This window comes from Brachyhypopomus gauderio, chromosome 7 (genome assembly GCF_052324685.1).
Source record: "Brachyhypopomus gauderio isolate BG-103 chromosome 7, BGAUD_0.2, whole genome shotgun sequence".
In the NCBI taxonomy this organism is placed as follows: domain Eukaryota; kingdom Metazoa; phylum Chordata; class Actinopteri; order Gymnotiformes; family Hypopomidae; genus Brachyhypopomus; species Brachyhypopomus gauderio.
Window position 1 is genome coordinate 17,521,078 of NC_135217.1, and position 72,089 is coordinate 17,593,166.

General features: G+C 41.0%; 1 protein-coding gene and 2 long non-coding RNA genes across 4 annotated transcripts; all 3 read right to left on the reverse strand.

The window, feature by feature from the left end:
* Positions 1-3,407: 3,407 nt before the first annotated feature.
* LOC143518220 (uncharacterized) lies at positions 3,408-19,316 on the reverse strand. Of its 2 annotated transcripts, XR_013132093.1 has the most exons (4): positions 19,207-19,316; positions 6,192-6,299; positions 5,462-5,617; positions 3,408-3,984 (listed from the first exon to the last, which is right to left on the reverse strand). It is a non-coding gene; the product is annotated as an uncharacterized LOC143518220 (long non-coding RNA). The 2 variants fall into 2 exon arrangements; XR_013132092.1 differs by having other exon boundaries at positions 3,408-5,617.
* Positions 19,317-51,792: 32,476 nt separating this feature from the next.
* Positions 51,793-53,981, reverse strand: ccl34b.4 (chemokine (C-C motif) ligand 34b, duplicate 4). Its single transcript, XM_077010693.1, has one exon. It carries the CDS (start codon positions 52,598-52,600, stop codon positions 52,106-52,108), a length of 495 nt encoding a protein of 164 aa, XP_076866808.1. The 5' UTR covers positions 52,601-53,981; the 3' UTR covers positions 51,793-52,105.
* A 7,542-nt stretch (positions 53,982-61,523) lies between these two features.
* LOC143519113 (uncharacterized) lies at positions 61,524-63,477 on the reverse strand. Its single transcript, XR_013132359.1, has 4 exons — positions 63,322-63,477; positions 62,643-62,769; positions 62,356-62,437; positions 61,524-62,158 (listed from the first exon to the last, which is right to left on the reverse strand). It is a non-coding gene; the product is annotated as an uncharacterized LOC143519113 (long non-coding RNA).
* Between the last annotated feature and the right edge of the window lie 8,612 nt (positions 63,478-72,089).

Consider the following 72,089-nt stretch of genomic DNA (forward strand, 5'->3'; position numbering starts at 1 on the left):
TCGCATGATTACACGTTTTTTTTTTTTACAGTGTGGAAGATATGTATTTTAAAATAAGTGTATGAAATGTCATTCTGTTTAGTAGTATGTTGCTTCATAGTGCTTTTCTTGTTTGGATCTTTCTGTTTTGGGATTATTGTATCTGTTCTTACTGTTTCATTCTCTTTGGTCTTAGTCTCATTAGTCCAGTGGCTCATCACTGAAGCATATGCAGATGAGGTTGTGAACAGTAAATCCAGGCATACATCGTAAAATCCCTTTTGTGTATAAGAACTCTCTTCTCCAATCACTATTTAAAAAATTCAAAAACAAAAAAGTACAATACAGACTGGTGCCACGAGATTCTGCCTCTCTGAGAAAAAGAAAGTAAAACTGTAGTTTGAATATTCTGTTTACATACTGTAATGTAAACGCTGTAAAATCTGAGAACTGTTTTGTGGTGATTCCCAGTGCTGTATGTAGGGTATTAAAAAGACTTAGGCCTATGTAACTTCTCTCAGATATGCTCTTATTGTATACGTGACCAATACTTTTATTCTGAATTAACACTAATTATTTGGAATTTCAGTGAGAACATTTTATGTGGAGTCTTATTTCACTCTGTTGAATTCAAGCTATAATTCAGTTTTAAAATAGTCCAGTTTTAAAAACAGTCTCAGTTAAGTTTTCTTCACTGGTGAAAGGCCTTCTCTTTGAGGTCACTCTGCAGTTTGCCGCTATTTTTCACCACCGCTTTCCACAAATGAGAGAATGAGTGTGAATGGTGTCACCCTGTTCCTTGAGCCCGCAGTGCCTTTGTGTCGGTCCGTTTGCCTCAGATCCGAGAATGTCTTATCCTTTTACCAAAAAAGCTCTTTTCATGTGCTGCCGTGGAGGACATGAAAAGCCGACGGGCTGAGCGAGTGGACATGTCCACTTGAAAGACATCTGCTCTTGGCGGGAGTCTCGGTGCTCTCTGCCGTCCTGACTGGGTGTCTCGTCTTTGGGCCAGTGTAACATATGCTACATGTAAGCAACATGGCTAAACAGCAGAAAGCTGAAAAAATAAAGTGTGTTTATGTGAAAACTGAGACTAAATGATGCCAATGGGTGTGTGTGTCTGATGCTGCAGAGGAGGTCATGACCTTTACAGGGAACAACAAAGGAACCCAAAACAATACACTACGTCTTTGCATATATAAAACTGTTGAAAAATGTTTTATATGAAAAATTAAGATGAAGAATGAAGAATGAGATGAAGAAAACAGATAGGGGCCCCCCCAAAGACAGTGGTGAGACAGAGGATGACACACAGTGATGTCTGCTGTGAGGCTGTTGTGCAGGACTGCGGTGTTATCGCTGAGAGGGTCAGGCCCCCTCATGGTCTCCAGTGACCTTTATTCTACCAGAGATGTTTCCCTTATTGTCACAGTACTGAGATGTTTGCTGAAAGGGTCCAAAATGGAAATTCCAACACACCAAGGTATACTTTGGTAATGTGATTCCTGATACCCATTTGATCAGTTTTTAATCATAAAGTGTAGTTGTAATGTAACCACAGATATGTACTATAATGTTACCACAGATATGTACTGTAAGGTAACCCAGGGTTGCCAACTCTCACGCAATGAGCGTGAGACACACGCATTTGACTGTCTTCACACGCCACACATTTGATTTCTCACGCTGAAAAAAAATCTAGTTTATTTACCTCTGATCCATATCTATGATTCCATGAGTTACTATATCGCCAACCACTGGCGATAGATCGATCGCGATATAATACTTAATTTGTGTCCATTTTAAACCCCCCCACCAATGATTGAATCTCACTCCAAGTGATCTTGAAAAGTTGGCAACCCTGTACTGTAACATAACTACATGTATGCACTGTAGCCACAGATGTGTAGGTAATGTAACCTAATTTATGTACTGTGATGTAACCACACATAGGGACTGTGGTCTTTGAATGGTTTAACGGATTAGATGCAGTGGGTTAGGTATGATCTTTTGTATCTGCACAAATCTAGTACACAAACCAAAACGAAAGATGTCTAGTTGTGTTATGTAATGGGCCAAATATTGTCTACACTTCGTAGACAATGCTAGAGCTACACACTAGAGTTAGAAGCCATTTTGGAGTTTTTATATTTTGAGTAGTTCTAGGTCTTAGCACTAGGTGGCAGTAGTACACTAGATGATGCATGAGCAAACTTTGTTAGGGTTCGTCTTCTCCCTTCCACTAAAATGATGTTTACACGAAACAGCTCTTAATGTTGATTATATGCACTTTACTCAGATGTTGCAAAATCTTACAAGAGAAAGAAGGTAAGAAAAAAATTTCCCTGTAGGTTTCAGTGTAGCTTGATGTAAAAATCACACGTGTAACAAAAATTTCTCTTTCTAAGCCATCTTCATAATCTCAATACATTTCACACGTCATTATATACATATTTATATATATTTGAAGTCATACTGAGGGACAACCAGGATATGCCATAATACAAAACATCAGTACATGAAGTTTTAAAATGTCAGGGTAAAAATACTTAATGCATTAGTAGAGTAGCATTGACTAAACCGACATATATATATATATATATATATATATATATATATATATATATATATATATATATATATGTGTGTGTGTGTGTGTGTGTGTGTGTGTGTGTGTGTGTGTGTATAAAGACACCAATCTATTTCTAGGTTTCACAGCATGACCTGTGTGGAAGTGTGGAAGTGCAGAGCTGAGTGGTGCATGTGTGTGAGTGTAAGGGGTGTTGGACTCCAGGAGTGAGTTGAATGGTGCATGTGTGTGAGTGTAAGGGGTGTTGAACTCCAGGAGTGAGTTGAGTGGTGCATGTGTGTGAGTGTAAGGGGTGTTGGACTCCAGGAGTGAGTTGAATGGTGCATGTGTGTGAGTGTAAGGGGTGTTGGACTCCAGGAGTGAGTTGAGTGGTGCATGTGTGTGAGTGTAAGGGGTGTTGAACTCCAGGAGTGAGCTGAAGGGTCCACAACAAAGAACCAGTGAAACTTACTAATACAGGCAGCTGATACAGAACTTACAGGACATATTTTAGGCACTTTTAGATGCTGTGCTCTGAACTCATATTGAAACTAAATTGAAGCAATAAATCTCTCCATGATAAAAGCATTAGTAGAAGATGGTAGTAACTGTTAACACTGATATGACTAAACATTTAGCAAGTGCCAGTGACAGCTGAATAGAAAATAAGCTCTTTTCCAGTAGGTTTCTGTGAAACCCTTAATTTAACACTGATTATTAGGTCTATGATTCAAGAAAAGTTGTTTTTCTGAGATGTGAAATCAGTCATATAATAATTTACTGGAAAAAAATTATTTAGTTGTACTTTCAGTTTGACAAAGCTTGTCTAAGTAAATCATGAAAAACATGCTTAATATGTGAAGAGAAAAAGAAACGTGCCTCCTGTCTTCCTGTCTTAACTTTATTGTTTTGCTCAAATCAAAGACAGCAGTAGTAAGTAACAAGAATATCACAACATGGAAAATAACCTGATAGAACGACCAAACAAAAATGTTGGATGTTTTGCAAAGGTTTGTGCACTTTTAGTTGTGTCCTCTAATGGTGATAATTTGAATCACTGAGCACTGATATCTGTGAAGGCAGGAACTGATCAGACATATAACACGGCCATGTTAATAATCCCCCAAAAAACAATATAATTGTGTATGATCATAACAAGACCTCCCAGCTTTTTAATACTTACACATAAGCAATTATTTTTCACAGACATGTAACTCTATATTGTTTAAGCTGCACAAATCCATTTGTTATTTCTCATAGAGTAAGTCCCCCTAAATCAACTCCTGACCTATTCCTTACCTCAAACAAACTATTATGTCCTCAGTCACTATACAGAATGGCAGAGCATATTGTGAGTGCCCAGTAGATGGCGGTATCAGACGTGTTTTATGCACAACTCTTTCTTTCACCAGGAGTGTTTCCTCCACCCCAGACATCTATGGCCAGAAAGACAATATCTTAATCTAACAAAAACCACCGAGAGCTGGAGATGTTCCAACAGACAGTTTAATTACTGTAACTCTGTTACTGACACTCCTGACTAGAGAATATTGTGATAGGAACGGGATCTCTTAAGCTGCTCTAACCAGTCAACAATAAGGCTATTGCGCTCTGCATGGAAAACAAATGGATGAATGAATAAATAATAATCTAACACAGCTGACAGCCCTTGTATATTTTCATGACCTGTGTTGTCCTTAGAAGGTTTTGATAATCATCATTTCCATTGTGACCTATAAAGCATGTATAAACAATGTGTTGAAATACGTCAGTTAGCGCCAAAGAATGAAAGCGATATTGTTTAGTTTGTGTCTGTGGGCCACACACAGTGTAAAGACATGAAGACAACAGAGACCTTGTCCTACACTCCCCACAGCAGAGAAGAGAGGAACTCAAACACCGAGACTCATAGTCCCTCCATAATCTCTCCATGAGCTTAGCGCTCCTTCAGCTCACATCATGGGCTGTGCTCTGAAGAACTGTTTTTATTTATTTTTAAATAAATGAAGTGGTCATTTTAAACCACTTTATAAACTCTTATTTATTCTTATTGAATATGTCAGGGGTGCAGTGTAGGGAGAATAAATGAAAGGTGAGTGAGTGGGCTATTAGATTTATAGTGTAATTATTCATAATTTAGATTTACTACAGTTGATTATATGTTGTATCCCTCCCAATAGTATTTCTTATTGGTCACCATCTACTTTGACCAATGTTCCCATTAATCCCATTAATACACAGTGGCCTTCTGCCACTATATCTGAGTGATTCCTGCTTCACGTCATTGTGCTGATCCTTGTTATTTGTTTGTCTTACTGTTCTGTAAAGCAAAGTTGTTTTATTTTCACAAACATCTTAACATCTGTTTGACTATTTGATGTCCACACATCATAACTTGTGTAAACTGCTCCTACTGAGATGAAATGCTGCTCGCATTATCTGCTACAGTCTTCATAAATACATGGCAGTAATCATCACAGCACACACACTTCCCCACTGGCTACATTGCAGCATTGAGGACACGCAAGTTGCTTGTTGTAGCTGGAGATTTGAACTTCACAAAACCCAAATCAGACATGCTCTAATGCTCAATTGCTCAAATTTCATCCGTGTTTTTTAATGAAAATTACCCAGCTAGCCATGTGCAGCAGAGATCATTTCACATTTCACACATGGAGCAAGGAGGTGGAGGGGAGAAGATGATGGAGGGGTGAGATTTGAGATAGAAGTCAGCACACATGTTCAGAAAAGTAAATGTAGTAGTAAAAGTGTTTAAAAAATGAATTAAGGGCAATTAAGTGTTAAAGAGTGGCTGGAATATAAACAATGTTGACTAAGGTGATGCAAATGGTCTTTAGATGTATTTGCTCTCTACAACATCTCTGTATGTATTATTAGACCAGGACTAGTGACCTTTTCCATTATAGTGAACACTGGCCCTGGAAACACTGGAAGACCCCGGCAGAGAGGAGCTGCTACAGAGATGAGAGGGACACCCACAACAGACCAGTGTGTGTCTGGGACTGGTATCAATATTGCTTTGACTTGCAGCATCATCTGTGTCGTATCCTATAACAAAGAACATACTTATTTCTAAGAAATACTTTGAAAACAAGCATGTAAACATTTAGTAATAATCATAAAATATAGAACTTCTCTTTTTTAGATTATCTTTATTAATCTATTAATGCTGTTTGCTTTGGTTGTTTTCATTTATTAAAGAACAATTCACCAATAGTAGACTTTGTGCAGTGGGCAGGGTCAGTGGATCTATTAATGAACAGGTTCTGGTGGCCTGTTCTAGGGTTCACTCTCATTCTTTTACTCATCTTGCCAGATTTTCATCTTATCCCCTTTATTTTCCAGGATAACAGGTGTTCTTTATAGCTTTCCAAGAAACATCCACAACCAACAAATTCTCTTTCCTGTAAATTTCAACACTACTGCTGCTGGTTTAGAGATGAGATCACTTTTTCCCCTGTATACACACTGATTGGTCACTGCGGTCACATAAGTAAACAAAAGCTAATTTGAGTGCTTTAATCATTAAAATATTGTTGCATAAAAGAAATGGAATGTACCTGAAACATTTCTCGTTACCATACTTTACCAACCACAGACTCCAACAGGCCGAGATATTTACCTTGTGAGGAGTTCTAGGAGGAGAGGTGCAGCTCATCTCTCTTTAGGACCTGGGAGGAGCCATGGAGGACCTGGAGGAGAGGAGTCTGGGAGCAGACAACCTGCAATACTAAGATAAACATTGAACATTGAAAGAGATTGAAGACATTGGAATGTATTGATGAAGTATGCATACTGTAAGATATAATTGAATGGCCATATGATTGCATTGTGGGATCAGAACACCCAGAGTTGGTTCAGGCTTTCCTGGGGCCCCAAGCACTGTTTTGATAAGGGGCCCTCCCTCCTACCTGAACTGTGACCTTTTTTTTGACAGCTGCGCCTGATGCTCCACTAGTGTCCCTCTATTTTTCTATTAAACAATTTCTATAAATAAAGGCTGATTGACTCACTGGTGCCATTTGTCATGTAAATTGAAAGCTAATGTTTTACTAGACTTACTCATACTAAAAATAACCAGCGTGAACTGTAACAGCAGAGGTTAGCTCTTTCTGCTCTCTCAAACTCTAGTCATCAGATCAACAGCTTAACACAAGTCCAGCAAGCTTAGCTAAGACCTTATATATCCCCTTAACTCCTCCCTCGCTGGTACAAAACACTGCAGCTCTAGGTAATCAGAGAGTTATAATAGGGTGTACTCAGAGCCAGAGTGCCCTATACACTCACTACGCACGCTGCATAGGGCCCTGCAAATGAAGGAAGGTCCCCCCGTCTCCACCTCGTGTCAAGTGTATCATAGTGAAACTAAAATGACGATGTTACACGCACATACAGTGGGGCAAAAAAGTATTTAGTCAGCCACTGATTGTGCAAGTTCTCCTACTTAGAAAGATGAGAGAGGTTTGTAATTTTCATCATAGGTAACTTCAACTATGAGAGATAAAATGAGAAAAGAAATCCAGAAAATCACATTGTAGGATTAAAAAAATAATGTAAATAATGTCGAAAGTAAATTTGAACGTAAAATTAGTTAGTGTCGCGGTACGGAGGCCCCCCGCTGGCCGCCTCCATCTGCAGCAGCAATATTCCATGTTGTCCTGCTGTTGTGTTCATCCCTCAGGTGGGCGGAGCCTATTAGGATACCCGACACCTGAGGGTCTTGTCTTTGTACCAGTGGACTGCTGGTTATTGTATCCTTAATTTGGAGCATGTCACGGGTTTGGTGTTGTGCACTTTTTCTACAGTAGACTGGTGTAATCACTTCCTTTTTATTTTCGCACACTTTGCCCATCACAGTTAGAAATGTTACAGGATGCAATCTTATGTGCATCAGTTTACCAGAATATAAACCTTTATGTGAAACCAACCTTGGAAGCATCAGAGCTGATGAATGTGATGGAGGAGTGAATGTTAGCACAGAGTTTCTGTTACTGAAAAAGAGAAGTACATGTTGCGTGTGGTATGTGTGGGCACAGACTGTAGCTCTGTGGATACTTTTTCCGATTAGCATGATTACAGTCACCATATGTAACACTATATATACGTAGATACTGCACCATATGTAACACTGGAGATACTGCACAGTTCACTACTTGTGATGCTCACTCAGCTTTAAAAGGAAAACTAAATCATGTGTGCTGATGCTCATAGTACTTTTGGTTTGATTATGAGATCACTATTTCCCTTTCACACATGTGCATAAGAAATATTGACAACCATGTTCTGATCAATATTGAAGTATTTACATTTTTTGTACAGACGTACTTCATCAAGTGCATGAAGCGAAATGTCCTGTTTCTCTGGAAATTTAATTTACAATTGTATACTGTCGTGGAAATTTCCTGAAAATAGATGAGGACTCAGACGTGGTTAAAAAAGTTTTATTACAAAAGTAAAAAAGCATGAATGTCTCATCTAGAACAAGAACTCTGAGGAGAGTGGGCAGTCCAATCTCCTTTATTCTGTTGTTATCACATGTTCACAGTACATTTGGGCACACTGAGAATCTGAGGGGGGAGAATGCACAGTAGACAGTTTTCGTCTCACATGTGTATTCTTCTTAATCTAGAGCTTTCCTGTTTCTAGCGTAAGAAACTGACGTATCAGTTGTATACAAGCTTTCTGTCTCTGCACATTCCTCTGACGCCGGTTACACATAAACATCATTACAAATGAATCACTGAACTGAATCATCGATCAACCTTATTCACAATTTTTCTGCTAATCAGAAGGACATGTATTTCCCTGACACTACTTTACAATTTTCATATATATATATATATATATATATATATATATATATATATATATATATATATATATATATACACACACACATATATGCTATATATACAGCATATACATATACAAATCTACTCAAATATGGTTCACAAAGCACAAAATCAAGCTCCTCATGGCCATCTCAGTCCCCAGACCTCAACCTAATAGAAAACCTGTGGGGTGAGCTGAAGATGAGGGTACAGAGGAGGGGAACCAGGACTCTGGACCATTTAGAGAGGCTGTGTAAGAGGAGTGGGCGGAGATGCCTCTTCATTTAAGGGCTGTCTTGTTGGCAAAGGGAGGTTGTACAGAGTGCTAACACCAGGGGTGTTTTCATTCAAAAGATTTATTTCTTAATGTGTGATTTCCCCCCCACCAAATAAAGGCACATGAGTTATAGCTTAGAGTTTTCTTTTTTGCATTGTTGTCCTATATTATAAAAAAGATTTATTAGAAGTGCAACTCTAATAAAGCAGGCAGGATGAGGCGGGTGCGTCGTGTCAACAGGCACTTTTATTGAACATATAACGTTAGCGCAAATAGCGCACTGCACCACATAACACTGAACAAAACGTAGCATTAAGCTAGAAACAAAGACGAGCACAGGACACTGTGCGAACACACATTAAATAGACAAACTACGGACTTCAGGTTATGGCGTCTTATGGCGCATTTCCACTAGGGCCTACTTGGCGCGGTACGGTTCGATTCGCGACGGTTTGTGAGTGTTTCCATTAGTACCACTTCCCAGTGAGCCGGCCCCTTCGGGTACTTTTTTTGTACCGACTCGCTCGAGGTTCTAACCGTTCCGAAGCGGTACAGTTCTGTGACGTGGAGGAACAGCATGACACTGATTGGCCAGGGAGTGTTGTCACAGGTTGCGTCAGGAGAGCGACTCCTCCGCTATGCTATGGACTCCTCAGCCATTTTTAAAACCCAAGGAGCGAAGTCTGTTCCCTGGTCAAACGCCGAGGTACAAACCTTTCTGTTAATAATCAGCGATCAAAAAATCCAGGGCGAACTGGACGGGGCCACTAGAAATGTAAAGGTTTTTAGCGAGGTTTCCGCGCTAATGGCCACTCATGGCTACCAGCGGTCCGTTCAGCAGTGCCGGTCGGTCCAAACTAAAAAAGCTTAATGCAATTACCGGGCGGTGAAGGACCATAACGGACGCACCGGAGCAAACCGCAAAGACTGGAAATGGTTCCAGCAAATGGATGCCATATACGGTCACCGGCCAGCCAGTAACGGAAGAGAAAACGTGCTGGACAGACACGGCAATGTCGGTGCTGGAGGCCACGGAGAATGGTGAGTGTATTGTGATTTCACAGTTTTACTACTAGGCTCGTAAAAGATGTAATATGAACGTAATATGAACGCATCTATTGTAAACGCAGGAATTTAGAGCTGTGTTTGTAGTTAATGTTACCACCACAGTCACTACTGTACAATAGCTAGCTCTTAGCCTTGCTAGTTGCTAGTTAGCTGTAGCCATAAACAAAGCACGAGCAGCGATGACGTGCTACACATTTTGTGCAGTTACGCTATATTGTTGTTGCTTTCACGGGAATGCTTATGTTTAATAATTGTTATTTTTTACGTTCAAGATTCCCCTTCCACTGACGAGGCGAGCGGAGTTGGCGGAAAATGTTTCCTTCAACCGGGCTTTCCTCGGGGTGCTTGGCGAACTTGTGAACCATGCGAGACAGACCCCAGTAAAAGCACACAAAATGTTGCTTGTAGTACTATAAATATTTATTTCATATAAAGCTATACGTTATTTTTAGGTAATTTGCTTTTTGCACTTTTTAAAACTATAACTATATTATTTACATATGTTGTACTTTAAATATCTATATTTCATAATAAAGTTTGATTTCATTTGATTGTATGACTGATGCTTTTTATGCAGGGTGTGTTCAGCCTGTTTGAGTAATACCAAATTATTATCAATAATTAGAGCAACCACATTCAATAATGAAGATAAAGATAAATAAGATACAATAATGCTATGTGTTAAGGGGCATGGACCGGTGTTGTGGTCGACTCCACCCACATTGGGGTGGTTCACCATTGTAATGGAAACAAAACGCGACCGTACCGTTCCGTTGCGAATCGACCCGTATCGAACCATACCGCGCCAAGCAGGCCCTAGTGGAAATGCGCCATTAGTGAGAGGCTGCACAACGTGAGGCACGCTGGTAAATCTTCTTTAAAAATCCTTAAATTTGACCAACAAACATATTTTTAATTTGTATTGAACTTGCGAGTGTTCACCGAACATAATGCCACCAAAAAGTGCCAAATCTGTCCAACAACCGGGCAAAATTAGTCAGCAAGACGGTGGTGCTAACTTGTCTGTGACTAATGTTAGCAAGATAGCCCTGGATACTCCGACCGATTCTCCGAGAAATTCTCTCGCTTAAAGATTCTATGAACAAACAATCGACCGACATGCTCAAAGCAATTAATGACATAAAAGGTGAAATTCAGTCACACTCGCAAAGAATTAGCTAGACGGAGGAACGAATTTCACAAACTGAAGAAGACGTGATGTCACTCCAAAGCCAAGTGAGCCTACTGGAGAAAACGGTGGAAACGCTCCGTGACAAAGTTAAGCTGGGCGTACACTGTGCGATTTTTGGCCCATTTTCAGCCGATTTTTCACTCGTGCGACTATTTTTCGATCGGGCCGAGTTTCGGCTCAATCGCGTGTCGTGCATCGTATAGTTTACACAGGTAAACGAGGAGCGATTCACACCTCACGACCAACTCCCGATCAGAAATCGCAGCGTCGCAAGAATATCAAACATGTTTGAAATTCAAATCGCTCCTCGTGAGATCGCATGAGAGCGTCGGGTCGTATAGTGTGAGTATATGAATCGTGAGCTGTGAACTTTTAAACCCTGCGATTTAGTCGTACAGTTTGAGCTGGAGCTGAGTACACGATTTAAAATATCGTACAGTGTACGCCCAGCTTTACTGAACAGGAGGACAGGAGCAGACGCTCTAATTTAAGACTGGTTGGACTGCCTGAAAAAACAGAGGGCTCCGATTTGTGTATGTTTTTGGAGAAATGGCTGAAAGCGACATTTGGTGAAAGCTTCACCTCACCCAGGATCGGGACACAGGGTCGGGCCAGTTAATCCGAAACACACAACGCCACGGGTGGTAATAATGAAGTTTGTGAACTGGCGAGATCGGGAGACAGCACTGAAAGCAGCCAGGAAAAAGACGGATCTGTGCTACGAGAACCACAGAGTCTCACTTTTTCCTGATCTGTCGGCGGAGACCCGCAAACTCCAACACAGCTTCGATTAAGTGAAAACCCGGTTTCACGCACTGGGTGTGCGGTATGGCATGCTATATCCAGCCCATCTTATCATCACACACAACGACAGACGCCGGATCTTCAAATCGGTCACAGAGGTCGAAAAATACATCCAAGAGATAAGCTGAGTTCGTATGCTGGTGGCCACGCTGGCAACTAACGATTCACATTCGCTGACGCAATATCTCTTTTCAACTAATATAGAGCAATCAGGTGGGAAAAAGACTGAATTCAACAGTGTAGTAAGTTATATCTGCACAGGCAGAATATCTACTGGTGTATATATTTTAAACATAGTTGAACAATGAAAAACAATATAACGTTCTCCTTAGCTTTTTATTGTTTATTCAGCACATACTTGTATCACTGGTATTAATCCGTTTTGTTTTGTTTGTTTGGTCATAATATATATTTTTTTACTAGCAAGCCCACGTGGGGCTTATTGTTATGAGTGAAGTATTATACGTTACCCACTTTGTGGACGGAACGTTTCATATAACCAAAGTCCATCGTTTAGAAGGGTTTAACATCACATTTCGTTTGGGGAAATGTGTGGGGGTGTATTTTAAAGGTCTCACTCTAATCATCTTGATATGGAAATTGTTTACATTGTTTGAACCTGAGAATAAGAAGTGGTTAACCTTGCATGTTTTGCTGAAGGTTTACAGTTATTTCATCTATGTCTGATGGCTCAGTTATAATTGTGTCTAGCTGGAATGTGAGAGGTCTAAACAAAATTGTCAAGCTTTAACAGGTACTGGGCCGAATCAAGCAAATGAAAACAACAGTGTGTTTCCTACAAGAGACACACTTGCTAGATAAAGATGTGAATTGAATAAGATCTAGATGGCCTGGTCAGGTATTTTCCTCCAGCTTTACTTCTCATGCCAGGGGGGTCATAATATTAATACATAAATCAATTCCCTTTGAATTGAAAAATAAATATTCGGATCCATCTGGAAGATTTATTATACTTAATGGTACTGTAATCTCCACATTGGTCAATCTGGTATGTATATATGCTCCCAACGGGGATGACCCTGCCTTTTACAAACATCTCTTTTTAACTATGTCAGTGTATAATGGTCAGTTTATAATTGGTGGAGATTTTAATTGTGTAATTAATCCTACAATAGATCGTTCAAATAGCTCGGATAATTCTCACCAACAAGCCAGGAAAGCCATTGTAAAGTTTATGAAAGATCTAAATTTAGTGGAGATTTGGAGACAACTAAGACTGAATTTTCATGCTATTCTAGTACATATAAAACATATTCACGAAAAGATTACTTTCTGGTCTCATATCTAGGGTCCAGAAGTGTGGGTATGAGGCTATACTACTATCTGACCATGCCCCAATTATCCTATCAATTAAATTTCCCAATTTTTATTCATCTCCACCTCCATTTAGATTCCAGGCAAAATGGCTGAACTCAACTAAGTTTGAAGTATTTCTTGATGAAAAAATATCAGATTACTTCGCCTTTAATACAAATCAGACAAGTGCATCAATAAAATGGGAAGCGTTTAAGGCCTATATAAGGGGGGAAATAATGAGTTACACTAGACACGAATCTAAATTACATCTAAACAAATTGAAAGATATTGAAAAGCAAACCAAAGAGCCGCAAGACCAACTGTATCATAGTAATGACGCTGAAAAACATAACAGACTTCTGTTATTAAAATCAGAATATAACGAACTTACTACTAACAAAATAGCTACAAGCCTACTGTGGCTAAAACAGTCATACTACGATCAAGGTGAGAAGGCTGGGAAACTTATGGCTTGGAGATTAAAAAAAATACAGACAAACAGAGCCATTAATTCAATTATACTTGACAATGGAGTTAATTTAATGGATCCAAAAGATATACACAATGCTTTTGCAGAATATTATGGAAATTTGTATAAATCCCAGTACCCAGACAACACAAATGAGCAGGATCAGTTTCTGGACCAACTCCAGTTCCAAACCATGTCAGAGGAAACTAGGGCTAATCTGGACGAAAAACTGACCATCGAAGAACTCAGAGAAGCACTCGACCTCATGAATCCTGGTAAAGCCCCCGGCCTTGATGGCTTACCAATCGAACTGTATAAGAAATTTTCCAATAAGTTGCTACCCCATCTGTTAGAAATGTTTAATGAGTCATATGAGAGGGGCATCTTACCACCATCTTTAAGAATGGCAGCAATTTCTCTCCTATTAAAACCGGGTAAGGCTCCAACAGAAATGGGCTCGTACCGACCCATATCTTTGATGTCATGTGACACCAAGATCCTTTGCAAAGCTCTGGCATGGAGGATTGATTTGCATGTGCCCAACCTAATTTTAAATGATCAAAATGGATTTGTCCATGGTCGTCAAGCCTTTCACAATACTCGACGATTACTAAATATATTATATGAAAAACAATCTGCTATGGATCATGCGATTTTGTCATTGGATGCTGAAAAGGCGTTTGATAGGATAGAATGGGGTTATCTTTTTGAGATCCTTAAAAGATTTGGCCTGGGTGAAAAATGGATTCAGTTACGATATACAGAACCTATAGCCAGAGTTGTAACAAACAGCCAGCTATCACAACATATAAATCTCTATAGATCCACTAGGCAAGGGTGCCCATTATCCCCCATTCTTTTTCTGTTCGCAATTGAGCCACTTGCAATGGCAATACGTAAATCCCCTGAAATTACAGGTATACACGCTGGAGGGGTAGAACACCGCCTGTCTTTATTTGCAGATGATGTTGTATTGTTTTTAACTAATTTAGAGAGGTCTATCCATAAAGTGGATCAAATTCTGAAGACATTTGGTAAATTTTCAGGGTACAAAGTTAACCAAAAGAAAAGCTCCATGTTATTACTGAATAAACATAACCCTACAATACAGACAAAATTTACATTTACCTATGAAGGCTTTACTTATTTAGGAATAAAAATAAATCCAGACATGAAGAAAATAGTTTCCATTAACTATGATCCTCTAATAGATGGGGTGGTGGAATCCCTAGAAAGATGGGGCGAGATGCCAATTTCAATGATAGGTCGCATTAATATTATTAAAATGTCCATTTTTACCAAATTTATATGGAATAATAAGCGCCCCAGGTTGCGTCTCACTCTTCTCTACCTGCCCTATGACAGAGGAGGGCTTAGATTGCCTAATCTCAAGCTATACTACTGGGCAGCTCAACTCTGGACTGCCACGTGTTACTTCACCACAATAGATACACCTGCCTGGATATGCATTGAAAACAAAACAAAGCTACCCGTAACATCTTATCTTTATTCAGATGAAACTAAACAACTATTAAAAGACACCAAAAACCCTTTTCTCAAAAATACTCTACTAGTTTGGCATCAGTCACATAAAGCGCTGAGTGAAGCACCTACGATCTCGTGTCTAACACCTATTTGGGGAAATAAGAGATTTAAACTGGGAAGAGCAGACATGGGGTTTAAGATTTGGTTTAATAAAGGCTTGAAGACAATTGGGGACTTATACAATGATGGAGTGTTGATGTCCTTTGAACAACTGGTTAGTAAATACGGCTTACCCAAAAAACACTTTTTTAAGTACTTACAAATTAGAAGTTTTATCACCACCCTATTAAAATCCACAGCTCAGTTTCCACTATAGAGAGTATAGCCATTAAAGGTCATGGGAAGAGAGGCCTGCTTTCTAAATTCTATAACATTTTACTTCTTGCTTCAAAAGAAAATAGTCTCTCATATCTCCAATCATGGAGGAATGATCTGCAAACAGAAATCTCTGTCGACGAGTGGAACAGCTCATGCTTGTTGGCACAAACACAGACTATTAATACCAGGTTCAGATTATTACAATACAAATGGTTATTTAGAACCTATATTACCCCTGTAAAGCTTCACCATTTCAATTTAAATATTCCTGATGATTGTGTAAAGTGTGGTGCTGATAGAGGTACTCTACTCCATTGTATGTGGAAATGTAGAGAAATCCAGATTTACTGGAAAGAGGTTATTACATATATTTCTCGTCTGATTGAATGTGATATGCCAATGCATGGTAAACTTTGTTTGCTGCATATCTTTCCTAATGACTCGGGAGGGATTACAAAATGGAGGAAACTGGTCATTTTTTGCCTGTTACAGGCTAAGCACGTGATCGCACTGAACTGGAAGGACACTGAGAGACCCAAGATAAACCAGTGGATTAAACAAATGTTCATAAACTTGGCAATGGAGAAACTGACCTATATATCAAAAGGGAAGCTCAAGGACTTTGAAGACATGTGGTTACCCTTTTTGCAACTTGTAAAAAGCTGTAACATTCAAACATGAATATGTATCGATAGAGTGATTATTGGGTTTTAGGGTGGGGGGAGGATTTGCTGTTGTTTGTTTATATGTATTTATAAAATAAATCAAAGATATTTCTGAGAAAAAAAAATAGACAAACTACATAAACCCCAAGTAATCACGAGACGATCCACAGGTGAGACTCATGAACACGCTCACAACCGCACCCACAGAAATACATACACGGGCTAGACGCAGACGACATAAACACACGCCCACAAGGAGGGTCCCGGAGCTGTTCTGTGACAAGAAGCCAAAGAACACAAATAACCAGGGGTGCCAATAATTATGGAGGGCTCTGTAATTTAAAATAATAAAAGTAATAATAAAAAAGATTTAAATAGGTCAGAAATTATAGTAGCTGCTAGTAAAAAAATAGAAAATAGTCAAATTTATAAATCATAAAACCATATTTTTATTACTTTATTAATATCTTCATCCTTGCCCAGACTATCAATTCATCAAATCGCTTGAGGAGTATAACAGAGTGATAGAAGGTCCAATACAGACCACATATAGACTATAGTGTCAGTCAGGCTGCTTAAAGGTTATAAGGTTCCAGTGACACAGTGTTCCAGTGATTATGGCCATGAATCTGGACAGGGAAATTCAAAATGAACCTCTTCATCACAGAAAGACCCTTCGATCATTTGCAGATAGTGATCAGTACAGAGGTAAGCACACACACACACAAACACACACACAGATCAAAACTGGATTATTCTTTCTTTGGACTGTAATCAACTGTACATCATGTTCTGTAAAATATGTGCTGGTGTGTTCTTTTACATTTATGGCATTTAGCAGACGCTCTTATCCAGAGCGACTTACAAATTTTTAGGAATATACATGCTGGTGGCGTTGGTCCTTGGTCTGATGTGTATTCTTCAAGGGTCTCTCAATATTGTCCTACGGATTCACTGTAGTGTGCCATATTTATGTTCTTAAATCTTCTATTGCATTTCATTAAATCATATATATATAAAATACACTGTATCAGTGGGGAACCGTCAGGGCCCTCTACGCTCAGAGGGCCTAAATATTCTTAAAACATAAATATATATAATAAAATGTATCCAATTTTATTTTATCTACTTAGTTTGACAATTGACATCTAAACAATTACAAAAATATAAGCAAATAAATTATGTCTATTCAATCTGTGTTGGAAGGTGAGGGGTTAAGTGGAATGCCACGCCTCATTTAGGGGGAGCTTAGCAGTGTTGCCGACGCCTCAGTAAGGAAAGCAGCTATTGGCTGTCCTAAAAGTCACTAAATGATGCCATCGCCTAATTTGCATAATACATGTTTAACGTAAAGGAATAACGTGGGAGAAAAAAAACACTACAAATGAACTAACAATGAACAACTTCTGTTGCCTTTGAAATAGGCAGTCACTTCTCAAAATAACTTCATGACTTTAATGCCTTGTATAAATCATTTTTACGTAAATTACATAAATCATTTATTGCCGTGTTGTTAAATGTTAGCATAAGAGTAGCACTTAGCAGGAACTGCTATCCTACATTCAACCCTCCTGCTATATTTTCACAAAGAGGTGCACACTGTGGATGAAGTGAGTGACAGGCTATATGGTGAATGAGGTGAGTGACTGAGACTTTGTGACTTAAATGCAGTCATTTATTTTTGTGTCACACTGAAGACGCATTTTTATTTACATCCCGCTTTGTAAATACGGGGCGGGGTCAGTCAGCGGCTGCTTTGGGCATGCGCAGTTCATTCGCAGTGTGGACGTGGAGCGGTGACAGGGTTGCCAACTTTCATGCATTGAGCGTGAGACACACGCATTTGACCGTTTTCACACGCTCTCACGCCACACTTCCGATTTCTCACGCCGAAAAAAAAATCTAGTTTATTTACCTCTGATCCACATCTATGATTCAATGAGTTACTAGTTCGCTCTGGCGCCAACCACTGGCGATCGATAGATCGCGATATAACACTTAATTTGTGTCCATTTTACGTTCGCCGCCACCCTGTCAACAATTTACACTCGCCACCTCCTCCAGGTTCAAATCTCACTCCAAGCGATCTTCAAAAGTTGGCAACCCTGCGGTGAGGGTCTGCTCTGACTGTGAGACTGCACTGAGTGTTGTGGGATGGGGCTCACGACAGCACCCGCTGCTCACTGAAGACAGTAACTGAGATTAGAGGTCTGCGCGGGACTGCTTTTTTAATCCCGCTCCCGCTTGTTTTAGACCCGCTCCCGCCAAAAAATCGCTTGTTTTCATCCCGCTCCCGCCCGCACCTGCTTGTTTTAATCCCACTCCCGCCCGCACCGGCCAAAAAATCGCTTGTTTTAATCCCGCACCTGCCCGCCACACACGTTTCTGTCGCCCCCGCCCACAATCCTAATATTTATTAAATTTAGTACTTGAAATTTTCTTATGTATTTATTAAAACAGCAATATAGCGATGGATCGCGCTGTCCCATTTCTTACCACAGTCCAAACACATGCCATCAGGTGACGTACACCAACACTTTCTGACATCTATCACAACAAGCCGATTTCCATCTCCATTAATTACAATGGAATATGACTTCCATACATCAGACTTTCCTGTAGTTTGCTTAATTGTGGTGTATTCGCCTGTTTTAATAGAATTTTAAATAGACGGTTGACCGTCTACAGCAGGGGTCGGCAACCTATGGCATGTGTGCCACCATTGGCACGCCGAGGCATAGTCACTGGCACGCGACACGCTGGACCAGCATCAGCAAAAATATATATAATTTAATATAAATTATTATATTAATGGATTATACTTTCGCGAGTGACCGTAGCGCGCGACTCCGCACGCACACCTCGCGCGAACGGCGGAGGCGTTTATACTTGGCGATCGATCGCGATATAATACTTAATTTGTGTCCATTTACACACACACCTCCCTCCTCGGTCAACAATTTAAACTCGCGGCCATAGTGGCATACTCATTGACTGGACATGTTAAAGTTGGCACTCCATGTCTCAAAGGTTGCCTACCCCTGGTCTACAGTCTCTGCCATTTCTGTATCAAAATGACAAAATGACACACTTCATGTTCACATGATCAGTTGCTTAGCCAATATTTTGAATTGGTTTATTGCTTACTTACTGAATGATTAGTTGTTTTCGTCCTGTTCCTTTTGCATGGAAATCATTGCGTTGTTATTATTATAATTTTCTAGACTATTAATTTGCGGGATTTTTCTACATGTATATGTGGTCCCGCTTCCGCATCGCCTGGACTAATTCAACTCCCGCTCCCGCCAATAACAATTAAATTCTGTCCCGCGCCGCAAGATATTCTGTCGGGTCCCGCGGGACCCGCGGGATTACTGCGGTAGTGCAGACCTCTAACTGAGATATACCTCTTATCTGTGTAGTGTCACAAAATTTGCTGTAAATCTCTAACAATCTATATAATCTATACAATATGCAGCCAAGGTCGCATTTCTCAGAACTGAACAGTGATGTGATGAGGGTACAGGTATTAGTCATGGAACTGCTCCTCCTCTAAACCCAGTAGTGATGTGGAAGGGAAATGAGACATCGTATCACACTCATTTTTTACACTGTAATGGTGCTTTATTGATTAAGGACAGCACTGCTTACCATAAGTCTGACACTGACAATGAAGTAAAACTGTGTATTTATATGTCACACCATAATGATCATAACATATGCAATAAAAGCAATTGTTTAAAAATAATGAGTTTTATTTTATTTTTTATTATAAACAATAGAAAGAGAAGCAAAACAATTTGTGTCAGTTCCTTTGGATTTGATTTTCAGCCCTTGATCTCTGTCAGACCTGTAAGACAGATTCGGTTAGTATCTGAGTATCTGTTTTCTTTATATGCTATAACTGACCTACCACTCAAAGTAACTAGCAAGGTAAGACAAAGAGATTGTACATTACCAGTCAAACGTTTTGACATACAAATGTATATTCCATATACATATTTATTTATTACATATTTGTATATTTATTCCATATTTTTACTATATGATAGTTAAAAAACTGCAAAAATTTCAAAAACAATGAAATCAATGAATTTTGTAGATTCCTGGAAGTAGATTTTAGATTCCTGGAAGTAGCCACACAATGACAGTCTTGCATGCTGTTGGTGCTGTCTTAACCAGCTTCTTAACACAGCTACCAATGATGCTTTACTCTCACATATTCTCAAAGTCCTTTCAGATCATTGTATCTAGAAAGGATGTAGGTTAGTGGTTGAGAGTGGTGTAGAGATTGATGTTAGTGCACTACCTTTCAGTTTCTTTGGAATCCAGCGTGCAGTACGGTCAGAGCAGTATTTTTCAGTCTCAGAGAAAAATCTAGAAAGATAAATGAGATCTAATGAGTTTTCTGTGGTCTTTTAGAGAGTTTTTAAAGGAATAGTAAATGACGCATAAAGTTACGTACAGGATTGCTTGGACACAAGGTGCCAGGGCGTTCTGGTGCTTGTATCCAATGAGCTTTATTTCAGGGGAGATTGGTGCTTTGGACACTTCCTTACAGCACACAAGTCCAACTTTAGCTGGTCTACGCACTGGCAGGGAAAAGAAAGAAAGAAAGAAAGAGAGAGAGAGAGAGAGAGAGATGGTGTGACTTTCCAAATGAATCAGTGCATAATAATGAAAGTCCTAAAAGACATGCATACCAAAACACTCAACAGTTTCTGTTTCATTAAATGTATCTTGGATTGTTTTGGGTATATATTAATGTCATTCATACTGACTAAAGCCAAACAATCAAAACCCTCTACTGCTTTGGTCACAATACATACAAGATGTATTATCAGTGCAGCAGAAACACCAAACAGGAGAGTGACTACTTTCAAAAACACCATGTGACAAATATCCACTGAATAAAAACTGAATGTCACATTTCCGTAACCTTTTGATCAGAGACTGTATGTTCTATTTATTACATTGCTAGATGAAATTCTAAAATTTTACTGTGTATTCAGAGAAGTAACACTGGGGTGTTGACATATACTTACAGTTGCCAGGGGCACTGGCAATGCATCCAAAAATGGTCATCAGCACAGCCAGAGTGCATAACTTTGTATTCCAGTACATCATGGTTCTCTGGTGTGGCCTGAAGGTGTCACGGTCAGAGTTGTCTGATTGGTTGTGAGGATGCTTCACTTCTTATCGCCCAGCTCGACCCGAAAGCAAAATATAAAGTGCGTTGCAAACTTGACAGCCTTGCATATAAGGCACTGCATCACAGGGTCACACCACATTACTGAAAACAGGGTTCACACCTTGAACCCACACTGAGCCCCCACCAGCACAATCAGCAAAAATGAGCAACCACTACACAACATGATGGAGCTTGATAAGAACAACACGTGAACTCAGGGTCCAGGAACACAATGAAGGTGAGGAGAAACAGACAGACTTCCTGTCCCTTGTTGTCAGAGTTAGTTCCACAGGGGCCAGCATCAATTTCACATAAAATCCCTTTTCACATAAAAAGGTTTGATAACTGCTTGGGACAGTTTTTTTGTAAAATGCATTTAATTAATTTTTATTTTATTTTATTTCCAGCTTTGTTTTTTTTTACAGATTATGACACCTTTGACCTTAAGTAGCTACTGTGCATGTCATCAGTGAGAGACTGTAGTCTAACCTCGATGTGCAGTTATGAGAAAAATATTTTCTTCTTGTTGTAGATTGTTGTACTTGTAGATTCTTGTTGTACATTAAAACCTCAATTAAGCTTTCAGAAATTTATTTTAAGAAACAATTTTTTTGTATGAACAAATGGTTTCATTGTCTACAGTGGTTTCTCAGTTAGTGAAGAAATGTGTACTTTAGCTAATCTGACTTTTTCCCTCCTCAAACAAAGTTGCTTATATTTTCCTTAGATTTTATTGCTTACTTGATGAATGTTAAATAAAATGGCAAAATCTTCACACATTTATTAAAAATAAAATAAAATAGTTAATAATAATTTTTTTTCTTAAATGCTTTAAAAATTATATTTTCTTTCACATAATGCACTAGACAAAAAAATGATGCTTAATGATATAGAAGATTGACATAATGCTTGCAATGAATTGATTAATCTGGCAGTAATTTAAATGGGCCATATTTGTCAATTGTGATTTTTTTTCACCGCAATCGAAATTTGTCCTCAGCTTTTACCCATCTGTGTAGTTAGAACACACACACACACACACTAGTGATTACTAGGGGGCTGTGGTACACACACACACACACACACACATACACACACACACTAGTGATTACTAGGGGGCTGTGGTGCACAGTAATCTTGATTAAAAGATGGAAAGGACACTGTGCATTTAATGTCACAACAATAGCACCATTATTAAAAACATAACATAAATTGTAAAGTTCACTTACACTGTTCACTTACAGTGCTTCTCAAATAGTGGGGCGCACCCCCCTGGGGGGGCGCAGTGCAGTGCCTGGGGGGGCGCGCATGTGACCTGGTTTAAGCCTACTTTCGCGAGTGACCGCAGCGCTCGACTCCGCCCACCTCGCGCAAACCTCTTCGAACCTCTTATACTTTCAAATCAAAATCAAATCAAATCAAATATATTTGTATATTTTATTTGTATATTTGGCACATTCTGTGCAGTGTTCTCCGAAACGATGTGTGGTAGTTTAAAGAAACACCCCTCAAAAACAGGGGAAGGAACATTTGCCTGACGAATTTTAATGTTGCTTTGTGTTTCAGGTTTGAAAGGTGCTGGAATTTAGGCTAAAGTACTTGAAAATACTTGAAATTGTAACTACTTCGTTTCTAGGGTTGCCATCTGTCCCGGTTTTCCCGGGCTGTCCCGGTTTTCCTTCTTTTATAATATTTGGTATTTGGCAAAAAAAATCATTTAATGTCCCGGTTTTCACTAGTTTAGTTCTAACGACTATTTAGACTGTTTTAAATCTGCACACTTTAAATCTGTTTTTTTTCTCGCTGTGTCCATTTAACACCCCCCCCCGTAACATTTTACGTTCGCCACCCCGTGTAAGTATGACAGTGTCCTTGTTTTTGTCAGACATAGGTGGCAACCCTATTCGTTTCACAACAAATATCTGTCTGACTGAACAGTTTTCTTGTAAACAAATACGAGCCTCTTGTAATTCCAGGATGAAACATGAGAGAACGTGAAGACGTTAAGATTGGGCGTTTTGAGAATAAACAACCATTAAATAATGTGATAAAAAGCGAATTTTTTCGAATCATTTTGAGTATATGTATAAATATTTAACTTAATTAAGTTTAACGTGCTTAATTAAGTTTACCCTCTGTGTGGGGGCGGGGAAAGAGGCGCGGCAATTTGGTTACTGGTATCATGGCAGACGGTCGCCCAGCTGGACCACAGGTATATATGCGTGCAGACATAGACATCAGGTGCTAAAGCACCACCAACTCTGTCCTTTATCAACGAAAGTGCCCTTTTAAAACTTCGTTTAAAAATATATATATTATTATTATTATTATTAACATTTTACTGAGGTCGGTTTGAAATGATCTTTTGAAAACCTGAGCGAATAAAAACAATGCCCTGAAATGCGCCACCACCTCGCACACACCCGACCTCTCTCTTCCTTTAACACCAGATGCGCTGCAGCAGCAGTTCAGTTCAGCGAGTGGAAGGAAGCTGAACTGACGCTGAACGTTCACAGCACGCCTTTCGCTCTTGGCCATGCCTCTTTCCCCGCCCCCACACAGAGGGTTAAACCGGAGCAAAGAAAAGAGAGAAGCGCAAAAAAAATTATGAATGTAAAATGCGAGACGCAAAGAAAAGCAGTGACGCGCAAACAAAAGAAACGCAAAAGGGAGAAAGTATTGCAAAAAAAAAAGCAGCAACATAAAATGTGAAATGCAAAGAAAAGAAAGAAACGCAAAAGAGGGAAAGTATTGCAGAAACAAAATAGGAACGTAAAATGCAAAATGCTAATTTGCGATTTTTTTTTCTCGTCACCATTAAAGACCCTAATTTGACTCCATACGGCCCTTCCATTAGGCGATATAGGCAAATGCTAGGGGCGCCGGCTGTCCAGGGGGGCGCTCGCGTGCATGCGTTTATTTATTTATTTTAACAATGAACAATTAATAAATGTGAAAACAAGCAAAGTCCACATAATCATAATTTCATTGTTTAATAATATTAGTCAAATTAATAATTCTTATAATAACAACACACGACACCTATCACCCGCGCGCCAACCCACCCATCACGCACTAGTCATCAGACCAAAGCACCAGCAATTTCTCCTTCCTGAGTGATGGTTTACATCTCTGCAGCAGAGAGCTTTTTTTTGGTCTGGTGGTCAAAACACACATGCCTGGTGCATTGCATGAACCAGATTCTAGATCTAATCTAGATCAAGCTTGAATGCACTAGAGGCAGTCATGGTCCTGTGGTAGGCAGTGTTGCGAATAACGCCGTTAAAAATGACTTTTCCTGTCGTTACAATGCCGTTGACGTTACTGGTCATTAAAAGCGGTGCGTTACTATATATTGATATACTAACAGTAATCCGAGCGGACAACTGCCCAGGCTAGTGAGGAGTAACATATCTCGATAGGTCACAGTTCTCGGTGTAACACCTGTTTAACTTAACAAGTCAGTAAGCGATTGGCTAAGGCAGCGTTATGGTAGCCAATCAGAGCCAGTGCCAGTGACACACGCATGCCAGTGACACACGACACGGACACAAATGGAGAAGAGGCAGAAATTGCGAGTCAGGAGTAAGCCGAAGAAAAATTCGCATTTTCAAGGTGGCGATATAAACATTATTTAAGAAAATAAGAAAGTTCCTGAATGTCTACCAGACTGGCTATTTGATTTATTTAATTAAGAATAGAGGTTTTATTGTTAAGTTTACTTCTGTTGTGAACCAACCAGTTGTCTCAGGTTGAGAGAATTTAATTTATTTTGATAGATGTAAATGCACTTTATATAGTGTAACTGTTTACTTTTGCTTATTTTTTTTTCCCCCCAAAGATTTGGGATTTTAAAGGATTTTATCCTGCACTAGTCTGTGGATGTGCAATAAATATCAAAAGTTAAACACCTTTCTGATCTACTCATTTCAACTGACTGTGAAAACTGCTTTTTCAAAAAAATCCTTATTCATTGGCATATAACTTTTTTTTTTACTGTAACGCAAATAGTTACTTTCCCTGGTAACGAGTTACTTTTATTATAGAGTAATTCAGTTACTAACTCAGTTACTTTTTTGAACAAGTAGTGAGTAACTATAACTAATTACTTTTTTTAAGTAACGTTCCCAACACTGGTAGTAGGGAACTGGTCTTGTGACCGGAGGGTTGTGGGTTCCATTCCTAGGCCTGAGGCCATGACTGAGGTTCCCTTGAGCAAGGCACCTAACCCCAACTGCTCCAGGGGCACCGGGCTAGGGCTGCCAACCGCTCTGGGCACGTGTGGACCACAGCCCCCTAGTAATCACCCTAGTGTGTGTGTTCTAACGGCACATATGGGTAAATGCGGAGGACAAATTTTGATTGCGGTGAAAAAAAATCACAATTGACAAATATGGCACATTTCGCATTTCACGTTTCACTACATGGTTTCCACCAGCAGATGTCACCCACATGCACTATGAGGTAAAGTTGAAGTGCCTAACCAATTTTTTATACCTTGTTTAAAGGCCCCTAACTTTAGAATTCCTAATTCCTATCTCTATTACTCTGAGCACCAAATCAGATTTACTGCTTCAGAAAGCTTTATTTCTTCAACTAGAACCTTCTGACTTTCTATAGTAAGAAACACATTTTGCTCTGTGTCACAGTACAGAGGCCCCATGCTGGCCACCTCCGTCTGCAGCGGCAGTATTCCATGTCCTTTTGTTGTTATGTTGTGTTCGTCCCTCAGGTGAGCGGGGCCTATTAGGATACCCGACACCTGAGGGTAATTTGTCTGTTTGTATATAATAGAATAATAGAATTTCTTAACTAAATGCAGATCTAAACATCAATTTCTGTATATCACCTATGCACTCAAACAGTGAGCTATTTTGATTTTAGAGCTTTAGGTTCTAGAACAATGTAAAGCTAAATTTACTGCCTATTGGTGATAACTGATACCATGTTTGTTAATGATATGTGGTAACGGAAGCATATATAGGTTGACCAGAAAAGTACCTTACCTAATGCAACATAATAATCATGCCTATTTAGGTAAAATCTAAACCAGTCTAAGACTAAGCCACTACGGCCTACCTAGCTCTGTAGTCGATCAAGCAGTATTTCATGATCAACAGTTCAAAAGCGGCACTTAAATCTAGCAAAAAAATGACTGAGTTTGCCTGAATCTTTATTCAATCTGAGGTCATTTACTACCGTAACTAGTCCTGTTTGAGTGCTGTGGAGGGCTCTGAAATGTACATTGTTTTACCAGAATATAATTCTTTATGTGAAATCAGCCTCGGAAGCATCAGAACTGATGATTGTGATGGAGGAGTGAATGTTAGCACACAGTTTCTGTTACTGAAAAAGAGAAGTGTTGTATGTGTGGGCACAGACTGTAGCTCTGTGGATACTTTTTCCGATTAGCATGATCAGAGTCAGTATATGTAACAGTATATACGTAGACACTGCATGATATGTAACAATATATATAGAGATACTGCACCATATGTAACACTATATCTATAGATACTGCACAGTTCACTACTTGTGATGCTCACTCAGCTTTAAAAGGAAAACTAAGTCCTGTGTGCTGATTTCCATAGTACTTTTGGTTTGATTATGAGATCACTTTTCCTCTTTCACACTTGTAGCATAAGAAATATTAACAACCTTGTTCTGATCAATAAAGTATATCAGTGAAGTACACTATATTGCCAAAAGTATTTGCTCACCCATCCAAATTTGATCAGAATCAGGTGTTCCAGTCACTTCCAAGGCCACGGGTGTATAAAATTAAGCACCTAGGCATGCAGACTGTTTTTACAAACATTTGTGAAAGAATGGATCACTCTCAGGAGCTCAGTGAATTCCAGCATGGAACTGTGATAGGATGCCACCTGTGCAACAAATCCAGTCGTGAAATTTCCTCACTCCTAAATATTCCACAGTCAACTGTCAACTGTATTATAAGAAAATGGAAGTGTTTGGGAATGACAGCCACTCAGCCACAAAGTGGTAGGCCTTGTAAACCGAGGCCTTTTGCGCATAGTGCAAAGAGGTCACCACCTTTCTTCTGCTTTCTGCTGATCACTAGACATATAAACGTCATGTGGCCTTCAGAGTAGCTCAAGAACAGTGCGCAGAGAGCTTCATGAATGGGTTTCCATGGTCAAGCATCTGCATCCAAGCCATACATCACCATGCGCAATGCAAAGCGTCAGATGCAGTGGTGTAAAGCACACCACAACTGGGCTCTAGAGCAGTGAAGGCACGTTCTCTGGAGTGACAAATCATGCTTCTCCATCTGGCAATCTGATGGACGAGTCTGGGTGTGACGGGTGTTGCCAGGAGAGCGGTACTTATCTGACTGCATTGTGCCAAGTGTAAAGTTTTGTGGGGGGGGGTTGTTTTTCAGGAGCTTGACTTGACTACTTTGTTCCAGTGAAACGAAGTCTGAATGCTTCAGCATACCAAGATGTAGCGCCCCCTGGGGGTGGCTACTAGAATTTGTTCTTAATATTAAAATACAATGATAAATGATGGACCAGTTAGGTTCGCTCTGGAGGCAAGGATAATAAAGACACACAAAATACGATGAGATAAATTGCAATAAATATATTAAATACCTTAAAACAGGGGTATCAATGTGCAATGGGGAAAATCAGGTGAGAAAAATAAAAACACATTAACAATGTTCACACACAGTATATTCAAGGTTTAGTTTCTCTATTTTTATACACAAAATATTAATCAATACCCAATGGTAGAGTTTATGGTGTTTCCAGAATTAAATATTTAGTACTCAGTCCTCAGGGGTAACAAAGTTGATATCTTAAGTTCTATTTAGATTATTAATCAGAGGTTTCATTTAATTTCTAGGTTTTATATCAATGTTTATCTCACTAGCTGAGGTAGGTATAATTAGAGATTAATAGAGTTAAAGTAAGTATAATTGAATCACTAAGGTAAGTATAATTATTAAGGTATTAAGGTATGTATTGAAAGTATGTATAGGAGTATTAAGGTATGTATTGAAGGTAGGTATTCGTTTGATTTCACAGATTAAGAGGTAAGTATTTGTTTTGTCTATTGCTCTACAATATAATAAATCAATGTTATTTCTCTCTCAACACCATAAATGACTTCTAGCAATTCACATAACCAAAATAATAAAACAATCAATTAAAATAAACAAATAACAACAATATAAAACAGTGAATATCAAAGTGAAACAGTAAATATCAAACTCAATGCTCAGGTTCCTTGGGCTTTTGGCTCGCCAGCTCGTATCCCACACGACTGGTAACCAGGCGGCAGGTCCGAGCAGAATTCAGTAGAATTCGTCCCAATCAAAACTGGCCAAATCCGATCCGGAGTTCAGTAATTGGGCGCCGAAACTCAGCTCACCGCGTCGATAATCCAGTCACAAAGTACTCATTCAATTTCTCGTTCTGCCTTATTCGCGATCCAAACGGCTCAGATTTGCGATCGTCGTTCACACAGGACGTGCTGGACTAGCTAACCCAAATGCTGATTGGTTGGTTTTTTGCGCAGTGGCTGTTAAGAGTTTTCATTGGCTAAGTAGTGTCGGGTTTAGCGGTTCTATTACCGCCAGCTACTTCAGGGTTTCTATTGGTCAGTTTTTGCCGCAGGACCGGTCCTATTGCTGCCGTTTGAGCTTAAATATAATAATAATTATTTTAAAATACTAATTATAATAAATATAATCATAATATATTATATTATAATAATAATTACTAATTTATTAATTATAATTTATAAATTATAATTTTAACTCTAATATTATTAAATTAAATACCCATTTTTAATTCCTTACTAATTATATTATTATTTATTAATATTTTCATATCCCATGTCAATCAACCAACCAGGATTCCACAACCTCCAAACAACCACTTGGAGCAGTATGTCCAAGGGGTGTCAGCCCCAGTAACCTGGGTTACATCCTCCCGCCTTAAATGGTATGCACGTCCCTGTGCATGCGAAGGGCATGATCAGGTGACTCTGGGTTCCCGTAAGGGAATTCTAGGAGGGACTGGGTAAAGGCAGTACTTAGGCCTTGAAATAAAGACTGTACTATAGAAATAAGGGGATTCCCTAACTCTGGGTAGGTTAGTCTCTTAACCCTTTCTCTATGCCTAGTAGAATGTCTCACAGGGTTTTCCATTTCTTCCTCGTCAGGTGCACAACAGGACTGTTTCTTAATTTCTGTGTCTTCTTCAATCTTCTTTTCAAGTTCTACAAACTCAGATGTGTCCGTTTGGTGTACGGTAGGATTAGAAGGTAAGTGGATCACAAGTGGTGTTTCTCTTGGTAACTCGTCTGGTTCAGGGGGTTCCACAGGAAAGGCATCATAATCCTCAGAAAGACTTTCAGGTGGGTTCTCAGAAGTCATCTCAGGTAAGTTTAGGACGGATACTTCAGGTAAGTTTTCACAAGTGAATTCAGGTAAATCTCTAGAGGTGGTTTCAGATAAGTTTTCAGAAGTTTGTTTTGGTGGGTTATCAATGAAGAATGTTGCTCCTATTGGGTTCGATCTGAGTGGGTGTGAGTAATAGTGAATGGGGCTTTCATCAAGATCTGATTCGAGTTCAGATTCTTCAGGGTCATCTCTTTGCGATGCTGCCCTCGGTTTTGTTACCTTGGCTTTGGGAGTTACAGTTTCTTCAGTTGACAAAAAGTTACAGGGTCGCAATAGGTCCCTGTGCAGTGTACGCAACGGCCCTTCTTGATTTTCGGGTCTGACCGTGTACACTGGAAGTTCCCCTGCTCTTTTCACAATGACATGGACTGTAGGTTCCCATCTGTCGGCCAGCTTGTGCTTACCACGTAGCTTTACATTCCTGACCAAAACTCGATCATCCTTCTCCAAAGTAGACTCTACCACTCTTTTGTCAAATCTGGTCTTGTTCTTTTCAGCCATCTTAGTTGCTTTTCCCATGGCTAGCTTGTAACTCTCTTCTAGTCGCATTTTGAGGTGTTTCACATATTGAGAGTGTGATTCCCCTTCTGGCTGACCAGGAAAGACATCAAACATGAGATCAATGGGTAATCGTGGTCTTCTCCCAAACATAAGCTCATAGGGTGTGAATCCAGTGCTTTCATGTTTGGTGCAGTTGTAAGCATGCACTAGAGGTTTTACAAAGTCATGCCAATGGGATTTTTGTTCTTCTTTCAGAGTTCCTATCATACTCAACAATGTTCGGTTGAACCGCTCTACAGGGTTTCCTCTTGGATGGTACGGTGTGGTGCGAATTTTTTGTGTGCCAATCACTTCACATAATTCTTTAATTGTCTTCGACTCAAAATCAGGTCCTTGATCGCTGTGGAGTCGTTCTGGGATGCCATAGTGCACTATGAAATGTTCCCATAAACATTTAGCGACTGTCTTGGCCTTTTGGTTTGGGGTAGGCACAGCTACAGCGTATTTTGTGAAGAAATCAGTGATTACTAGCACATCCTTCGTATTACTTCGGTCCGGTTCAATAGAAAGAAAGTCCATACAGACCAACTCTAAAGGCCTAGTGGCTTGGATGTTGACCAAGGGAGCAGCTCTCTCCAGTGGGGCCTTACGTAGGATGCAGCAACGGCAAGTTCTAATCTTGTGGTCAATGTCATGTGCCATTCTAGGCCAGTAGAACCGGGACCTTGCCAGATCCAAGGTGCGTTCTACACCCAAATGACCCATATTATCATGCAGGCTCGTCATGACCATGTCTCTCCACTGTTCAGGGAGGACAAGTTGGTACTGCATCTCCTGTTCTCCTTGACGTTTCCTATATAGTATCCCATTTTTCAAAAACAGTTTGTTCCACTCTCAACACAAAAGGGACAACTGTGGGATCTCCTTCTTCACCGATGGAGATGGCACCCCTCCCCCTCTAAAAGAAGAGATTATTTCCCGAATAGCCACATCCAAGTTCTGTTTCTCACGAATTTCTGCTGCAGGCACGCTAGAATTTAGTGGGAATCCATCAAGGAATTTAGCTTGTATGAAGTCATCTGGTAGGGAATCCGGGTTCGAAGCTAAGGAGTCTACTAATGGGATTCTGGAACCTTCTAAAGACTGACGTACTAATCGGGCCTCGCAGATGGCATGAACTACTTCAGAGTCAAGCTTTGTGTCAGCAAGCTCAGGCAAATGCTGCAAGGTAAATTGACGGATCCTGTCTTGCTCCTTCTGCGAGATGGGGTCATCTATCATCTGGTCATGAGGACGTCTGGAGAGAGCATCAGCGTCTAGATTCTGCCTTCCAGGTCGGTACTGAAGGGTGAAGGAGAAAGTGGATAAAGCAGACAACCACCGATAACTTGTGGCGTCTAGTTTGGCTGAGGTGAGGATATAGGTTAAGGGATTACTGTCTGTGACGACTGTGAATGTGTTACCATACAGATAGTCGCTGAACTTCTCAGTTACAGCCCACTTAAGGGCTAGAAACTCGAGCTTGTGGGCAGGATATCTAGATTCACTGTGTGAAAGTCCACGACTAGCGAAAGCAATTGCTCTCTGTTGGCCATCCTGTTCTTGATAGAGTGCAGCTCCTAAGCCTGTGGTGCTGGCATCAGTATGCAGAACATAGGGGAGTTTAGAGTTGGCATAAGCTAGAACAGGGGCTGATGTTAGCTTGTTGATGATGGTGGTAAAGGCTGTTTGACATTCCTCTGTCCAACGGCATCCAAAGGGTTCTTTAGGCTTGAAAAGAGGAGCCTTCTCAGAGTTCACTTTGTGTCTCTTCTTAGCTGGACCATAACCTACAGTTAAGGCATTCAAAGGCTTCACTATTTTGGAATAATCTTTTATGAACCTCCTGTAGTATCCTGCGAATCCTAGAAAAGATTGCAGCTCTTTGAGATGTCTCGGACTTGGCCAGTCTCTAAGAGTTTTGATTTTTTCAGGGTCGGTTTCAACGCCATTCCTGGATACAACATGTCCAAGGTATTTCACGGATGTTTGGAAAAATTTACATTTTTCGGGGGACAACTTCAAGCCATACTCTTTAAGCCTGTGAAGGACTCTGAGCAACCGTTGCTCATGTTCCTCCAGGGTTGCGGAAAACACTATTAGATCGTCCAAGAAGACAATGACCTCTTTTAGGTTCAGATCAGACACGCATCTCTCCATGAGCCTCTGGAAAGTACTAGGTGCATTCGTGATCCCCTGCGGCAGCCTGTTGAATTCCCAGAATCCTAAGGGGCATACGAAAGCTGTCTTGTGTTTGTCTTCTTCTGCTAACTCTATCTGGTAGTAACCAGATTTCAGATCCAACACCGAGAACCATTGAGAACCATTCAGTACTGAGAAGGTCTCTTCCAGATTGGGCAGCGCATAGGCATCCTTCACTGTCTGTAGATTCAGCTTGCGATAATCCACACAAAGCCTGATGTCACCATTCTTTTTACGGACTACGACAATGGGCGACGAGAACGATGACTCAGATTCTCGAATCACTCCAGCTTCAAACAGTTCCTCCAGGTGTCGGCGCACAGCATTAATATCTTGGGGGTGTATGGGTCGGGCCCTTTGTTTAAAAGGAGTCTCATCGTTAAGTCTGATGTGGTGTCTTACTTTGCTAGAATGACCAAAGTCAAGGTCATGGTGGGCAAAAACATCTGGGATGGCATTAAGCTTTTGAATTATCCTTTCTTTCCATGCTGTTGGAATGGGAGAATCAGCAAAGTCAATCTGTACTCCTGGGATGGGGGCAGATGACTGGGGTTTTGAAGCTACTCTCTCTGCAGGGACTACACTGGGGACAACCTGCTGCACTGCATGTAATTCCGCTATGACTCGCTTGGGCATAAGCATTATGTCGTGATCAGATTCGTTTCTCAACAGTACTGGCAATCTGGCATGGGGCCTATTGGGTAAGGTGAGTAAACTACTCGTGACTATCAGCCCTCCAGGAAGGGAGGTAGTGGGTTGTTGTAAGACGACTTGGGTTTCTGGGTTTCTGGTGGTCACCATACCCTCTAACACTGAACTTTGACGTGCAGGGATGACTTGTGGTTCTGGGCTGGAAAGTCGCACATCTCCCACTCGGCTGTCGTCAGTTTGCTTGTGTCGGATTTCAAGTGTCTGCAGCACCATCTTGTACCCGTGGCGCTGTGGAAGGGGTTGTTCTAGATTCCCTTCGCAGTAGCTCTGGTAGAGAGCGTCTAAGGTGTTGGTGCCTATCAGTACAGAAGACTGAGTTGAACCATTAGCATCTGGGACTACCAGAGCTAGAGTAGGGATTGTCAGGGCAGTGCCCAGTAACTCTTTAGGAAATGTGATGGATAATTCAATGTAACCATGATATGGTACAAGCTGTCCATTTGCGGCTTCTACTTCAAGCAAATCACTGAGGGGCTTACAACTCACATGGGGTAACCAGGTTTCATGAAAGGACTGAGGGACAGTGGTGACTTGTGATCCGGTGTCCAAAAGGCAATTATGGCTTCGACCATTTACAATTACTCGGGAAGTACATTTGGTACCTACCAGCCTATGGGGTAGCTGGTTTTGACAAGTTGCATTAGCAACATTATTTCTCACTGACATTTTGTAAGAGTTGGGACTTTTCACAGGATCAGCCTCCATCTGTCCCTCGACAGAGCCTGACATCAGTTTAAAGAGGATCTGGGGGCTTCTTCTAAGTCCCATGCTTGTTGTTTTTCTTTCAGCTGTTTTCTTTTAGTTGCCACTAAAGATGGATTTGGGACAGACTGGCATGAAGCAGATATATGTCCATCTTCTCCACATGAAAAACAATACCAGGGCCTGGGCCTCCCACTAGCTGGCTTAGAGACAGTGGTTGGGGGACTTTGTCTCATGGTCTTGTTAGGCCACCTCATCTTGTCATCCTGGCGTAGCTCTTCCCTCTCAGATGGGCAAGTGGTTTGTAAGCGCGCTACTTGATTCTGAAGCTGAACAACATGGTGTCGCAATTCTGATAGGTCTTCAGATGGAGCAGGGTTCTTTTGTGTCCTTAAGGCTTTGAGGTGCCCATGAAACTCACCCATCTGTGTCTTTAGCTCTTTCACCATCTTAGTCAGCGATTCTTCTTTTTCATCAACATCACTGGTTGCCTGAATAGCATAAGTGCCAATACGGTGCTTAACAGATCCAAGGTGTTTTTTCATCCGCCTTTCTTTTGCTACTTGCTTCTCTTCTTCAGTACGTAGCAGAAGTAACATTTCAGATAGTGGTGGGGGCTTGTGTTTCTTCTGCTCTAACTGAAGGTCAGCAATCAACCCATTGTCCCAGCATCCACGACAGAATTGTCGCAGTATCTGTTTGTCAGCTTCAACAACAGGTACAACTCCTTGTTTTGTGACTCTGTTCATCACCGAATATAGCCTCTGAAAGTATTCAGATGGCTTCTCATTTGCGTCTTGAAGAGTGTTTAAAAATTTCGCGAAAAGTTCATCACCCTCCTCGATTGTGGCAAAAGCTGAATCAAGCAACTCGAGGTAGGCCTTGGGTGCAGATGTTGGACCTAAATGCTTTACCAAATGGGCGGCTGGAGGTAGGAGACTATCCAAGATCTTACGAGATCGGTGTAAATCTGATAAGGCAGGGTCGCGTAGAAGGAGCTCTACATTGTTACGCCAAGTGTCGTAGTCTACCTCATGAGCGGGATGAGGGGTTCTTCCTGAAAAGGTTCGAAGTTTTAAGCTTGCATAAGAATAAGAAGCAGCTTCTTCACTTCTCACTATATGTTCAACAACGACGCGCTGTACTGCAGATGGGTTTGCATCACACAAGGGGATGTTTACACTTGCATTGGCTTGTCTCCCAGAGTCAGGGGACATAGCACGTGGGCAACTGGTAGAGGATGGTGCTTGATAAATTGATGGGATATCACTTATGGTGGTAACTGCTGGGGGTTCTTTGCTGGTATCATCATGGATGGGCTCTGTCAGACGTGACTCGCTACATAGGGAGAGATGTTCTTGTAGGAGCTCAGAGAATGGCTTGCCACTCCTCTTTGAGAGTTCCCTCAATTCTTCTAGGAAGCAGTGGGTGGCACGCCCAGCAGCTGACGGTGCATACACTGTTGCTAGGGCTTTCAGGTGATAAACAACATCTTCTTGGCTAGGGCTATGGTAGGTATGCGGAAGTGTCTTAAGTGTTCGCAGTGCAGAAGCACTTTTGAATTCAACTATTGCAGCTCTATGGAATGGGGAGGTAGGATCATCAATGCGAAGCACTCGATTGATGGGACTGTGCTGTTCCAAGTAGTTAGTTAGGTCCTGATCAATTTCAGTTTCGGTAAGGCCACTAACGAGGACTGAGTTTGCTACAACAACAGCTTCCTGTTCTATTAATTCCATGTTGGATATTGGAGTTGCCTATGTTGGTTGACAAGTCACTCTAAATTAAATGGTAATTATTGTGGCAGAAGTTAGTTTTAATTTTAGTGTCTTTTAGGGTTTACTGCCTCCTGGCTGGCTCGCCAAGATCTGTAGCGCCCCCTGGGGGTGGCTACTAGAATTTATTCTTAATATTAAAATACAATGATAAATGATGGACCAGTTAGGTTCGCTCTGGAGGCAAGGATAATAAAGACACACAAAATACGATGAGATAAATTGCAATAAATATATTAAATACCTTAAAACAGGGGTATCAATGTGCAATGGGGAAAATCAGGTGAGAAAAATAAAAACACATTAACAATGTTCACACACAGTATATTCAAGGTTTAGTTTCTCTATTTTTATACACAAAATATTAATCAATACCCAATGGTAGAGTTTATGGTGTTTCCAGAATTAAATATTTAGTACTCAGTCCTCAGGGGTAACAAAGTTGATATCTTAAGTTCTATTTAGATTATTAATCAGAGGTTTCATTTAATTTCTAGGTTTTATATCAATGTTTATCTCACTAGCTGAGGTAGGTATAATTAGAGATTAATAGTTAAAGTAAGTATAATTAAGTATAATTGAATCACTAAGGTAAGTATAATTATTAAGGTATTAAGGTATGTATTGAAAGTATGTATAGGAGTATTAAGGTATGTATTGAAGGTAGGTATTCGTTTGATTTCACAGATTAAGAGGTAAGTATTTGTTTTGTCTATTGCTCTACAATATAATAAATCAATGTTATTTCTCTCTCAACACCATAAATGACTTCTAGCAATTCACATAACCACAATAATAAAACAATCAATTAAAATAAACAAATAACAACAATATAAAACAGTGAATATCAAAGTGAAACAGTAAATATCAAACTCAATGCTCAGGTTCCTTGGGCTTTTGGCTCGCCAGCTCGTATCCCACACGACTGGTAACCAGGCGGCAGGTCCGAGCAGAATTCAGTAGAATTCGTCCCAATCAAAACTGGCCAAATCCGATCCGGAGTTCAGTAATTGGGCGCCGAAACTCAGCTCACAGCGTCGATAATCCAGTCACAAAGTACTCATTCAATTTCTCGTTCTGCCTTATTCGCGATCCAAACGGCTCAGATTTGCGATCGTCGTTCACACAGGACGTGCTGGACTAGCTAACCCAAATGCTGATTGGTTGGTTTTTTGCGCAGTGGCTGTTAAGAGTTTTCATTGGCTAAGTAGTGTCGGGTTTAGCGGTTCTATTACCGCCAGCTACTTCAGGGTTTCTATTGGTCAGTTTTTGCCGCAGGACCGGTCCTATTGCTGCCGTTTGAGCTTAAATATAATAATAATTATTTTAAAATACTAATTATAATAAATATAATCATAATATATTATATTATAATAATAATTACTAATTTATTAATTATAATTTATAAATTATAATTTTAACTCTAATATTATTAAATTAAATACCCATTTTTAATTCCTTACTAATTATATTATTATTTATTAATATTTTCATATCCCATGTCAATCAACCAACCAGGATTCCACAACCTCCAAACAACCACTTGGAGCAGTATGTCCAAGGGGTGTCAGCCCCAGTAACCTGGGTTACATAGACATTTAGGACAATTCTATGCTCTATGCTAACAGTTCTATGCTCTATGCTAACAGTTTGGAGCTGGCCCCTTCCTCTTATAACATGACTGCGCACCAGTGCACAAAGCAATGTGCATAAAGACATGGATGGCAGAGTCTGGTGTGGATGAACTTCACTTAACTGCACAGAGTCCTGACCTCAACCCAATAGAACACCAATGGCATGAATTAGAGTGGAGAGCTTTCTCGTCCAACATATGTGACCTCACGAAATGGTCAAAAATCCCCATAAACACCCTCCTAAACTTTGAGGACAGCCTTCCCATAAGAGTTGAAGCTGTTCTAACTGCAAAGGGTGGACCAACGTCATATTGAACCCCATGGATTAGGAATGGGATGTCACTTAATGTCACGTATGGCTACGCCCCCCTCTCCTCGCTGTCGCTCCATCGTGTCTCTGTCATCATGATTCTGTCGTTCCTTGCCCGTTAGCCCCGCCTTGCTTGTTTGTTGCCCCGGTCTCTGTCTGTCTACCACACCCGTGTCTTGATCCTTGTCACCTGTGTATAGTTAGTTCGTTGTCCATATATCCCTGTATTTCCCCCAGTCTGGTTATCCGTGATTTTGTCTCATCAGTCGGTTTGTTTCGTCAGCCTGTTTGAAGTCCTGTTTGTTGTATACCCGTCTCAAGCTCTGTGTTTTCCGTCATCCGTTTGTTCCTGCCTAGTTCGTGAGTCCTCCTGGTTTCTGTTTTGTCATGCCTGTTTTTCGTTCCTGTTCGGACTGCTTCCACGTTATGACCCCTGCCTGCTATGTTGACTCTGCTTATGGTATTCCCTTGAATAAATCTCGCTCTCCTCAGCGTTTGTGTCCGTCTCCTCGCTCCGTAGCGCAAGCTACGTTACACTTAAGCTCATATGTGATTTAAGGAAGTGAATACTTTTGGCAATATAGTGTTATTTTTGCTTAAGAAAATGCTCACATGCAGCTTACTGCCAGGCCTTATGAGCAACACCACATCCTGCATAGTTCACTGTAGTTTTTCTTTCAAGATAAAGAAGTTTGTATATGTGTCTCAAAACCAAACACCTACCATAAGACGAGCCAGAGACCTCAGAGTATCAGTGAAAACTGCCTTGATTACACTGTCTCTAAATCAAAGGTATTTACGCTGGTAGTTAAGGGGTCTCATTTGTTGTATATTTGCTTTTCAATGTTACTCGACAGTGGATTGGAACTACTGCATTACTGATATGAAGAATGACTCCTATCCTATATCACTGAATTTGCACTTCTCAAAGTTTTAAGAACTTTAAGCAACACTGCAATCCACAACCACAGTTCCATTACCTATAAAGGCTTTCAGTTTATCTCCTTTCATCTGCTATGAGGTTTTTTTTTCTTGAGCTGTGAGCCTTCTGTGTAGGTGGCTGTGGTTTCTAATGCACAGAATACGATAGAAGTAGATATAATCTAATATCAGCCTACAGCCTGGGAACTATGTACTGTCTACGAACCTAAACTAATACTTATTTAAGAGACAAAGTTTAAATGAAAATGTGAGAATAAGGTTGTTAAATACAAATTAGCACAGCAAATTACAAAAAAGTGTAGAAAACATTTTAGATCCATCAGAACGTCTATAACTACTGTAGGTGTTAATTCAGCACCGTGTTTGTTGTATTGCACTTTCAGTAATGTATCGGACAGAGTAAAAGAGATAGGGTCCACAGTGATTACAAATTGCATAGGCCCATGTAACCACATCTTTAAAAAATACCTGATTTAACCTCAATGTAAGGAAATAGTCTCACCAATAACAGAGCGATAGAAGGTCGAATACAGACCACATGTAGACTATAGTGTCAGTCAGGCTGCTTAAAGATTACAGTGATCCAGTGATTATGGCCATGAATCTGGACAGGGAAATTCAAAATGAACCTCTTCATCACAGAAAGACCCTTCGATCATTTGTAGATGGTGATCAGTACAGAGGTAAGCACACACATACACACACACACACACACACACACACACACACACACACACACACACACACACACACACACTCTAAATGTACAGGTGTGTTTTTTATAGTATACATGCTGGTGGCGTTAGGCCTTGGTCTGATGTGTATTCTTCAAGGGTCTCTCAATGTTGTCCTATGTAGTTCTTAAAACTTCTAGTGCATTTAATGAAATTACATATACTGTATAGAACATGTTAAAATTAATTTTTGTATATCACACCTTGGTTTTGCTCATGTACAAAAATCCATGATATTTTTAAGATAACCAGAAATGTTACAGTATTAATCAGACTATACAAACCATAACAGTGAGCAGTTGCTCCTACCTGACTCATAAATTAGACCAGCTGGAGACCTGTAACTTCTTCCTGACTGCTGAAATAGACCAAATACAGATGAAATACAATGAACCGCTGAGGAATAAGTGGTTTTTGTGCATTGTGTATTATTGTGTTCTTATTCTTTTATTGTTTAAAAAAGCTCAAAGGATTGTAGAAGCTTGACTTCTTTTACATTTAATGGCAGTCAACGTAAGAGATTTTTTTTAGTTTTCCCTGCCATGTTAAAGCTATCACTGTGATTACTGTTACTCTGTAAACAGTACATAGTTTAGTCTGTTACTCTTTTCCTTAAAGCACCAATGAATTACTGTTTTTGTCCATATATTAGATTGCACAGTATCACCGGTTCAGGTAAGTTACATTTACATTTTTAATGATGTACTAATGGCATGATGGGTATGAGATATGGTGAGATAAGAGCTTTTAAGTAGGAGGGGGCAGAACCATTTTTGTCTTTGTAGGCAAACGTCAGGCTTTTATACCAGACACAGGCACACTGTAAACCCGAACAGTGCTACTAATTTATAGACTTTAATGGTGTGGCAATTAAAGCCAGATATTTTGTTAATCCAGTATGAAAGTTTTGCATTATTTCAACCTATCATCAAGTTTTAATTTAACCTGAGTATATATTTATGAGTAAACAGTTTACTTACATTAAAATATATAATTTGTAAAGGCAAGTAGAGTCTGACGTATTCTACAGTATGTGTCCCATACAGAGATGGGGACTCGAGTTTGGGACTCGAGTCACACTTAAGTCGCATATACAGTGACTTCAGACTCGACTTAGACTTGCATTCAAAAGACTTCCAACTCGACTTGGACTCATGAACAATCTTTTATTTGTAATGTTCTATTGTGTTTCATTTGACGATCTCTTCTCCGCCTGTCTGTAAGCTTTTCACTTTCACTAATGTTATGCATCACAAATGCACGTGCCGCAAACCATTGCGATCATGGCGGCGCCAGTGAGGACGCTTGCACCATTCATAATAAGTTTTGGGTACAAAAACATTGCACAAGTAGCAAATAGAAGAGCAGCAAACTGTAGGCTAGCGTTAGTTGCATAAACATTTTCCTTGTGTTGGGACACTGAAAGACACCTTGAAGTTCAAATAGATTGTGTTTGATCCAGTTCATTAGGAGACAAAAAGTTGTTGCTACAGGGCTTTTTATGTCAGAATCATTATTATTGTAAAATTTGAATTCTGTTTTTAATTTTTATTTTATAATCACTAATTTGGTTGCTATTTTGCTATGCAGACCTTTCATATATTGTTAAAAATGTAATTGTTAGAAAGATTTTTATTTTTTTATTTCACAGCCCTTTATCTTTTAGAACAAAATATAGCAGATGTTCTACTGAAAGAAGAGAATATTGTAACCAGAAAAATGTCAGTTTTGTAAGAAAAATACTTTTTGGAGAAAAATACAGATACAAAATGTATCTGGAAAACATTTGTGTGTGTGCGTGTGCGTGCTTACCAGTTTAAGCTATTATTAGTGGTGGGCTGTTATCGGCGTTAACGGTGTTCAATAATGTGATACTCTTATCGGGCGATATAAAAAATATCGCTATTAATCTATTCTTAAAGTATGGTTGGGAACTGGGTCAAAATAGGTAAGCAAACTATGATTTGATATGATGTGCTTTTTAGGTGCGCACTGATGTCAATCTCATTGTATTATGTTTTATGTATGACTAGATAATCAGACAAGTTGACCATTTTCTTCGCTCAGTGTATTGCCACTAGCTGCCCCCCCCCCCCCCCAACAACCCCCCCCCTCCCCCCGCTCAACAACCTACGTTCGCCACCCCCGCCGCACCGGACCTCAGGTCACAGGTATCTGCCAAAATTGGACCGCGGACAAATTTAGTTGAGTACCCCTGATCTAGATGAAAAAAAAATTATCTATGCCCACCCCTAGCTATTATACATCAGACCACAGACCATTACAACTATAAATTGATTTGCGACTGCAGTGTCACTCAAATATTTGGAACTTGACTTGAACTTGAGACCAAAGACTTGAGACTTGACTTGGACTTACAAAAATGACTTGTGAGCATCTCTGGTCCCATATGCCGGAATGAAGATTAAGTTAATTTTGGCCTTGTCTTTTTTTGTGCTCCTAAGATTTATCACTTCAATTGTAGTTCAACTTTTGGTTCATGTATTTTTTTGTACATCTTAATTTAGATAATGTGATGTATTCATGTATTAATGAATGTATTCATTTACATAATGTTGAAATGTGTTTGGTTTGTTGAGTTTGGTTTTTAATAAATATAGCATTCATTTTATGAAACATTACTGGTATCACTGAAACAGTTAACCTATTAATAATTTTTTTTTTCTTCTGCAGGTCATGTTGACTTCTACCAACAGTTCTGAAAGTATAGCCTGCTCTATCAACTCTATTGTAATGAACAATAGTTTGTGCTTTTTTAGGTGCATACTGATGTCAATCTCATTGTATTATGTATTATGTATGACTAGATAATCAAATGTCTTTAAATGCTTATGCACCACTGTTTGCAGCATAGTCATTATTCAAGAGTTAATGTATTCATTTTTATTTTTGAGTTCTATAAAGACAGCTGAAAAAGTATAAACTGATCAGGGAAAAAAGAAATACTACTTTATGTTTATGTCCATAAAATGTTTTTCGTGTTTTCATTGTTGAATGTTTACTGTGAATTTTTTACTTGTGGAAGACATTGTGAGCTCTAATGAAGTGTCACGTAGGGCAACGCCCCCTCTCGTAGCTGTCACTCTAGGTTCCCTCATGTCTGTGTTCCCTGCCTGTTTGTCCCGCCCTGCTCGTTGGTTTTGATGATTCCTCGTTTGTTACCACGCCCCTGTGTCATTGTTCTCACCTGTTCCCAGTTAAGTTCTGTGTATATTAGTCCCTGTGTATCCCAGATCTAGTTATCGGTTGTTTTGTTCAGTGTCCATGGTCCGTAAGTTTACTGCTCTGTCTTTCGTGTGCTCTGTACCAGGTTGCTCTAGTTTGTATGCGTTTTCCCCGTGTTTTGTTTTGAGTAGTCGTTCATTGTCTTAGTGCTCTGTTTATTTCCTTGCGTTGTTATGCCTGTCTACATTTCTTGTTCTGATTGCCCACCCGTTATGACCCCTGCCTGCCACTACGACTCTGCCTCTGGAATTTCCTTGATTAAATCTCGCTCTCCTCAGCGTTTGTGTCCGCCTCCCTGTTCTGCCCAGCGCAGATCGTTACATGAAGATTGTTAATGCCATTGGAATGGCAGCCTATTTTAAGGTAAATGTTATATAACTGTCAGGAATAGCACCTGATCACCCCTCCTAACCAGCCTCACCTGTCCCTCATTGCCATGCCGTTCTTGCTACTACATATACACCCCTCTGTTCACTTAGTTGCGAAGTACTGACGACTCATGCCACATACTGAGCGTTCCAATTGCTTGTTTGATCTCCAGTGTTCTGACCTCTGCTTACTCCCCAGACCTCACCTCCCGCCTAGCCCTTCTGTACCTCCTGGACTCTGCTCTCTCGTTACAACCCTGGACCGGCCTGACTATCTAGAGAAAACCTTATACATGTCCGTGTACTCGTTGTGTGTCTATCGGATACTGTGTCCGTGATCTGTTCAGTGTCATATTGATGTTGATTCCTGTTTATGTAAAATTAATAGAATAAATAAATTCAGTCAAATAATTAAGTCTGAAACACAGCAGTCTGTGTTTACAGATCATCCCCTTCCTGTGACATTGGCTGAAACAGAGTCGCAGATAATTGGAGATAATTGCAAAATATGTAAATAGTTTTAATAACAGAATGGCAATCCAAAAAGCACACTATAGCCAGGGAGGGATCAGAAACTAGATAGACAGGCAGGGAGGTGACAAAGTTTAAACCAGAATGAATGAACCATCCAGGGTCAAAGCACATAAGAGAAGACGGAACCAGGCAGAGCAAGTAGAGGCCCTGGGCAGAGACCAAAACCAAAGCAAAGTAAATGGGCAGTAAATACAAAAGTAGAAGCTTGGTATGCAGACTATCAAAGACAGCTGGCATTACTTTGCAAAGCCTATGAGGGAGAAGAGAGTTTATATAAATAGATAGATTAGATAGATAGATTGAACTTTATTAATCCCAGAGGGAAAGTCAGTTATTGCAGCAGCCCAGTTACAAAGAGAGCAAGAACAATATCAGAATAACAATATAACAATATATAAAAAATATAACAGTATGAGCAGTAGTAATAGATATCTAAATTACACGAGATTGATGTGCAAGGTAGTGGCATGGGTATTATGCAGTAAGTACCAGTGTTTAACTGAACGCAGTGACTGCGCTCAGTAACAACAGAATATTAACAGTGTTAATATTGATAAGGACAAAGTGACAGTGCAAAGGACAAAGTGACAGTGCATTGATGATATGGATAATGTCATAAAGACCAGCTAGTGCAATTGAGAAGGACCTGGTTAGTCATTACTGTGCAGTAACGACCGGCACAGTGGAGAGCTGTTGTACAGCGTGATCGCAGTTGGAATGAATGATCTCCTGTACCGATCTTTGTTGCAGCGGAGCTGGATGAGTCTGTTGCTAAAGGTGCTCCTCTGTCTGACCAGTAGCTCATGGAGAGGGTGTGATGTATTGTCCAGTATAGAAGTGAGTTTGTTGAGTGACCTTCTTTCCACCACTTCCTCAAAACCATCCAGTGGGCAGCCCAGCACTGAGCTGGCTTTCCTGGTCAATTTGTTGAGCTTCCTGGTGTTTCCTCCCCTGATGCTGCTTCCCCAGCAGACTGCTGCAAAGAAGATAGCACCAGCAACAACAGACTGGTAGAAGATCTCCAACAGCTTGCTGCACACATTGAAGGACCTGAGTCGTCTCAGGAAGTATAGTCTGCTCATCCCCTTCTTGTACACAGCGTCAGTGTTGGCCTTCCAGTCCAGTTTGTTGTCCAGCAGCACACCCAGGTACTTGTAGGAGTCTACCAGCTCAACATCCTGACCCATGATGGTGACAGGGCAGATTGTGGACTTCTTCCTTCTGAAGTCCACCACCATCTCCTTGGTTTTAGTCACATTGATGATCAGGTGGTTCCTTTTACACCACCCAACAAATCTGTCCACGAGGTCTCTGTATTCTCCTTCCTGTTAGTTTTTGATGCACCCAACCACCACTGAGTCGTCAGAAAATTTCTGAAGGTGACAGAGGTCAGACCTGTACTGGAAGTCAGTGGTGTACAGGGTGAAAAGGAAGGGGGAGAGCACGGTTTCCTGTGGAGCACCGATGTTGCTGACCAGACGATCAGACTGGTAGGTTCCAGTTCTTACATACTGGGGTCTAGCAGACAGGTAGTCCAGGACCCAGTGGATCATGGGCTTATCCACCATCATCTTAATCAGTTTTTCCTTCAGTATGAAGGGTTGAATAGTGTTGAAAGCACTTGAGAAGTCGAAAAAGGTGGCTCTCACAGATGTGTTGGCCTGGTCAAGATGATAGTGAGCCTTCTGCAGTAAGTAGATCACTGCATCCTCCACTCCAACCTTCTGCTGGTAAGCAAACTGCAGGGGGTCCAGGAAAGGGCTGACCTGAGGTCTGAGGTGTGTCAGAACAAGTCTTTCAAGGACCTTCATGACATGAAATGTAAGAGCCACTGGTCTGTAGTCATTGAGAGTGGAGGTCTGAGCCTTCTTTGGAACAGGAACCAGACATGACGTTTTCCACAACACCGGTACTCTCTCCACTTTGAGGCTCAGGTTGAAGAGCTGCTGGAGGATCTCACACAGCTGAGAGGCACAGACCTTCAGGACTCTTGGGACAATTCCATCAGGACCTGCAGCTTTGCCTGGCTTCAGCTTCTCCAACTGCCTCTTCACCTGGTAGGCGGTCACTTCCAAAGGTGGAGGTGGATGTGTGTCTGTAGACAATGGCTGTGAAGTGGTGGGGTGTGAAAAAGAATGAGAAAGCTGTTGAGGTGACGGGGGTGTGAACAGGGTGCTGCTGGTGATGGGTGTGCTAAATCTATTGAAGAACGCATTTAGCTCATTGGCCGTGTCCCGACTACCCCCAGCAGCTTGTTGTTGTGAATTGAAGCCTGTGATCTTCTTCATTCCTGACCAGACTTCCTTGGCATTGTTCTGCTGTAGTTGGCCTTCCAGCTTCCTTTTGTATGCCTCCTTGTTCTCCCTCAATCTTAGCACACTCCTAAGAAGATCTCTCAGCTTGAAAGCCTGCCTCTTCATGTTTAGAAGTTCCTTCAGGTCACTGGTGATCCATGGTTTGTTGTTTGGAAAACAACGCACCCGCCTGACTGGAACAATGGTGTCAGTACAGAAGTTAATGTAGTCAGTGATGCGGTCTGTCACGTTGTTAATGTCCTCTCCTGCTGACTCATACAAAACTCCCCAGGCACAATTTTTCATTTACGAAGAGAGCGACTCCGCCACCTTTCTTCTTACCGCTCCGTTTAGAGTCTCTGTCCGCCCTCACGATCCGAAAGCCGGGCACCGACACGTTGGAGTCCGGACAGTCAGCACACAGCCAGGTCTCAGAAAAGCACAGTACACTGCACTCCTGCTGGGTCATGATTAGCGCGTTCAGCTCGTCCACCTTGTTCGCAAGAGACCTCACGTTCCCCATGATGATGGAGGGGACGAAGGGCTTGAAATGTCTCCTCTTTGCCTTCGTTTTAACACCAGCTCTGCATCCTCTGAACGGTCTTCTTAGTTCTTCAGGAATATGAACATTAGCAGAGCGTGGAGCAGATTTGCGGAGCCCCAGAAACTGCTCGCGCGAGTAAGTAAAACGAGCAGCGATCTCTCTCTATTGTTCTCCATTCAAGTTAGAAAACGGATGATAACTAATAGAAGATTGACCAGAAAAGAAAAAAAATGTACTAGAAACTGAGAATATAATTGTGTAAACACACTAGCAAAGTAAAAATACTAAGTAAGAGTAAAATACCTAATATAGGTTATAAAAAGTGTCTCACTACGGAGCTGCTGCAATCGGCTGCCACTAGCAAGGCGCCATCTTGTCCCTAGTGACATGGGATATGGGATATCTACATGGGAATGGTACCCAGGGGTTAGTAATCAGGTGATGAAGCTCGTCAGTGGAGGTTCTAGACCAGGGGTACTCAACTGGCGGACCGCGGTCCGGATCCGGACCCGAACGCAGTCCTGTCCGGACCCAATCTCATTCCTGATTTACTGGATACGGACCAAAACAAAACCGTAGCATTTATTTCAGGGCTATTGAAAAAAACACTCCGTCACGAGTGTTACATTCGCCACCACCGCTCAACAACTTACGTTCGCCGCCAACATCACCCCCCCCCCCCCCCACTCAACAATTTACGTTCGCCACCCCCCCCCCCCCCCCCACGCAACAATTTACGTTCGCCACCCCCCACCCCCCCCCCCCCCCCCCGCTCAACAACTTACGTTCGCCACCCCCCGCCCACACCGGACCTCGGGTCACAGGTATCTGCCAAAATTGGACCGCGGACAAATTTAGTTGAGTACGCCTGTTCTAGACCATATGAATTGGGGGGGGGGGGGGGCAGACTGAGACCGGGGGGTGTCATTAATGAAAGACGTAACACCCTAAAAAGAGTAGCTAGAGAGGTCTGAATACTCACTAAATATACCGACAAAATCACTTAGGTGCCAATACTGCTGCTGCTTTATTGCCTTTCACAAAAAGAATGTGTCTCACGCCATGCCTCATTTAAGGGGGGGGGGATTTGTGATGGGGCACTGGCCCCCCTGCCCCCCATCCCAGAACCGCCACTGAGCTCAGTTGAGCATCATTGTGGCATCGTAGTGCAGCCCTGTTGGGGGTATGTGGGTTTGGGGGATATAGAATGTTGTACTTACTGAAAGAATATTAAAATGGAAATAGTACTTTATTAATACTTTGAAAGAATTCCATTTCTCTCTTCACAGATGATACACTATGCATTTTTAGTTGGATTATGAAACTTGATTTTCTATACTGTCAAGTTTCTTGGTGTTTTGTTTTGATTTTCCCTCAGTTATGCTCCAACTTGAAAGAGCCCAGTAACGCAAGGAACAACTCAAAGGCGTTTTCCTCTTTTTGTATTTTATTGAAGTTCTATAGATTGTTTAGTTCGATCAACAAAAGGTATCAGCCAGGCAGACAGTTAGCCAAACAGGTAGCCAGTCAGTTAGCCAAACAGGTAGCCAGTCAGCCATGGACGTAATTTTGATTTCAAAAGTGGGGGGGGACATGGATTCGTCCCTATTTAAATATTTGGTTTTAACCGTAAAAACTGGGGGAGGGACCAAAACCGGCTTTTGAAAAAGTGGGGGGGACATGTCCCCCCCGTCCCCCCCCCCCAAATTACGTCCGTGCAGTCAGCCAAACAGGTAGCCAGTCAGTTAGCGAAACAGGTAGCCAGTCAAGTTGATAACCAGTAGCGTTTTACCGGTGAACTGAAGGATCTTCTTGTTTTCTTTCATTTGTCATTTCCCAGGTTTTGTTTCAAACGTTAGCTCCTTTGTCCTCTGCAGCATGACTTCATCTGAGAGTAAAGATGGCCGCTTTTCAGGAAATCCCTCAGATCCGACAGGAAGTTCATGGTTGTTGCAATACTTGTCTGCCCCCTGCAGGTCAGGATGAGCACTAGTTTATTTTTACTGTGAAAGTGAATCAAGGTGTTTGTAAGTTGGCGTGACACCTCCCACTTGACCTCTCGGTTCTAGAACTCAGAGAGGTCACAAGAGTTGTAGATGGTCAGGGTTTGTTTCTTTTCCTTAGTAGGTGGTTACTTTTGTTCTTCGATGGGTAGTAGAACAACGACCTGTCGTACATCTCTGTGCAGAATTGTAGAGGGGATTTTAGTTGCAAGTTTCTTTGTTGGCCTTTGATCAGATTTCATGGTTGAGACTGGGTAGCTGGGAAAGGTTCGGACATGAACATCTCTGACAACACCCTTCTTGTCAGGGTTGACATTGATGACTCTGGCAAGTTTGTACTGACTTCTCAATGCGTTTTGGTCGGCAAGCCAGACGATGTCTCCTATGGCTACATTTCTGTGTGTTGTGTGCCATTTGCTCCTGATGAATAGATTGGGCCCCGCCAACTGACTCCACTTCCTCCAGAACCGGTCAACTTCTGTTTGGATTGCTCTTAGCCTTTTGTAGGGGTAGCCATCAAAGTCAAAGCTTCCTAGGTCTCCTCTGGGTCCTGTTCTCCCAAGCAGAAGTGAATTTGGGTTGATGTATTCTATACAGCCCTCTCGACTTTGAGTCCTGGCATCTATGGGTCTCTCATTGGCAAGGTTTGCAGCCATGTAGAGGAAGGTTTGGAACTCACTCCAAGTGAAGCATCCAGCTCCTCCCAGGTTGTGCAGAGCGCGTTTCACTGTTCTCACAGCGGCTGCCGCAGCACCATTTCTGTGAGGGGAATCAGCGGGGTGAAGTTTCCAGCTCCATTCTGTCCCATGCTTGGAGGCTTCATTTTCAACCTTTTTCAACCTGTAGCTGGTTCAGAAAGATGTACAGCTGATTGAGGGCGGGTCTGGCACCCACAAAGTTTTTTCCAGGATCTGACCACAGCTTTTTTGGATGACCTCTTAGTGCTGTGAATCTCTTGTAAGCCAACAGGAAACCTTCAGAAGACTGGTCACTTACGACATCTGTTCTGGATGCCATACAGCAGAAGACTAACCCCCATACCTTGAGCCTTGATTTCTTCTTAACTTCATCCTTCACTTCATAAGGACCGAATAAATCCACTGTTGTGAATTCAAATGGTCTGGCTGGTGTTATTCGTTCGGACGGGAGGTCACTCATGATTTGTTGGCACTTTTTAGCTCTAGCCTTTCTGCATGTCACACAGCTGTCCACAATCTTCTGAACCAGTTTCCGGCCTCTTATGACCCATGCTTTCTTTCTCATACGCAGGAGTGTACCTGCTATTTCTTCGTGGTTTGCCTTGTGAGCTTCCTGTGCCAGAAGAAAGGATATCCACGCATCACAAGGTAAGATTGGTACCGTAGTTTTGTCGTCATTGAAGATCTGAAATCTTCCTCTGCAGACCAAGAGTCCGGTTTCTGCATCTTTGTACACCGCCAGTCTGTTTAGGGTAGTGTCTTGGAAGGATGTACCCTCTTGTGCTGCGAGGAAGAGGTCTCTCTGTGCGTCTTCACACTCACTGACGGTGAGTACAGCTTGTTTGGCTCTGGACTTAAGCTCTTCTGGTGAAAACCCCTCCCACTTTGGCTTACTTGTGGATTGGGTTCTGTCCAGTATTTTTTTCCATCTAACTGCAGCTCTCTATACCCAGGCAACAACTCTGATGACCTTGGTTAGGCCGCTGAATTTCCTGACATTGATCAGTTCTTTCACTGCAGAACCAGCTGGTGTTCTTTGGAGTTGAGTCTTGGGCTCTTTTCTATCTGCAGTGCCTTGCTGAGCATCAGTGTCTCTTTTGCCTATCACTTTCACTAGGCCGATAGTGCCACCAGAAGGCACATCCTGCATTGTTTTCTTGAGCTGTGCTCTGGTCAGTACTGCTGAGAAGGACTTCCTTTGGAGCTTATTTATACCTTCTCTGGCATGGGCTGCGACTTCTTTGGCAGACTTTTTTGGCCACTCTTGCACAGGTAGTCTCAGGAAGTCTGGTCCATTCTGCCACACACAATCCTCTTTGAGATCTTCTGGAGCTGCACCTCTTGTTATGATGTCTGCCACATTGAGGTCTCCCTGGATCCACCACCAGTCATCAGGGGATCTGGTCTTCTGGATCACTCCGACCCTGTTAGCAAAGAACGTCTGATACCCAAAGCTGTCTCTTTGGATTGCACCTAACACAGTTTGACTGTCCAGCAGGTGGAGCCATTTTCCAACCTCCATCCGACTATGTTTCTCAATGTATCTTCTGAGGCGGACTGCGTAGACAGCACCACAGATTTCAGCTTTGACTGGGTCCCCCTTCTGGTCGAGTGGTGTAAGCTTTGCTTTTGACTCAACGAGTCTGACTTCAATGCCCTCCTCAGTCTTCCACCTGAAGTACACCACGGCATCGTAGCTCTGGTCACTCCCATCAGAGAATGTTACTCCCCATGGTTTTTTGGTCCAGTTGCATGGTGTGAAGCTCCTGTGGAAGGTTATTTGGCTGAGGCGGAAGTAGTCTTGAAACAGCTGGATTGCTTCTCCCCTTAGTTGTTCTGACAGTGGCTTGTGACAAGTGTCTCTGCGTTTTCCTGTTTTTGTATTTTATTGAAGTTCTTTAGATTGTTTAGTTCGATCAACGAAAGGTATCAGCCAGGCAGATAGTTAGCCAAACAGCCAAACAGGTAGCCAGTCAGTTAGCCAAACAGGTAGCCAGTCAGCCAAACAGATAGCCAGTCAGTTAGCCAAACAAGTAGCCAGTCAGGTTGATAACCAGTAGCGTTTTACCGGTGAACTGAAGGATCTTCTTGTTTTCTTTCATTTGTCATTTCCCAGGTTTTGTTTCAAACGTTAGCTCCTTTGTCCTCTGCAGCATGACTTCATCTGAGAGTAAAGATGGCCGCTTTTCAGGAAATCCCTCAGATCCGACAGGAAGTTCATGGTTGTTGCAATACTTGTCTGCCCCCTGCAGGTCAGGATGAGCACTAGTTTATTTTTACTGTGAAAGTGAATCAAGGTGTTTGTAAGTTGGCGTGACATATACAAACATGTTGACTGGTTTTACATGGACACAAACTTATTTCAAACTTCATCCCACTTTAAATTATTTGAATAAATGTGTATGCAAATTACTACTGAGGACATTATTTCTTTGTGCAGAGTAAATGTCCTACCATAGAACTTAGAACTTAAGCTTAGAAACAATATAATATCAAAATATGATATAAAGCTCAAAGCAAAGACAACCATGACTGCATTTCTCAGAACTGAACAGTGATGTGATGAGGGTACAGGTATTAGTCATGGAACTGCTCCTCCTTTAAACCCAGTAGTGATGTGGAAGGGAAATGAGACATCGTATCACACTCATTTTTTACACTGTAATGGTGCTTTATTGATAAAGGACAGCACTGCTTACCATAATAATAAGTCTGACCCTGACAATGAGGTAAAACTGTATACTTTTAAGTCACACCATAGTGATCATAACATATGCAGTAAAAGCATTCGTTTAAAAATAATGAGTTTTATTCCAAAAAAATATCATAAACAATATAAAGAGAAGTAAAACAATTTGTCACTTGCTTTGGATTTGATTTTCAGCCCTTGGTCTCTGTCAGACCTGTAAGACAGATTCGGTTAGTTTTCTTTATATGCTATAACTGACCTGACACACAAAGTAACTAGCAAGATAAGACAAAGAGATTGTACATTACCAGTCATGTTTTGTATGTCTAGATTTTTATTATATGCTACATAAAAACAGTAAAAATGCATAAAAAATCTAGATTTTAGATTCCTGGAAGTAGCCACACGAATGCTGTTGGTGCTGTCTTAACCAGCTTCTTACCACAGCCACCTATGATGCTTTACTCTCACATATACTCAAAGTCCTTTCAGATAATTGTGTCTAGACAGGATGTGAACTAGCTGTTGAGAGTGTTGTAGAGATTGATGTCAGTGCACTACCTTTCAGTTTCTTTGGAATCCAGCATGCAGTAGGGTCAGAGCAGTATTTTTCAGTCTCAGAGAAAAATCTAAAAAGATGAATGAGATCTAATGAGTTTTCAAAGGAATAGTAAATGACGCATAAAGTTATATACAGGATTGCTTGGACACAAGGTGCCAGGGCGTTCTGGTGCTTGTATCCAATGAGTTTTATTTCAGGGGGGATTGGTGCTCTGGACACTTCCTTACAGCACACAAGACCAACTTTAGCTGGTCTGCGCACTGGGAGGGAAAAGAAGGAATGAAAGAAACACAGAAAGATAGAGAGAGAGAGAGCAAGAGAGAGAGAGAGAGAGAGAGAGAGAGAGAGAGAGAGAGAGAGAGAGAGAGAGAGAGAGAGACAGACTGTGTGACTTTCCAAATGTGTCAGTGCATAATAATGAAAGTAGTATGTCATAAAAGTCAGCAGTTATTGTTAATGTATGTGTGCAGGAAAACCCATCAAATGTATCATCGACAGTTTATGGTAGGTGGAAGAAACACCAACCAGGAGAGTGACTACTTTCAAAATCCTCAAAAAACACAAATTTCTGCTGAAAAAATCTGCTGAGTTCCACAATTTCCTTTAAATTCACAATTCCATAACATTTTGATCAGAGACTGTATGTTCTATTTATTACATTGCTAGATGAAAAAATGGTCATCAGCACAGCCAGAGTGCATAACTTTGTATTCCAGCACATCGTGGTTCTCTGGTGCGGACTGAAGGTGTCACGGTCAGAGTTGTTTGATTGTTTGTGAGGATGCTTCACTTTTTATTGCCCAGCTCGATCGGGTAGCAAAATATAGTTTGCGTTGCAAACTTGACAGCCTTGCATATAAGGCACTGCATCACAGGGTCACACCACATTACTGAAAACAGGGTTCACACCTCGAACCCACACTGAGCCCCCACCAGCACAATCAGCAAAAAATGAGCAACCACTACACGACATGATGGAGCTTGATAAGAACAACACGTGAACTCAGGGTCCAGGAACACAATGAAGGTGAGGAGAAACAGACAGACTTCCTGTCCCTTGTTGTCAGAGTTAGTTCCACAGGGGCCAGCATCAATTTCACATAAAATCCTTCACGAGTTTTGATAACTGCTTGGAACAGTTTTTTGTAAAATGCATTTAATGAATTTTAATTTTATTTTATTTCCAGTTTTGTCTTTTCTACAGTTTCATTATGACAGCTTTGATTTTAAGTCTCCATGCCACAGTATTGTGTGCCAGGCAAACATTCATAAATTCTTGCTTCCTCTCGCGGGACAAATAACTTTTTTGACAAACGTACCCTTAGTAAAATGCCATTTTTAGCTAACATGGCCACTTCGTAGCTGGCTTTGGTGAAGAATTTCTGTTGCGATGCCAGAGCAGGTTGGAGTTGCTTCACCTTTTCAGTGCGCTCACTCCTTGTTAGCTTGTTGCCTTTTCTAGCATGTTTAGTTGGCTATGTGCTTCACTGAGATTTGATATTACTCTCTGCTCACTGTTTCTTGAGTGTTTGTGTTACGCGCCGCCTTCCGCGTCACTGAAGAAAAACAGGGAAAATGAAAACCACACGGAGAACAGCTGAACGTGTCAAAAAAGGGGAAAAATAAGAAATGAGAAAATAAGAGATGAAGCTTAGGTAGCAAGACCTAAAGCTTCTACCTGGTATCTGTCAGCCTGTCGACCAGAACACTGGTAGACAAACCGACATAGAACAGAGAGGAAAAAATAAGAAAGACAAAACCTGAGAACACTCAGGGGAGAAACGGAAAAACGAGAGAAACGAAGTCACTGCACGAGGGCAAGAGTAACTGGCTTAAGCCTAGTTTATACGCGACGCGCTGCGAGCGGCGCGAGGGTCCGCGCGGCGAAAATGACGTAATCGCTGTGGCTCCGCCCGTGCGCGAGGGCCTCGCGCGCTATCGCGGCGCGAGGTCGTGCACCTCTCGAATTTTGTAACTTCGCGCGCGCGCCGCGCTTCAGCGCGATGGACAAAGTCATGTTTGCCGGGTTCATACACCTATACAAGGTGGAATTAAAGCACTTGTACGTCACTTTCAATGTCCATTTCAATATTTCCCAGCACGTTAAACTTAATTAAGTTAAATATTTATACATATACTCGAAATGAATCGAAATAATTCGCTTTTTTATCACATTATTTAATGGTTGTTTATTTTCAAAACGCCCAATCTTAACGTCTTCACGTTCTCTCATGTTTCGTCCTGGAATTACAAGAGGCTCGTATTTGTTAACGTAATTTCAACATTTTAATGTACTTTTGCCTAAATTCCAGCACTTTTCAAACCTGAAACACAAAGCAACATTAAAATGCGTCAGGTAAATGTTCATTCCCTTTTTTTGAGGGGTGTGTCTTTATACTACCACATATAGTTTCGGACTACATTGCAAAGTCATATTTATGTTTGATGCCTGGTGTATATATACGGTCTCTGGTCAGGTAAAATGTTCTTTCACCGGTTTTGCAGGGGTTTTTTATTCTCCACTGCCACCTATCGCCCCCTATCGTTTCGGAGAACACTGCAGCAACGTTCGCGAAAGTATAAACGCCTACACCGCTCGCGCAGGGTCGCGCGAGGTGGGCGGAGCCGCGCGCTACAGTCACTCGCGAAAGTATAAACCAGGCTTTAAGCCTGGTTTATACTCGACGCGCCGCGAGCGGCGCGAGGGTCCGCGCGGCGAAAATGACGTAATCGCTGTGGCTCCGCCCGTGCGCGAGGGCCTCGCGCGCTGTCGCGGCGCGAGGTCGTGCACCTCTCGAATTTTGTAACTTCGCGCGCGCACCGCGCTTCAGCGCGATGGACAAAGTCATGTTTGCCGGGTTCATACACCTATACAAGGTGGAATTAAAGCACTTGTACGTCACTTTAAAGGTCCATTTCAATATTTCCCAGCACGTTAAACTTAATTAAGTTAAATATTTATACATATACTCGAAATGAATCGAAATAATTCGCTTTTTTATCACATTATTTAATGGTTGTTTATTTTCAAAACGCCCAATCTTAACGTCTTCACGTTCTCTCATGTTTCGTCCTGGAATTACAAGAGGCTCGTATTTGTTAACGTATTGTTTCGGACAACACTGCAAAGCCATAATTACGTTTGATGCCTGATGTGTATATATACGGTCTCTGGTCAGGTAAAAATGTTCTTTCACCGGTTTTGCAGGGGTTTTTTATTCTCCTATCGCCACCTATCGTTTCGGAGAACACTGCAGCGACGCTCGCGACGTTCGCGAAAGTATAAACGCCTACACGGCTGCGAGTAAAACAACAACTAACAACTTCAGCAATGGGGAAGAAAAATTTGCATTTTCAAGGTGGCGATATAAACATTATTTAAGAAAATACTTGAAGTTCCCGAATGTCTACCAGACTGGGTAATTGATTTATTTAATTAAGAATAGAGGTTTTATGGTTAAGTTTACTTCTGTTGTGAACAAACCAGTTGTCTCAGTTGTTGCACTTTATATAGTGTAACTGTTTACTTTTGCTTTTTTTTTTTACAAAGATTTGGGATTTTAAAGGATTTTATCCTGCACTGGTCTGGGGTCTGCAATAAATGGGTTGCAATGGGTTGCAACTGAATGAATGAATTCATTCAATTGAATGAAATGAACTTCCGGTTGCGAGTACGCTGTGCGGGTCTGTCTGCCGCTTTGCTCCGGAAACTTTTCCTATTTTCACAAAAAAACCTCGATTTTATTTTATTTTAGTTTTGTCTCGTGTTTTTAGTTTTATTTACCTTTATATTGCCGTTTTATACCTTTGTGACTCCGCGGTTTTTATATCTTACCGGTCGCTTCTTTCGGAGGTTGTTTCGCTTTGCTGTGCTAATGATAACAGCCATTGTTTACAGTGGTTGCTATGCAAATGCTAAGCGCTATTATTTTTGCTCGCTGTTTCGCCGCTTAACTCTTTAACCCGAGTCTTCTATGTTTTCATCCTGTTGTTACTGATAACGCTTCACTCGAGTAGTCTCTACTTTCTCGTTTGCTGTTTGTTTTCTTTGTACTTCGTCCTGCTGAGTGTTTACAGTGGTTGCTATGCAAATGCTAAGCGCTATTGTTTATGCTTGCTGTTTCGCCGCTTAACTCTTTAACCCGAGTCTTCTATGTTTTTATCCTGTTGTTACTGATCACGCTTCACTCGACGGATACGATGCTTTTCTACACCCCTTACGAACTTCTGCAGCTCAATCGTAGGATTGTCCGCCTCCCTACGTCCATTGCTACTACTTGTGCTGCCCTGGGTATAGTTCGCCGTAAACGTTACATTCACCGTGGCACCTCTTCCTCTAAACCTAAGGTCCATTATTCATCTGTACCTAGACCTGGATGCATTCCCACTATCTGGACTTCTAATCGGCTCTCATCTCGTCATTCCCAGTTAACTCAGTCCAAATCTGGTGCTCGGCCCTCAGAACATCATCCATCTGTTACTCCACGCTCCATTGACCTCTCTGTGGTGCGGCGTCGGTGTAACCCTGTTAGATCGTCGTATCTGCGGGTGGTGTGTCCCAACACCAACACCATCTCGGTGGGCTTGCACCGACCTTGCCCGTGGGCCAGGCTTGTTGTTGACCGCGGTGGGCAGCGCGTGCTCCGGCAGCTTGCTCGCGCCCAAACATCATCTTCCGTCAAAGGGGATTTAGCGGTTTCACTTGAAATATGTCTGATCAACGCGCGCTCTGTGGCGAATAAGGCTCACATTTTAAATGACCTTTTCCTAAGCAAAAACCTTGACTTTTTATTTCTGACTGAAACTTGGCAGCGAAATCTGGAGTTTATCCACTTAAATGAGCTGTGCCCAGCAGACTGCTCTTTTATTGGGACTCCACGTCAGTCTGGTCGTGGTGGTGGGCTTGCTGTGGTTTGGAAAAACCGGTATTTCTCCCAGCTAGTGAGCTCTGACCACGTCTCCACTTTTGAACTGCAACTGATGAAAGTTGGTAAGATCAATCCGTTTTACTGCATTTTAGTCTACCGTCCTCCTGGTCCAGCAGGTCAGTTCTTATGTGAATTTACTGATTTTCTGACATCTATTATAAAGATGGACAAAGTTTTATTGCTGGGTGATTTTAACTTACATATTGATAATAACCTGGATAGTGCTGCTATGGAATTTCTTAATATTGTTGAATCCTTCAATTTTAAACAGTTTATTACTGGTGCCACTCATACAGGTGGGCATACTTTAGACCTTGTGTTTTCTTTGGGTTTACACGTTGATCACGTGTGTTGTGAAGATTTTTTGATTAGTGATCACAAATGTATTTTCTTTAATCTCTCTGGAAATACTGACCCTCTCTGTACAAAAAGAACGACGCTCACTCGTTCCATCAGTCAAGAATCAGTAAACCAGTTTTCGGCTAACTTCTGCTGTGATTTAAATCCAAACTGTAGCAACGTCGAGTCTTTAATGCAGTCTTTTAATGAAGAGTGTTCCCTGTTACTGGACAAGGTGGCTCCTCTAAAGACTAGGTCTAGGCCTATCATTAACAAAACTCCATGGATGACTGATGAAGTTCGTTCTTTAAGACAGAAGTGTCGTAGATCTGAGAGACTTTGGAAAGCTACGGGTTTGGAAGTACATCGTCTGTACCTAAAGGAGCTTCGCATCTCTTTTAATGATCTAGTAAAGGATGCTAGGTCCTCCTTTTTTGTGAATCAAATTTTACTCTCCAAAAGAAACCCAAAGATTTTATTTAATACCATAAACAATATTGTAGCTCCTCCTCCTGTAGCGCTGCCATGTCTTTCAGTCAATGACTGTAATAGGTTTCATGTGTTTTTTGTGGAGAAGGTCATGGACATTAGGTCCAGCATTAAGCCAGTGGCAGGTGTTTCCTCTTCTAGCCGCCCACCTTCTCTTACTGTTTTGGATTCCTTTCAGCCTATCAGCTTAGATGATCTGCTGGATGTAATTGTGAGGCTAAAGCCATCAAGTAGCTCCGTGGATGTGATACCCTCTTCATTATTGTTGAAGGTCTTACCTACCGTTGGCCCTGCTATATTGGCCATTGTAAATTCCTCACTGTTAACAGGTTGCTTTCCATCTTATTTTAAACACGCCACTGTTCAGCCTCTTTTAAAGAAATCAAATTTAGACCCGGCTGTGCTTAAGAACTATAGGCCTATATCTAAGCTTCCTTTCTTATCCAAAATTTTAGAGAAGGTGGTGGCAAACCAACTGATTACAGTTTTAGAAAATCACAATTGCTACGACTCTTTACAATCTGGGTTTCGGAAGAGGCATTCTACAGAGACTGCTCTCCTGAGGGTCTCAAATGATCTTTTAATGTCTGCTGATGTTGGTGACTGCTCTGTGTTGGTGCTGCTGGATCTCAGTTCTGCGTTTGATACCATTGATCATGAAATACTGATAAATAGGTTACGTGACTGGGTGGGCATATCTGGAACAGCACTTGATTGGTTTATTTCTTATCTCACTGGGAGAAGTTTCTCAGTTACGATGGGAGATTACACGTCTGAGGCAACCCCATTAACCTGTGGGGTTCCACAGGGTTCAGTTTTAGGGCCTTTGTTGTTTTCTTTGTATATGTTACCTTTGGGGCAGATTTTAAATAGTTTTAATATTTCCTATCATTTATTTGCTGATGATATTCAGCTTTATTTCTCTTTTAAACCAAGTGAGGTTCATAGTTTGTCTAGGCTATTAGATTGTCTTCAATCAATCAGAGAATGGACCTCAAATAACTTCCTACAGCTAAATGACAACAAGACTGAGGTATTGATCATTGCTCCTGATAGGCTTAGTCAAACGATTAAGCAAAATCTTGGGCTTCTTTCCTCTGCTGTCCACACTAGCCTCCGAAATCTGGGAGTTATCTTCGATCAGTCTTTAGCATTTGATTCTCATGTTAAACAGCTGTCAAGATCCTGTTTCTTCCACTTGAGAAATATCAGTAAACTGAGATCTATGGTTTCAACAGCAGATCTAGAGATGCTGATCCATGCGTTTATTTCATCTCGCATAGACTACTGTAATGCCTTGTTTTCATCTCTCAGTGTATCAGCTCGTGGACGTTTACAGATAATTCAAAACGCTGCAGCGAGGTTACTGACCAAGTCAAGCAGACGGTCTCACATAACACCCATTTTAAAATCCTTACACTGGCTTCCTGTAGAATTCAGGATCCAGTTCAAGATTTTAACTTTAACATACAGAGCACTACACAACACAGCTCCTGTGTATGTCGCTGACCTGCTCCACCCCTACACTTCATCACGATTACTCAGGTCAAACAACCTGAGTTTACTGTCTGTGCCACGCTCATGTCTAAAGACTCGTGGAGACCGAGCATTTAAGGTGGTTGCTCCAAAACTGTGGAACACACTTCCTCCACATTTAAGATCAGCTGACACTGTAGATACTTTTAAAAAACAGCTAAAGACTTTCCTTTTTACGCAGGCGTTTAGTTAGTGGTGGAGGTTGCAGCCGTTGACCTTGTACACTGTATTTTATTTCTGTTTTATAGTGTGTGTTTTTGTGTCTTTGATTTATTTTATTTTATTTTCCGTTGTAAAGCACTTTGTGGCTTGTGCCTGTGAAAAGTGCTATATAAATGTATTTTACTTACTTACTTACTTGCTGAAGTCACCCGTCTTAAATAGGCTGCCATCTGCAGTCTATTGGGCTTGATTGCCCCTGGGTCTAGCTTGCGTGCTCCGCCTAGTGTCTAACCCTGACAGTTTGGGGTTGTGCAGTATTAACATGGTGTGTGCCCTTCTCTTCCATATGGGTCTTTGGTCTCCTTCTCTGTGTAGGTACCAGTGCATTGAATTTACAGCATGTAATGCCCTGATATTAAGTAATTGCATTTTATTTTTTATTACTCACTGGCAGTGTTGTGAAAAACGCCGTTAAAAATAACGGCGTTAGGTAACCGCATCATTTTGTCAGTAACGGGATAATATAATTAATTACTTTTCCTGTCATTACAACGCTGTTGAAGTTACTGGTCATTAAAAGCGGTGCGTTACTATATATTGATATACTAACAGTAATGTGAGCGGACCCCTGCCCAGGCTAGTGAGGAGTAACATCTCAATAGGTCACAGATCTCGGTGTAACACCTGTTTAAATTAACAAGTCAGTAAGTGATTGGCTAAGGCAGCGTTATGGTAGCCAATCAGAGCCAGTGTTGTTACAAGCGTGCTGAAGCACGCCAGTGGCACACGACACAAACAGAGAAGAGGCAGAAATAGTGAGTCAGGAGCAAGCCGAAGAAAAATTAGCATTTTCAAGGTGGCGATATAAACATTATTTAAGAAAAATACTTGAAGTTCCCGAATGTCTACCAGACTGGGTAATTGATTTATTTAATTAAGAATAGAGGTTTTACGGTTAAGTTTACTTCTGTTGTGAACAAACCAGTTGTCTCAGTTGTTGCACTTTATATAGTGTAACTGTTTACTTTTGCTTTTTTTTTTTTTTTTTTTTTTACAAAGATTTGGGATTTTAAAGGATTTTATCCTGCACTGGTCTGGGGTCTGCAATAAATATCAAAAGTTAAACACCATTCTGATCTACTCATTTCAACTGACTGTGAAAACTGCTTTTTCAAAAAATCCTTATTCATTGGCATATAACTTTTTTTAATGCAAATAGTTACTTTCCCTGGTAACAAGTAACTTATTTTAAAGTAACTCAGTTACTTTTTTGAACAAGTAGTGAGTAACTATAACAAATTACTTTTTAAAAGTAACGTTCCCAACACTGCTCACTGGTTATTATTCTTGATTAATAAAGATTTGTCTATTTTTCTGTATTTATTAGAATTATGAATAAATCAGTACTGGTTTGTAATGCCTGTCATTTTTCTATTGAATTGGAAGGCTTGAGTGGTTTTTTTTTTCTTTTGGTTATTTCCGTGGGTGAGATTCCTGTGGTGGCGTAGTCATACCAAAGTGGGATTATTCCTTTTGTTAGGATAAGCTCACTGCGGCCACACATGAATTAATCTTTTGGTTAGGCCACTTAGAGGAAGTGGAATTAGTATTTGACTCTAATGACCTAGAGTGCATTCTCCATTTCCTGTTTGTGTCTTGGTCATGTCCACACATGAAAGAATATAAAGGCAGGTTGTTGAAATGACTGCAGTATTAGTATTAGAACAGTAGCATTCCTGCAGTCTCCAGTCCCCCAGGACTAATTAGCTAACATGCGTCTGACACCACGACAAGCAGTCTGCCTGTTTTGTTTGGTGATTGTTCTGTTTCCCTGTTTATGTGAGTCCTGCTGCAGCTGAGATGGATGTTTGCACGTGAATAGACAATAATACAGAGACTGTTAATTAAATGCACACTACTTTAGTTTATTGTGTTGGTTGTTTCAGTGGGGAAAGATGGCAAACTGTAACGGGTGCGAGGGATTCGAGGATGCAGAGACGATGTGTCTTCAAAGGCTACGTTTATTAAGCTCGACGCTGGACACACTCACGGCGTCTTGAAACAGCAGTCAAACACACTGAACAGTAAACGCTCATGAGTCGTGTTGCCACCTGTCCCGGTTTTCCAGGGACTGTCCCGGTTTTCACGTGCCTGTCCCAGTTTGCCCTGGCTGTCCCGGTTTGTCTTCTCTTTAATATTCGGTCCCGGCAAAAAAAACTAGGTTAGTTCAAACCACGATTCAGACTGTTTCTGCACACTTTAAATCTGTTTTTTTCTCTCGCTGTGTCCATTTTAAACCCCTCCGGTAACGTTTTACGTTTATGTGTTACGTTTATGTGTTATGTTATGTGTTATGTTTACCCCCCCGGTTGTAATTTTCCCAGTATGCTCCATAAAGACTGGGGTCTCGTCTCCTTTCTGTGTTGCTTAGGTTGAGGTGGTTGGTATGAATATGAGCTTCTGATTCTTATCCAATACACTGTGTGCTTCTTCAGTTCCTGTTTCAGTATTGGGTGAGGTCCACACATGGGTTGCCTTTCTGTAGGATATGTTGAAGAGAGGAAAGAGAGATCAGCAAGAGAGATTGCAATTATATTTTTATAACATCACATCAGAAACTAAAAAGGGATGTAATATAAAACTTGGCATTTCACTCTGCTTTGCTTCACTACCAGAGACGTTTCACTTTCACCATTTTCACTAAATCTAGTTGCGTCCAACCATATCTGACTTCACCTTTTCCAGTTTTGCCAACGTATTATTGATCCCAATTGCATCCACACTGCTGCAATGCTCTTTTCCATTCTTCATGATAAATCTGTGAAGGGTGGAAGATTTAGAGTGAACAAACATGTTTTTGCCACTTGGTCAACTGTTAGCAAACAATATATCCATGACATTTATACCATCACTCAGAACAAACAATAAAGCATGAACAGCAAAACAAATGTCAGCTCTTGTCATATACAGTGAAGATGGTTTAATTCAAGACAAAGTCTGAGTTTTTCCAAGTAAAAACTCACACATAAGCCTCGAGGCACTTGTGTCTTGCTGGTACATGTACACATTTTGCAATAGGGAACCTAATTGAAACAGGGCTGGTGCGATGACAGCATGTTGTCATTCTGCGATCTGGGAAATGCCATATATCTATGGTAAGAAAAGAAATGTGGAGGTGAGTAAGCGATAAATTCACAGGTTTAATGTTAGATTTTAACGTGTGGTGTAGGAGGCAGGCACCACGACGTATACGGTGAACATCCAATGTTTAATAAGACTTAGACGTGCAAGCTCCGGGCGGAGCGCGAGCAGCACACAAACACACTTACGCTGACACGGAACTTTAGACAAAGACGAGCACAAGACACTGCGCGAACGCACATTAAATAGGTAATTAACACAAACCCTCGTGATCTCGAGACAAGGCACAGGTGCGACTACGAACACGCTCACGAACAACCCACACCCACAGAAGTACATACATGGACATAACGACACGCAGGCAACGTAGCGGCATGCCCACAGGGAAGGGTCCGGGACTGTCACCGTAACATAGATGTTATTATCAAAACATAATAGGTGATATAACAGATATAAGATAAGATATACACTAAGATATATAGCACATGATATAACAGAAATATAAATGTTTTTTTTTATACAGTAAACTTAGTGTGGTTTATACATATAAAGAACACTTACCTCCAAGAACACAGCTTGACAGAACGGTCACCAAACAAAACAGGCAGACTGCTTGTCGTGGTGTCAGAGAGTGATGCATGTTAGCTGATTAGTCCTGGGGGACTGGAGACTGCAGGAATGTTACTGTTCTAATACTGCCGTCATTTCAACACTCTGCCTTTATATTCTATCTGAATAGGGAAGTCATGGTGACGCATGAATTCATGCTGCTTACAAGCATCACTGGAACATGATGTAAGCGTCTGTTCTGATGTATAGTGACACTTTTTTCTTTGGAAATCAGGTCACTTCAGCCATTGATCTAAAGGGTTGATTCATCAGTATTGACATCTGCAATTCTATTTTATCTTTACATGTGCCATATGCATGCTCAATCCATATTCAAGAGTGAATTTGACACCTGTACAATATTCTTGACCAAAGAAATAGCTGCCTGTCTTTATCTTACATTTAAGGCATTTGGCAACCCTAGGGTCACCTCAGTCATGGCCTCAGGCCTTGGGATCGAACCAACGATCCTCCGGTCACAAGATCAGTTCCTTAACCACCAGGCCATGACAGGCCATATTTTGATACAATGTGTGCAAGTGCACATGACACTAGATTGTGGTTTGAAGTGTGTGTGTGAAAATACACAGAATACTAGTGTTGGAATTTTGGGTGGCAACTTCAAATTCCATTTGACTCTTTTTTGTGAGATATAATGCAATACGAAGTGAACCCTGTAAGGAAATTTGTGATTTACTGTCTGTGACCCTTAGTCAGAACACTGAAATTCTGTTCACTCCCTTATCTGTGTGTCTGCTTCTCAGTTAGAATCTCCCTCTCTCCCTTTGTTTCTCTCTCCCTCCCTCTGTCTCTCTCTCCCCAGTACTGTCGTGTTCTCCCTTTCTGTCTCCCTGGACTCTTCCATTACCCCTAGATCCAGTCTTCTGTACCTCCTCTCCTGCTAAGGAGAACACCAATCATACATATGTTTTATTATTCTTACCCAGTTGTCTTAAGACACATCTTCTTTGTCTGTATTTAACATGATGTATTCTTATTACACTTTGGGAACTCTTCCTCAGGCTTCCTGGATTGTGTTGATTCCACTAATTTTACCTGCCACTAATTAGAAAATCCAGCATGCTTGAATAAAATCCTGGGAAGGACTTTTATTTTTCTGAACCTGTAATGCCCACCTCTGCTTTCAAGTGAGTGTTTTTTCCTCATAATTGTGAGTGAGGTATATTTTCCAAAAAAGGAAGTGATTTTGCTGAACATTGCTGACCCCTCCTCCCCTCCAGGACAGACTGGAACAAAGCAGGAAGTTCAGAAAGGTACTGAAAAGGGAGGGTCTATAGGAGGGGCTTCTCTCTCCGCCTCCCCTGTGCCTTGTGGTGGAACTTTCCTGAAAATAGATGAGGACTAAATGAGAGCAGAGGGATGACATTATTTATATAGCGCATTTTACAACACATATTGTCACAAAGCAGCTTTACAATCGTATGTGTCCAGAGCCCTAATGAGCAAGCCAAAGCCGACAAAAACTCCCTATTCTTGTCACGTAGGGCTATGCCCCCCTCTCCTTGCTGTCACTCCGGTGTCTCTGTTCCCCATGTCTGTGTTGTTCCTTGCCCGTTAGTCCTGCCTTGCTTGTCTGTTGCCCTGGTTTCCCTCTGTCTGCCACGCCCGGGTTCAGTGTGATCAGCTGTGTCTTGTTAGTTCCATGTTCTTATAATCCCTGTTTCCATAGCCCGTTGTCGGTGATTGTAGTTTGGTGTTCTATTCAGTTTATTTGGCATTGTGATTGTTCTATGTTATCGCTGTTCTCGTATCTCCCATCTCCGTTGTTTTCCCTCAGTTCTTGTTTCCCTGCCTTGTTCGTTTTACTTTGTGTTATCATGCCTCTGTACTTGTCTTATGCAGATGGCTCTCCCGTTTTGACCCCTGCCTGCACTGTAAAAAAGAAAAAGTTGAAAAAACTCAAAATTTCAAGGCAACATACTGCACTCGACTTTTGAGTTTTGATCCCAACTCAAACTCTTAAGTTTTTAAGAAATTCACTCACAGTTGAGCCAACTTATTATTTCTTGTTCCAATTATTTATTTTTCACAGGTATATAAACTTCAGATTTTAAGTATTGCCTACAAATAATTCCTTACTATATCTTGTTCAGATAATTTATCTTGCCCATGTATATGAACCTCAAAATGTAAGTTACACACCAAGAGTTCCAAATTTTTTAAAATTGTGCCAACTTATTATATTGTGGTGTAGGAGAAAGAGCCTACAGACAAGTCCTTTCTTATCAAGAGCTGAGGTTCTATTCTCACCTCGCAAAAAATTGGCACTCACAGGCACAATTAGATCAAACTCGAGGCCTTCAATAGCTTGGCTTTGAACATGGGGGAGGTCATGAAGACGGCAACGTTACACATACATGGAGGGGTAATTCGGATAATGCACATGTACATAAAAAAATGGATCGGGGTGACTTAACTAATAACACACAATTAATAATCATTAAAACACTATACAGAAATAAACACCACATAATACGCATAACAGGGCCGGAGCCGCAAGGGCTCATGGATAATGACGTCACCCCCGACGCTACAATATCTTGTTCAGATAATGTATATTTCCATACCTGTCAAGTGTCCCGTTTTGGCCGGGAAAGTCCCGTATTTTTATTTTCCCGTATTTTCAGTTTTCAATTGTTATTTTTTTTAAAGCATTTATGTGCCGCTCCAAACAGAATACTGTCACTAGCCTCGCGAGAACTGCTACCCAGACTACTGCAGGTGGCAGTTCTTGCGAGGCTAGTGACAGAATTCTGTTTGGCGCGGTACATGAATGCTTTAAAAAAAATAAAAATTGAAAACTTGCGGGTTTAGTCACATTTGTAGTTCAAAACATATTTGGGGTGTTTTGTCTTCACTTTTTGCCACTCCAGAGATGTTTTTCAGATACGGGAAATGTCTCGTATTATTAAATACAAAACTTGACAGGTATGTACAGCCCCGTCGACAGGGGGGGACAACCGGGTCTGTTGTCCCGGGCCCTAGGGCCAGAGGGGCCCATCAAAGAGCCCAGCAATTTATTTTTTTATTTAAAGTCTATAATTTTTAAATAATCTTGAAATCTTTCATTAATATAAAATTATGTACTCATAATAAGCTCAATGGCTCAAATATATATGTTTTTTACCTATCTGCATATTTTCCATTAAGTGCATACACCCCCGCCTCCCACTGGAAAATGGTTTGATCCAGCACCGACTGTAGCCGGCCGGTATCCGCCGAACAGCGGGAAATACAGTGGTGGATAGTTAAAGTAAATACTGAAATCTGGAGCGCAGAAAAGAAAGGAAAACATTTACCTGACGAATTTTAATGTTGCATTGTGTTCCAGGTTTGAAAAGTGCTGGAATTTAGGGTAAAGTACTTGAAAATGCTTGAAATTGTAACTACTTCGTTTCACAACAAATAGCTGTCTGACTAAACAGTTCTCGTGAAGACGTTAAGATTGGGCGTTTTGAAAATAAACAACCATTAAATAATGTGATAAAAAGCGAATTATTTCGAATCATTTCGAGTATATGTATAAATATTTAACTTAATTAAGTTTAACGTGCTGGAAAATATTGAAATGGACCTTTAAAGTGACGTACACGTGCTTTAATTCCACCTTATAAAGGTATATGAACCCTACAAACATGACTTTGTTCATTGTGCTGAAGCGCGGCGCGCGCGAAGTTACAAAATTCGAGATGTGTACGACCTCGCGAGGCCCTCGGGCACGGGCGGAGCCACTGCGATTACGTCATTTTCGCGCGAACCCTCGCAAGACTGTCAACGGGCCTGGGTATGTATTTCACATGTACATAAATCTCTAAATTCAATACTAAGAATAGCTAACTGAAGTTAGGTCATATAAGACAAATGACAAAACACATTTGGACGTTAATATTCAGTTCAGAGTAGCGTAGGTCACTGCTTGCTGCAGGTGAAATCCATTTCAAGATATCCGGACTCAAATTCTGGCAGAAATTGCAAACCCCGCCCCGTTCTCATCTAAGGAGTCAAATTGAGCATGCACAGAGGAGTTGGCCTGGCCTTAACTAGGGTTCAACTACAATTTGTATGTTTTGACAATGCAGGTTGTAAGGTCAGATCAACTTTTAACAAGAAACTCAATAAAATAAGCAGATCCAATTACTTTGTTATAGTTTTTTGTGCAATTAATTATTTTTGGCTCAGCTAAACTAAAAACTCATAGTAAGGTGAGCAATTTTAAGTTCTGTTTTTTACAGTGTGTGACTTTGACAATGATTATGGAATTCCCCGTAATAAATCTCGCTCCTCTCAGTGTTTGTGTCCGCCTCCTTGCTCCGCAGCGCGAGCTGTGTTACACCTATGATGATGGGGATTAGGAAGAAACCTCGGGAGGACCAAGATTCAAAAGGGAACCCATCCTCCATTGGGCGGCCTCTTATCACTAGTGTTGCACGGTATACCGATACTAGATAATAGAGTATTATCGCAATACTTAGTCATTAAAAATGGTACAATACCCAATTTGCTTAGTATCGGTGCTATAGGACTGAACGTGTTTTTTTTTTTTTTTTTTAAGAACAGTATTTCTAAAGTGTGCCACACGGAGGCAGTGCAGCGCTTGCCTCCTCTGCAAAATAAGAAGAAAATGTGTAGGATAGCTGCTAATACAAGCAATATATTGCGGATCGTCCTCAGCTTGTTGAAAAACTACACGCACAAAGCGAAATATGGAATTATTATATGGAATATAATATGGATAAAATATGGAAGCAGCAGAAGTGCTGTGTGGAAATACTTTGGTCTCGAAGCAGATACAGATGGAAAACCGAAGGACATGAACAAGCCAGTTTGCAAGCGGTGCTTTCGGAACATTTCAACAAAGGGCGCTACAGCCTGCGGCGCGCGGGTTCGTGCGGCGAAAATGACGTAATCGCGGTGGTCTCGCGCGCTGTCGATTCGCGAGGTCATAGGCCCTTTACATACTTCCGCATTTTTTCTTCCGGAAGCTCTCGTCGCAGGGTAAAGTTACTTCCGTTACACATTAAACAATGGCAGAGCCCAATAACAAGAGCTTTGCAGTGCACCAGGGTGTTAGATCTCGAAGTAAAAACAGCCGTATCTCAGTTTCCACGGTTTTCCGGCTGATGACGAGCAGAAAAGAAAATGGGTTTGTGCAATTAGGAGAGATGAAGGGGAAAACTTTGTGATACGGAGGGGAAGTACCTTTGTGTGTAGCCAGCATTTCACTGCTGTAGACTACATAGTAGGAAGGTCGCGGCTAAAAGTTGGTGCTGTTCCCTGTTACTGTCCCCGGTACTGTTACTGTTCCCAGCTGGTTTCAGTGGAACAGTTGCTGTCCGCGTTTGAAAGATCAAGCTCTCGGCTGGGAGTACACGTTCGTCCACCAGAAGTAGGAGGTTGTGGAAGATTTGAGCATTTGCGGTAGCATCTAGCCCCGGTCCACTAGCATCTAGCTCCGATCCGCTAGCATCTAGCCCCGATCCGCTAGCATCTAGCCTCGATCCGCTAGCATCTAGCTAGAAAAGAGTAAGCTCTCGGCTGGGAGTACACGTTCGTGGTTAGTGGTGGACGTACGTGTACTCCCAGTCGAGAGTTTGCTCTTTCAAATGCGGACAGCAACTGTTACACTGAAACCGGCTCAAACTAGCTCTGATCCGTTAGCATCTAGCTCATCTAGCTCTGCTCTGTAGCATCCAGCTCTGACCATCACTTTGCTGTCGACTATATTGGACACTGAATAAACAACAACACTTAATAACTTGGTGTGTGTCATGAACTTTATTGATACTGATATAAACCAAACAATCAATAGCTGATGTCACTTGGCTTGCTAACCCAGCTAGATATTGTTAACTAAAGCTGTCAGTATCATTCGTAATATTATAATATATATCACAACAGTATAGACTGTTTTACCACTCTGTAGGATGACTAATGGAACTAGATATATGTTAAATAATAGTTAGTTGGTTACCTCGCTAGTGCTAGCTGGTGTTAGCTTACCCTGGTATGAGTGAATTAATTCTTCTACAAACAATTTGTAGCCTCTATACATCTTGGAACCGTTCGTTGTTGAATGTTCCCCAACGATCCTGAAAATGTCTTCTAAATTCAGTTTTGGCAGCGACGACAAGGATGAAGTAAATACACACTCCATGCTGAGGTGAATTGACAACAACTATCTTCTGCGAGTACAGGAACTTATTTTACCAGGCGGTGATGTATTTCCGCTTTGTTGTGAAAAGGGCCTATGCACCACTCGAATTTTGTAACTTCGCGTGCGCCGCGCCTCAGCGCAATGAACAAAGTCATATTTGCAGGGTTCATACACCTTCACAAGGTGGAATTCAAGCACTTGTACGTCCCTTTCATGGTCCATTTCAATATTTCCCAGCACGTTAAACTTAATTAAGTTAAATATTTATACTCGAAATAATTTGTGTTTTAATCACATTATTTAATGGTGGTTTATTTTCAAAATGTCCAATCTTAACGTCTTCACGTTCTCATGTTTCGTCCTGGAATTACAAGAGGTTCGTAACGTAATACAAGATAACTGTTCAGTCAGATAGCTATTTATTGTGAAATGAAGTTACAATTTCAAGCATTTTCAAGTACTTTAGCCTAAATTCCAGCACTTTTCAAACCTGAAACACAAACCAACATTAAAATTCGTTAGGTAAATGTTCCTTCCCCTGTTTTTGAGGTACGATCACGCGCGAAAGTATAAACCTAGCTTAACACAATGAATCTGGCCAAACACCTGAAGGACCGGCACGCAAATTTGTACAAAGAATTCCAAGAGGTTGGTGATTTCTAGTATTAGTACAGCATACAAGATTATGTGTCCGATTATGGTATCCTAGCAAATGTTTGTCATATTGGTTTAAGAGTCGTAAGTGCGACAGCATACAGGGAGAAAAAAAGAGTGATCGTACTACAACGGATCAATCATCTATGAATACTGAACTCTACTCTAATACTGAAGTTTTAGTTACTTTAAGTTAAAGTTACTTAAAGTTGTTTAAAGTATACTTAAAATACACTTTTTGCACTAGCCTTTTTTGACTTTTAAATGTGAATTCCAGAGTGCACTACTATTATTTATGTTAATTTATATTAATGTGCAATTATTTATATTTCGGTTTTAATGTGGTAGGGACTACACCTTTTATTTATTTGACATTTGTGAAACAAAATACATTATTCATTTGTTTGTTTATAAAAAAAGTAATAAAAAGGCTTTAAAAGGTATAGAAATATAGATACTTTGGTATCGAAAATGGTATTGAATTTCAATATTTTTTTAAAGTATCGTATCGAAGTTGTAATTCTTAGTATCATGACAATCCTTGTTAGCACAAGTCCGTATTTGTGGATAAAAGGTTGTTCTACAGTTATAGTTATGGTTCTTGTTCCCCGGCCAAGTAGACACAGTCTCTTCAGTGCAGATGGTGAGCCTCAGGTAGGAGCTAGCATCAGCACGTCGTCTTGCAGCAATGGCAAATCCAACCCTGGCATCAGTACATCCACCGGCAAGCCAGACCATCTCCTAGGTGCTTGTAGGTGCCTGCATGCAATAGTCTTCAATCGGTAGAAGAATGCAAAAAGATAGACAATACAGGTTGAGTGTGTGGACATCAATTTAAACCATTGATTTAAAACATACATAGTTAACGTGCCGGTGATTAGCATGTGGCTCCGGCAGGCTAATCTATAGCAGCATAACTAAAGGGAGGGGTTTGGAGATGACCACAGTCATGAGGGCTCACTGAAACATTACTTTCCAGCAAGGTCATTGTCACAACTGGAGTGCTGCCATGACACAGCTGGATGACAGCATCAACATCTCAGATTACCAGAAATCTCAACGTCTCTGGGCCCCCGAGCCCCACACCTTACAAGGGGAATATTAACTGAAGGCTTGACTAAATAAGTGAGTCTTCAGTCTAGATTTAAAGATTGGAACTGTGTCAGAATCTCAGATTGGAGCTGGAAGACTATTCCATAAATGAGGGGCTTTAAAGGAGAAAGCTCTGCCTCCGTCTGCAGTCTTACACATTTTTGGAACTAAGAGAAATCCAGTATTTTGGGAGCACAAAGGGTGAGATGGGTTGTCATCAATGAGTTCACTCAGATATTGTGGGGTAAGACCATTTAATGCCTTATAGGTTAACAGAAGAATTTTTAAGTCAATTTGATATTTAATCGGAAGCCAGTGTAATGCCTTGAGAGTGGGACTAACATGATCAAATTTTCTAGCCTTAGTTAGGAATCTAGCTGCAGCATTTTGTACAAGTTGTATCTTCTTTATGGACTGTTTAGAGCATCCAATTAGAAGACCATTATAGTAGTCCAATCTTGACTAGACAAAAACATGGACCAGCTTTTGCATCAGCTAATGAAAGTGTCTCAGCCTGGCGAAAAAAGCAGCTACTGAAATCTACTGAAATCCAGATATGCCTGTACATGTCATCAGGTTGCTGCATGGCCAGACACTTTAAATGTCTAATGTTTGGGAGAGATTAGACATTAGTTTACTCATTAGTACTCTTAACCAGAATAACATTTGGCAAAAGGTACTTGATCAAAAGCACTGACATCCTTTTGTCAGAGGAATTATGTAAGCTCATCTACTGCACTCCTCATCACACACCTGAAGAACATGAATTCCAAACATACAAAATACTATTTGTTGGAAG

Coding starts and splice junctions, on each gene's coding strand:
- ccl34b.4 (XM_077010693.1), bottom strand. CDS start 52,600: ATGACATACTACTTTCATTATTATGCACTGACACATTTGGAAAGTCAC.